This window comes from Phycodurus eques, chromosome 12, assembly GCF_024500275.1.
Source record: "Phycodurus eques isolate BA_2022a chromosome 12, UOR_Pequ_1.1, whole genome shotgun sequence".
Taxonomy (NCBI): domain Eukaryota; kingdom Metazoa; phylum Chordata; class Actinopteri; order Syngnathiformes; family Syngnathidae; genus Phycodurus; species Phycodurus eques.
In genome coordinates, this window is record NC_084536.1 from 19481650 (window position 1) to 19552838 (window position 71189).

The 71189-nt window shown below is 40.3% G+C and overlaps 6 protein-coding genes across 8 annotated transcripts in view; 4 read left to right on the forward strand and 2 right to left on the reverse strand.

The window, feature by feature from the left end:
* Positions 1–5935, forward strand: part of LOC133410268 (TSC22 domain family protein 1-like) — a 16482-nt gene extending 10547 nt beyond the window's left edge. For both annotated transcript variants that reach the window (XM_061691161.1, XM_061691160.1), the window contains one exon: positions 4534–5935. In XM_061691161.1, the coding sequence (XP_061547145.1) occupies positions 4534–4800 (267 nt within the window). In that variant the 3' untranslated portion in view covers positions 4801–5935. The remainder of the gene's footprint in view (positions 1–4533) is intronic.
* A 1045-nt stretch (positions 5936–6980) lies between these two features.
* On the reverse strand, positions 6981–11714 carry serp2 (stress-associated endoplasmic reticulum protein family member 2). Its single transcript, XM_061692344.1, has 3 exons — positions 11518–11714; positions 8902–8974; positions 6981–7322 (listed from the first exon to the last, which is right to left on the reverse strand). The coding sequence occupies exons 1-3, from the start codon at positions 11599–11601 to the stop codon at positions 7282–7284; spliced, it is 198 nt and encodes a 65-aa protein (XP_061548328.1). The 5' UTR covers positions 11602–11714; the 3' UTR covers positions 6981–7281.
* A 23378-nt stretch (positions 11715–35092) lies between these two features.
* LOC133410792 (UDP-glucuronosyltransferase-like) lies at positions 35093–44331 on the forward strand. The gene is made up of 5 exons (XM_061692323.1): positions 35093–36064; positions 37603–37734; positions 37840–37927; positions 42026–42245; positions 43906–44331. Exons 1-5 carry the CDS (start codon positions 35093–35095, stop codon positions 44186–44188), a joined length of 1695 nt encoding a protein of 564 aa, XP_061548307.1. The 3' UTR covers positions 44189–44331.
* Positions 44332–44993: 662 nt separating this feature from the next.
* On the forward strand, positions 44994–48496 carry LOC133410900 (granzyme B-like). 2 transcript variants are annotated; one of them, XM_061692526.1, is made up of 5 exons: positions 44994–45144; positions 45245–45392; positions 45687–45822; positions 46227–46493; positions 46591–48496. In XM_061692526.1, the coding sequence occupies exons 1-5, from the start codon at positions 45009–45011 to the stop codon at positions 46753–46755; spliced, it is 852 nt and encodes a 283-aa protein (XP_061548510.1). In that variant the 5' UTR covers positions 44994–45008; the 3' UTR covers positions 46756–48496. The 2 variants fall into 2 exon arrangements, with proteins under 2 accessions (XP_061548510.1, XP_061548509.1); XM_061692525.1 differs by having other exon boundaries at positions 45020–45144; positions 45221–45392.
* Positions 47750–51699, reverse strand: rabl3 (RAB, member of RAS oncogene family-like 3). Its single transcript, XM_061692527.1, has 8 exons — positions 51631–51699; positions 51169–51260; positions 50915–51044; positions 50712–50826; positions 50110–50260; positions 49812–49883; positions 48245–48283; positions 47750–48091 (listed from the first exon to the last, which is right to left on the reverse strand). Exons 1-8 carry the CDS (start codon positions 51674–51676, stop codon positions 48035–48037), a joined length of 702 nt encoding a protein of 233 aa, XP_061548511.1. The 5' UTR covers positions 51677–51699; the 3' UTR covers positions 47750–48034.
* A 493-nt stretch (positions 51700–52192) lies between these two features.
* Positions 52193–59673, forward strand: gtf2e1 (general transcription factor IIE, polypeptide 1, alpha). The gene is made up of 6 exons (XM_061691720.1): positions 52193–52502; positions 53649–53944; positions 54988–55145; positions 57308–57503; positions 57610–57848; positions 58718–59673. Exons 2-6 carry the CDS (start codon positions 53655–53657, stop codon positions 59176–59178), a joined length of 1344 nt encoding a protein of 447 aa, XP_061547704.1. The 5' UTR covers positions 52193–52502; positions 53649–53654; the 3' UTR covers positions 59179–59673.
* Positions 59674–71189: the final 11516 nt, after the last annotated feature.

Here is a 71189-nt window from a genome sequence, read left to right on the forward strand (position 1 = left end):
AAATTGTTTACTGAGCCGAGAAACTTTATACTATTTTAAATTAAGTTAATAATTTTTTTAAGCTCTCTTGATCTCTGAGTCACTAAATATGACCACTATAAGTGAGCCAAATGGACTTCATATTACATCACATTGTTGTACGAAAGTTTGCATCATTATTTTTATTTTTATAAAATAAGCATGAATCCATTTTATAGTGCTTGCAAGTAGCAGTAATGTAAAATACATAAATAGAATTGTCTTCAACTAACAAAAGTTTTGACTGGCATTTTTTTTTCTCTCCCCTCAATTCGTTACAAATTGCAGCCATTTTTAAGAATTTTGAAATCTGGGTTTAAGGATTGAGTGATTTTGTGAGGATAATTAAGATGTTTTTAAGGCACTGCAGACATTGCCGTGATTCATAACTTAACGAGTCAATTGAAGCTAAACATGTTTTGTTGCTTATTTTATCCATTTTATGAGTGTCCTTAGTTCAGTTCACATCATTTAATATTTTTTTGTTTATTGAACATACAGAAAACAAAACAATCAACACATGATAAACAAAACAAAAACATCAAAAGGAGTAGGAAGAAGTAAAGACGCTTATCAGGTCCTACCCCTAATTCTGTGAACATACCTGACTACTATAATAGTAATGATTTAGGAAGCTAATTGTATACATTATGTTTTAGGAATCTTAAGCTAGCCGGTCCATGTAAAATATATATTAACAATAAATAATGGGTAGAGCCAAGTGTAATGAAGATTTTAACAATTGAAATACACACAACCCAGTATATTCAAGGTAGCATTGCTAATTTCATCATCCGCATAGTTAATCTATTTTAGTGGCTCGCCTATATTTACACATAAAATATTTTATTTTAATTTTATTTTCTCTTATACCTGATTCTTTTTTAAATTTCTTCATTACTCTTGTTTTAAACATATTTTTAAACACATTTAGGGAGCTACATGTTTTCAATTCATTATCATAATCATTCCAGAAGTTAACGCCACTTACGGAGACGCATCTGTTTTATATTTGTTCTTGTTTTAGATTTTTTTTAAAATATGCCTGTTCCACTCAGATTGGAACTACGTTCTTATCTCAAACAGCCTCTGAGTGGTGCAGGGAAATTAGTTCTGTATTTTTATACATAAGCTGTGCAGGTTTTGAATTAAACTACTGTATTTTCACGACAATAGGGCGCACCGTATTAACAGGCGCAGTCTCAGTTACGGGGTCTATTTCTGTATTTTAACACATACATAAGGCGCACCGTATTATTGGACAAAGGCATGGTAAAATGTACGCTAGCATGCATGCTAGCATATGTTTTTAAAAAGGCAGGGGGTTGTACTTTATTGAAGTATTTTACAATGTACTCACGTTATTTTTTGATCAATCCTCATCCACAAATCCAGCAAAGTCCTCATCTTCTGTATCCAAAATGAACAGCTGGGCAAGTTCTCCATCAAACGTGGCGGGTTCCCTCTCGTCATTGTCGGAGTCAGTCTCGTTGCCGGGTGGCTGTTGAGCAATGATGCCGGCTTTCGCGAATGCTCGGACAACAGTCAAAGCAGATACCTTAGCCCAAACATCCACAATCCATTCACATATGCTGGCGTAACTCGCCCGGCGTTGCCTCCTAGTCTTAGTAAAGCTGTGTTCGCCCTCTGTCATCCATCGCTCCCACGCCGCTCGCAACTTTACTTTGAATGCCCTGTTTACGGTTGGAGTTCCTTCGTCAAGCCTCCCAGAATGATAGCAAGTTCCGAATTCATTTGCTGCAATTGGTTTTTCACAGCGGCTGTGAGATGGGCGCGCATGGGAGTCACAGATCAACAGGGACGGTGACTCGTGGAAAAAAACCATCCGGTCTCTTTACGTACACCTCACTCAGCTACTCTCTCATTTTCTCCTCGTCCATCCTTTTGATTGGCCTTAACGATGACTTCGGCTGGAAACTTTTCTTTAGGCAGCGTCTTATTTAAAATCACCATAGGTGGCAGTTTCTGTCCATTACAATGGCAACCAAGCACAACAGTAAAAGCCGACTTCTCGTACACCGTTGTGCGTATCGCAACCGTGCAACCTTCTTCTCTACAGTGTGGTTCACCGGGATGTCAAAAATGAGCGGCACCTCGTCCATGCTGGTGATGTGGTTGGGCTGGATGTATTTGTCGGCAATCTTTTTACTGCAGTAGGAGCGGAAGATGTCCAGCTTTTCGTTGTAATCCGCCGTAAATTGCTGCGCCACAGTCGTCCTTGCCCGGATGGATAGATGGCGCCGTTTCATAAAACGAAAGCACCAAGACGGACCTCCTTGAAAATGTTCGATTTTCATTTCATCTGCAAGCGTTATTGCCCTCAGTCGAATGGTGACTGTAGAGACGCTTCTCCCAGCTGTTCTTTGATCATTAATCCATTGCTCGAGTTGGTCTTCCAACTCGGGCCACCTCGCCTTGTTTCCGCCGAAATTCAGCTTCGTCTTCTTGACTTGGCGAAGCTCGTTTTCCTGCATCCTCCACTTGCGAACCATGGATTCGTTGACCTTGAATTCTCTCACGGCTGCTCGATTCCCATGTTCCTCCGCGTAACTGATGGCTTGGAGTTTAAACTGTGCTTCGTAAGTGTGTCTCTTCATAGGTTACATTTTCGGGGGGCCTTAGCCAAACCAATGTTGTTTTGCACAATGCATATACCGGCGCTATATACCTACTGGGGGCATGCCTTTAGCGTCCTCTTTCACGCCCACCGTTACCCTTTTAACGTCCGCATGCTGTCCTCAATCACGACCGCCTTTCCTCTATATAAGCAGCGTGTCGGCAGGAAATGCTCCCAGTCAGCCAAGCGGAGCGCTCATCAAAGTCACACAACATTTACAGATTTTGGAACTCTGTGCACACACAAGGTGCGTCTCATTATAAGGCGCCCCGTCCATTTTGGAGAAAATTTAGGACTTTTAAGTGCGCCTTATGGTTGTGAAAATACGGTAAGTCGTACAATTTGAATGTATTTAAATTTATATATGCAGCCGGTCAATTCTTTTAGTTTCGTTGTATACTGAAGACATTTGGGTTTCAGATCAGAGGATGAATATGAGACAAAAGTTGAGAATTCCAGCTTTTATTTCATGGCATTTACATCTAGATGTGTTGAACAACTAAGGGCAGAGCACCTTTTTATTTGAAGCCACCCACTTTTCAAGTGAGCAAAAGTATTGGAACATACATTATTAAATGAACTTCAAGTGAATAACATTTAATATTTGGTGGCATAACCCTTACTTGCAATAACTCTATCAAGCCTGCAACCCATTGACTTCAGACTTGGGTTGGGCATCGAGAACCGATTGGAACCGGGACTAAGATTCCGGTTCTCCTGGAATCGTTCAATTTAAAAAAAAATTGGTTCCCAGTTTCGATGCCTACAGTCTGCCGACCCCAAAGAAGAAGTGGTGAAAACTAACGAAGAAGCGGCGAAAACCAACGAAGGACGCGCACGAAGACGTGCTTGTGGCCAAATTTTGTCTCATATTCATCTTTTGATCTGAAACCCAAATGTCCTCATTATACAACAAAAACATAGAAATTGACTTTGCCGTTCCAATACTTTTGGAGGGGACTGTAGTCGATTGGTTGGTTCTGCAGTCCCCACGCAGGATGTTTTTTGTCCAGTGAAGTGACCGGACAGGATTTTGGAGACTCATTTTATATACTTGACGACTTTATTTATTTTTTTGGGTTATTCATACAAGTTTGGCATGTTAACAACAGTCTTCTTTGTGGTGTGTCAAATTGATGACGTCTTATTTTCACTTTACAGGGACTTGTATGGTATTTCAATTGGTAAAATGTATTTGATACACAGTATGAACAGGCCTTGCCTGCGAATACCAAAAATGTTATTGATGTCCCCCTGATAAAGTTCATAACTGCTTATAGATGCTACAAGATCCTGGTAAAGCACTACATTTGCAAAAATGAAACCTTTCAACTCACTTCAACAAAGCTTCTTGGCACCAGTATGGTGGCAAAGCACTACTTTTGTCTGAATGAAGCTCCTCAATCCACTTCAACACATTTCCTTGCCACCACGTTGCCAAAAAAGGCCGCCAAAACGATAGTTTTATTACTTTGGCCTGAGCACAAAAGTTATTTTTCAGCAAATAATGGATAGGCCCTAAAAAGAAATGTTGCTTTGTAAATTTGCCAATTCCTGACTGCCAATATGGGGGGTTCGCCGTACGAGTAAATTGAGTTACGAGCTTGGTCATGGAACTCGTAAGTTAAAGTAACAATGTAGAGCCTTGTAATATTATTATTAGTGATGCAAAGACTTTCCAGCCACTGAAAATGGCCCCGAAGTGCATTTTTAGTTTCGGATCGAAAGGCTTTAGTCCCCGAAATAAATAATACTTGTGGGGAAGTCTTAAGTCAGGTTAGGTTTTGATGAAAGTGATGTAGATCTCTTTTAAATGTGCGTCCGAATCAGAAAAAGCTGTGACAATGTCATAACGCATCTGACTTTGTATGTGTCAGGACCTGGTTAAGAGTCACCTGATGTACGCTGTGCGTGAGGAGGTGGAAGTCCTAAAGGAGCAGATAAAGGAGCTGATCGACCGCAACTCCCAGCTGGAGCAGGAGAACACCCTGCTCAAGACGCTGGCCAGCCCAGAGCAGATGGCTCAGTTCCAGGCGCAGGTCCAGACGGCCTCCCCGCCCCCAGCCTCCTTGACGGTCACCGCTCCGGGTCCCGCGTGCACCCTCGCTCAAGCCACCTCGCACACCTCCGGGCCCTCAGCGTAGCCCAGCGCGCCCAGACTGACTCAACACTACTTCTGCTGACGCAACGACGAGGAGTTGGTGTTGATCCAAGAATTTGCACATATTTATCCCTGAGAAGGTTGCATCCAGTGGGACAAGTGCTGAACAAGGCGACAATCGTGCGACTCATTGAACATTTGCCAAAAAAAAAAAAAAAATAGTGGACATATCAGCTAGAATGTCTCCACGACAATAAGCAAAACCACATACTTCAACACAGATGCTGAAAAGATCACTGTGCCTGTGTGTGGATTTTAGGCGATGTCAATTTTACTAATGTTACATGTGGAAGAATGGAAGGAGAAGAGGTTTTTGTTTTTTTGTAAATAAACATGTCTCATGCCTAGAAGCTAATGTTACGTTGAAAGAAAAGGCCTTCCCAGAATGACAACGAATGTGAGCAAATATCAAGACCAAGTCCCCATTTGGAATGGGGGGGGGATAGTTCCAGAGTTCGCTTAAGTACAGCGGCATGAATTGTGTTACTTGGCTTTGGTGAAACAAACAAGATGTTTTCTTATATTTTCAGTATTTCTTTTCACATTTCTTAGCTCTGCAGTGGCATGGAATTGAAACATTGTTTGGCAGGCAAAAGAACATGTATATTTCTGTATAGTGTAAGTAATCATGTAAAATAGTGAGAGGAAGAGAACAGATGCATCAGTATCTGTCACACGGCATAAGCAACGATGTGCTTGCCTTGCCCAGACTGTTGTCTATTTTTAAAAGCTTGTATTTTCAGGGTCTAAAGGAGTTTGGCTATTTAAAATGACAAGGTGCAGCAAACAATGTTGTCTATAACCGCCACTGCGATATTCACTCTTACTGTAAAACCATTTTCTCTTTTTTCTTTTCTGATGTATTGCACTTTTTTATGATTTGTTTTTTTGTTTTTGTACAGTGAACTACTTCTGACTGAACAGTGAAAATCTCAACATTAGAAGAAACAACCTGCAACTTCTTGATGTTTTTCCCATTACATTCTGTGTATTAGGTTATATGCTCATGATGTTTTGTGCATGTTTCTGCAAGGCTGGATGAGAAGTTGTAACATAACATACCGCAATTGCACTTGAAAGCTGCACTTCAAGTTTCATTAAAATGCTAAATAAGTGTCCGGTGTTGTTGGTATGCTTCTTCTCGGTGGGTGGTTGGGGAGGAAGGTCAGCCCAGCAGGTGTGACAGTGAGAGGTTACAATGCTGGAAGTTGTGCAGCTCAGGGAGAACGCTCGCACATGCATGCTTATTCAAGAAGCTATCCAAAAGTAGGTCAACCACCATCTGCTTTGTGTTGTCAGCTTCAAGCAAAATTAAACATTTTAATACGGTAGAAATGGCTACTAAAACATAACTAACCCAAATAAAGAGAGAGTTGAATTACAATTAGCACCATTACATTGTTACAAGGTGGTGAATAGTTCAATTAACAGTTTGTGACATGAGAAAGTGCCCAATTTTATTGGTTTCCTAGGAGTTTTAAGGTCTAACCATGGACTATTGCACATGTGGACAAATTTCCAATTTCCTTTTTCCATGCTAATAATAGAGAAGGGTGAGCTTGCAGTGTTAAAACTGCTATCAAGATTTGAATGTAGCCTCACTTACAGTATATAATGCCCCTCCTTTTGAGTTTGTGAGCAAAGCGCTACCCAGCACCATGTCCAGGTGTGATTCTCAAACATGGCCGTTCATAACGGCATGCCATTATGAAATTACATAGTCATGATAAATATTCACAGAGAACGAATATCCAACTTCAACCAAATAGCAGTGCTAGCAATACTAAACAAGCATTAACACTGCAAACAAGCTGACGTTATCCACGGCTGCTACATTGGGAGCATGACTTAATAATAGTGTTACTATATCGCTAAATGTCACTCAGCCAACATGTTCATGTTCATGATCAAATTGCCTCTGTCATAGATGTCTTTGTAATAGATCTGGTAAGAGGGTGGGTGCAAGGGAATCTGATAAGGGTTCAATTGAGTTGAGTTCCTCATCTGGTATACTAATGAAAAACAGCACAGATTTTTCACAATAACAGAAACAAGGAACTGGCTAAATGATCTAGTTTTATTATAATAAAAATACACAAGACAGATGAATACTGGCAAGAATGGGACATCATCAGCACGAATCTGGACACACACTCATGCGCGTAAACAGTCTCACACATTTGTACTCGCATACACTTACATATGCACACGTTCACACAGATAAGAGCCAAGTGAGTAACAAGACACAGCTGGCGTGCTTTTAGACTGTCCATAGAAAAGCTGTCTGCACCACAGACTGCAACACTGCAAATGCGAATGGCGGGAGGCGGTGGCGGTCAATGTATGGGGGCAGCTCGACGGTCTCCGAGGCCTGCAGGCTGTCTCTGGGCCCATAGGAGGGGACGGGGGGTTCAGAGGTGTGCCCTGTCCAGTTTGAGTGAGGAGTTGAGGTGCTCCTTCTGGATCACATTCCCATACGGATACTCTGGATGATCTGAAATATGGCTGAGAGCAAAACCGGGAAATAATCTTCCAACTCGTAAATACTGTATGAAACCTCACTTGGTGATTTAGAGATGGATACATACAGTGGATATAAAAAGTCTATCCACCCCCTGTTGAAATGCCAGATTTCTGTGATCTAAAAAAAATAAAATAAAATGAGATTAAGATAACTAATTTCAAAACCTTTCCCACCATCAATGTGACTTATAACCTGCACAACTTTTTTTTTCTCTTTCCGAGAGGGGAAGTATGAAATTAAATGACTGAAATGTGGTTGCACAAGTGTGCACACCCTCTTATAACTGGTATGTGCCTGTGTTCAGAATAAACCACAAACGCATGTTAAATGGGAACCAGCTCTCACTATCCACCATTTAAAGTGCCTCTGATTTACCCCAAAGAAATTTCTGATGTTCCAATTGGCTTTTCCTGACATTTATTTATTTATTTATTGCTTTCTAGCACAAGCCTTAAGATTTTGTGCTAACACTGACTGATATTTGGAATTCTTCATAATTTCCTCCACCTTATTTAAGGGCCCAGAGCCAACTGAAGAAAAAAACAGCCCCAAACCATAATGCTGCCGCCACAATGCTTCACTGTAGTTATGGTGTTTTTGGTTTTGTGTGTGTGTGTTTTGGGTGATGAGCAGTGTTTTGTTTGTGCCAAACATCCATACATCCATCCATTTTCTTTACCGCTTGTTCTCACTAGGGTCGCGGGCTGCTGGAGCCTATCCCAGCTATCTTCGGCCGGGAGGCGGGGTACACCCTGAACCAGTCGCCAGCCAATCGCAGGGCTCATAGAAACAAACAACCATTCGTACTCACGTTCACACCTTTGGGTAATTTAGAGTCTTCAATCAACCTGCCACGCATGTTTTTGGGATGTGGGAGGAAACCGGAGTGCCCGGAGAAAACCCACCCAGGCACGGGGAGAACATGCAAACTCCACACAGGCAGGGCCGGGATTTGAACCCCAGACCCCAGAACTGTGAGGCAGATGTGCTAACCAGTCGGCCATGTGTAAAACATACCTTTTGGAATTATGGCCAAAAAGGTCAACCTTGGGTTTCATCTTACCAAAACGTGTATCTCACAAACATATAGAAAAATGTTATCTTCTGAAATAATATAACTTGTTCTAATTTTTCAATATCACAAAAAATGGCATTTGAACATGGGTGTGTAGACTTTTTATATCCACTGTAAATGCTTACAGACAGTAAAGTTGTTCCAAACCTTTACTGAGCCAAGGCACGTACTTTACATTACAAAAATCAAGTCACCCCACCAAACAAAAAAGTGCAGATACTGAAATCATGATGTTATCCTAGACACAACTCTGATGGATGCTGGTCATACTCCCATACTGTGCATTGAAGTCTCAGAATAAACACAGAGAAAACAGGTATCTACTTGTAAAAACACAGCTCATTCCAGGAGTTCTGTTATTTACTACAGTGTGTCGACTTTACAAACTGTAGCTAAAATACACATTGTTTACATGCAATGTGTGCACTTCACTTTTCTTTAACGCAGGCTGAAGCTAACAACAACAAGCTACATGAGGTACATACCTGATCCACACACAACAAACACAAAAAGGGCAAGCAGCCAGGGGCCCACTGGATATTTTTCCTCCTGTGGTCGCTATGGGAAACGCACACACACACACACACACACACACACACACACACACACACACACACGCACGCACACACACAACACCATTATCATTAGCAAGTTAGAAGCAAGAGTAAAACCTCTTTTACAAAAATACTATTGCAAAGAGCTTTTTGCTCAGTTTTATTACTCATGTCTGAATGGCAATTTTCTGTCAAGAAAGTCAAAATACATTTCACTTAAAGTGACATTAAACTAAAGTTTGATGTTTTTTCCACGACTGTATTACATTTCTGCACACTAGTAGGAAACTCTGGCACACTTGGAGGACTACTACATGTTACAAGTGAGGCAAAACTATGCACTTTTTGACATCTGCGCACCATTAGTACTATTGGTGAAGCACTAGATGTAAACTAGAATGTTACAATATCACTAGTAGTACTAGGAGCAAGCAGTTGTCAATGAGTGCAGTTTTTCCTCACTAGTAGCATATCGTTGTCCTAATAGTATGCTAAACCTGTCCGACAAGTGAGGACTAAGAGCGTACTAGTACATGGACCTTCAGCTGGAAGTCAAGGATGCTGAATAAATAAGTATTCGCAGTGCACTAGTAGGATATCGATTTCATTTTTCAATGTACTTGATAACCTAATGGTGGGCTGAATTGTCTTACTAGTAAAGACAAAGAGCATACTAGTACATTCACCTTAAGCTGAATATCAAGGATATGGAATAAAGGCTCAAAAGGCTTGCAAATGGAGTGCAGATGTCCAGGCAATTACATTTTCTTTTCAACTGCAAAACTAAAACTTTCCTTTTTGTCATTATGACCTAATCATGCGGTAGAACAGCTGACATGCATGGTGCTAACATTACCTCACAAGACCGCCTAAAGATGAACTCTTTTGCTTTTTATTTGGCTTTAATTCTTTTTTTAAATATATTTTTTTGTAACACTTATTCCAAACAAAGGACTTGCCTTAACAACACTTGTGTGACAATTAAGAATGTTAACAAGAGAGATGACGGGAGGTGCGTCTTAAATGGGAATCACATTCACATCACAACTTCGCCCTTCATATTTATTATATATATACAGCGTTTAACTTATTTCTACACTTGCAAACATAAGATTTTTAGAGGGTCTCATCTTCATGCAAGAAATGTCAGTTTCAATCCAGCCTTTAACAACAAGTACTTTTCGGTTTTATAAATTGGATTACTGTATGTTGCTGGCTGACTCTATTGCACTACAGACAGACAGTGATATCAATTACTGGCATATGTTCATACTGGCACCATCTGGTTTGGGCTCAACTAAAAAGAGGAGAGATTGCTGGATTCATGAAATTATTGTCACATATTTAACAGCATGCTCTACTTGGTTTGAAATCAGGCAATCAAAGCGATTGATTAAAATGTCGATCGATCCTCTCTGGAGGTGGACACTTGTCAAAATAAAATGTTTGTTCAGAGGATTAACACGGACAATCATTGCAAGCAACTGTGATGACAAGCGCCAGCTCTCGACACACTTACGCACACTGATCACAACATTAGGTACATACATACTGTACATCCATTTTCCATGACACACTTTGGGCAATCACAGGGGGTACTGCATAAAGACAAACAAGCATTCAGACTCACATTCACACTCCTACTCTCCACTGGAATGCTTCTCATAACTGTTGTTTGCAGTAAAATGTTCCCCACTATATCATGTTTTTTTTTTTTTTTTTTTTAACAATATACTTACTTACTGTAAAGCCCTCGCATGTTTGAGAGCCATAGTCGCCGATACACTTTACATAGTTTTCAGTCGCTTATTGAACGCCGGGGAAAACATACACTCGCGCACAAGCTGCTGTCGGCCACAGCGTACACCCTGACACTCACACGCAGACTTGCCGATGTCACAGGCCATCCCACAAGGCCCCGTTTAAAGGTAAGTGCATGTACAGACACTACAATAGGTACAGTATTTTCTACACATTGTTTGAAATTATTTGTGTGTTCAAATATATTTTTAATATATTTAAGAAGTGTTTTTCTTAATACGTTTATGAGTTTAAATCATGTGGGAGGAGTACACATTTTTTTTAATTGTCTTGTAATATAGTGGCTTTTAACCTATTATGGGTCAAGTTTATTTGTATAGCCCTTGGCCATGATTGATTTGAAGACTAATAATAATAATAAAGAGAGATGTGATGAGAATGTGAAATCTAACTAACCTAATGCACTTTAATATGACCATTGGTGCTGTGAATGAAACTTTGTTGTTGTTGTTTTTTCCACATATTCAATTCACTGAGCATCATTGTTTTCCTTCAGCCAAGTCATGCTTAAGAGGGGACGATGAGTAAGTGTTAATGTAATTCCTATAAAGATGATTTATGACACGGGACCAACATGATGACTTTCCACATGCATGATGAGCAGGATCGTAGAGCATCGCCGTCCCTCGTGCTCCTAACACGGCTGGAAGGAGAGCGAGCATGCAGGACGAGGACGTCACCTTTTGTCGGGCTAATGTCATCATGCTGACAGTTAAATGGGCTCACCAGCGTCTTGGCCACGTTTCCTCTCTGCGTGATGTTCTTGCTGTGTTTCTCGTTCGCCATTCGGATCCTCTGTTTGGCCACCATCTTCCCTAACGTCTGGAAACCGCCACTCGGGACAAACCAGCCGGTTTTCGTCTTTTATTAATTTATTTATTTTATTATATATTAAGCAATCTGGAATATGTAGGCTGATAGCACTGTCTTCCAGCGGTATCAAGCTCGGGAATATTTCACGGGCTCTAACCGGAAACTCAAAAATGTTTTGTTTTCAGAATAAGGGTATGAAACATCAGCGTGGCAATGCGTGACATTTCCCGAACAGTATATATTTCACATACTCGTTTTTCATAGTAGCACGTGAATATTAACAATACTAGTTGTCATCTTTGTGTTTTGAATTGACTTTATTTGGTGGAAGTATATTTTGTTGCGAAATGTTTTGCGGAAATCAAACATTCACTTCGGCAACTTGCTACAAAGCTCCACTTCAAGTGGTCGAGGAGGACTTCATTTGGAAAACGGAAGTAAACAAAGCTATAATACATAATAGAACTATAATAGTTTACGTAGCAATATATATTAGTTAAAGGAAAAAATAGTTGTCGTAGTACTAGTAGTAGTAGTAATGGTAGGCTTGTCCTAGGCCTAGTGAGAAATGCGAGCACTAGTCAAGTGGTGATAATGGTAATATGACACAGTGGATTTGCTTATTTTGCTTATGTTATTACATTTTGTGAAAAGGGTAACAAGAAGATTCTGAGTGGAGAGCCATTAGTATTTTTTTCCTTCTTTTACAACCCCAATTCCAATGAAGTTGGGACGTTGTGTTAAACGTAAATAAAAACAATACAATGATTTGCAAATCATGTTGAACCTATATTTAATTGAATACTACGAAGACAAGATATTTAATGTTCAAATTGAGAAACTCTATTATTTTTAGCAAATAATCATGAACTTAAAATTGTATGGCTGCAGCACGTTCCAAAAAAGCTGGGACAGGGTCATGTTTACCACTGTGTTACATCACCTTTTCTTTTAACAACATTCAATAAACGATTGGGAACTGGGGACACTAATTGTTGAAGCGTTGTTGGTAGAATTCTTTCCCATTCTTGCTTGATGTACAGCTTCAGCTGTTCAACAGTCCGGGGTCTCCGTTGTCGTATTTTACGCTTCATAATGCGCCACACATTTTCAATGGGAGACAGGTCTGGACTGCAGGCAGGCCAGTCTAGTACCCGCACTCTTTTACTACGAAGCCACGCTGTTGTAACACGTACAGAATGTGGTTTGGCATTGTCTTGCTGAAATAAGCAGGGGCGTCCATGAAAAAGACGTTGCTTGGATGGCAGCATATGTTTCTCCAAAACCTGTATGTACCTTTCAGCATTAATGGTGCCTTCACAGATGTGTAAGTTACCCATGCCATTGGCACTAACACAGCCCTATACCATCACAGATGCTGGCTTTTGAACTTTGCGTCCATAACAGTCCGAATGGTTCTTTTCCTCTTTGGCCCGGAGGACACGACGTCCACAATTTCCAAAAACAATTTGAAATGTGGACTCGTGGGACCACAAAACACTTTTCCACTTTGCATCAGTCCATCTTAGATGAGCGTTTCTAAGGTTTGGGGTTCTGACCATCCTATGCAGAAGTTACATGTTCTCTGAGTAGTGTACAGTATGTGGATGTTAGATTTTTGTTGACCAATCAGATTTTTGGCCATTATCTGTTGCCGTGTGAATCTACTCTGCCCAAGGCCTTCAGATTCAGCTGTGTTGGCCGAAATAGCTATAATTATATTAGCAGTGGGACTGTTTATTTAACCGATCACATATTAAATTTGGCATCACAGGACCACAGCGGGTGGCACGACTGCCTGGTTAGCACCTCTGACTCACAGTTCTGAGGACCTGGGTTCAATCCCTGTCCCCGCCGCTGTGGAGTTTGCATGTTCTCCCCGTGCCAGCGTGGGTTTTCTCCGGGCACTCCGGTTTCCTCCCACATCCCAAAAACATGCGTGGTAGGTTAATTGATGACTCTAAATTGCCCGTAGGTGTGAATGTGAGTGTGAATGGTTTGTTTATATGTGCCCTGCGATTGACTAGCGACCAGTTCAGGGTGTACCCCGCCTTTCGCCTGAAGATAGCTGGGATAGGCTCCAGCACCCCCGCAACCCTAGTGAGGAGAAGCGGAACGGAAGCTGGATGGATGGATGGAGGACCACAGCGTCGGTCCTCAATGATGTCAGCATTTTTCTGTCCTCTCATTGGTCAGAACAAACCTTGTTACAGCAAAGCATGTCTGTAGCGATCTGCACATATTAATACATTTAATAATCAGTGACCTTAATTGATGTATTTTATTTAAATGTTTTTGGCATATTATTACATACATAGATTTTGTTTAAATCAATATGCATTGACATTTATCTCCTGTACCTCAGGTTTCTCATGTAGCATACAATATAGGCAAGACGTTTTTCAAGCAACGAACGCAATTAAAAATTTTAAATTTTTCTCAACGAAAACGAACAAAACTACTATTCCAACGAAGTCACATATTGTTTCTGAAGCAGTTACAGCCGAGTTACGTCACACACACTGTTTGATAAGTTGCTCAGAGAGACCCCTTCTAGTTGCCTAGCAACCGTATCAATGTTACTTACGCAGTCCAACAATGGAGACTGGAGAGACAACCTCAGCGTGTCACAGTGAATGGTGCACATTATGGGACCCTGACCAGTGAAGGTTTGAAGTAAAACCATACTGTATAAGAAATTAATGTTGGGGGTGGTCAGGGGAAACTTATTGTATACATTTTACTCAGAAGTGTGCTTGTCTCATCTCACACGCACATCGACACTTACAATAAGACAACATCCACAGATCGAGAACATCAGAGAACATCAACATGTTTGAGAAAGTGTTGTCCGCCCAGCCCTCCTTCCCTCCTTGCCGCGCATGCTGCACACAAACCACAAATAGTTGCACTCTCCTTGTACTGGCTATAGATCAAATGTCCTTGTGTGTTGAAAGTTACCATCAAAGAATGACCCGCTTTTCAAGATTTACAAAGAATGACCCGCTTTTCAAGATTTACACTTTTATGTCCCAAGGGTGATCATTGTCCAAATGTGCGTGCGAACATGGCTATACAATTGGACTGTAACATAGTATAAATAATTTTTTGCTACAAAGATGACCGCTGGATGGGAAATGCTAATCACCTCAGTACAAAATCATCCATCCATTTTCTGAGCCGCTTCTCCTCACTAGGGTCGCGGGCGTGCTGGAGCCTCTCCCAGCTGTCATCGGGCAGGAGACGGGGTACACCCTGTAACTGGTTGCCAGCCAATCGCAGGGCACATAGAAACAAACAACCATTCGCACTCACAGTCATGCCTACGGGCAATTTAGAGTCTCCAATTAATGCATGTTTTTGGGATGTGGGAAGAAACCAGAGTGCCCGGAGAAAACCCACGCAGGCACGGGGAGAACATGCAAACTCCACACAGGCGGGGCCGGGGATTGAATCCGGGTCCTCAGAACTGTGAGGCTGACGCTCTAACCAGTCGGTCACCGTGCCGCCCTAGCACAAAATCAGTACACTAAAATCTAAAATCTTTGTTTTATTAACAAATGTCTTGATTGTTAATTAGCCAGTGAACAGCATGTATCTTAACATTTCTTTTTGTTATATAAACATATATACAGTATATACATTAAACATATATATTAATTGAACTGTGACTATTGCTTACATTTATTTGTTTCCCCACTTTTATTGAGCCGAGGCACCCATTTTACATCAGGAAAACCACCAAACAAAAATGTCACAAAAAGTATGTTTACTGAAATAATGACGATCCCGTCTCATTTTACTCCTACACTGACTTACTGTAAAATCTGGGCCTGTATAATTTAACACAAAGCTGATTTAAACCATGACAGGTTTATTGTACCTTCAGCCATCTAATGGAAGATAATTTGATTGTTCTGCCGCTGGGATAGACAGATCAACAAAGATATATTTTTAATTAATAATTTTCCCACAAATTAAGTGAAATTAGATAATTTCCCATGACACACTAGTGTCCCGCAGCACCCTGTTTGGGACACACTGATCTAGGAGACTGTAGGTTTGTTGTAAGTCTATAACAAAACTGCTCATTTTCCATTTATGCCAGTGATTTGCATTTTGCGAGAGATCATCAGGTGTGCTGTGGGAATTTATGACATTTCACCGAGTTGGTGCAAAGGACATGCTTCTTTGTTGTGCTGCTTTACTGCAAAAACATAGAAGGATAAAAGACAAATATGATAATGTATGTTTATAAAAAATAATCCTGGTTCTTAAAAGTTATGATTGGAATGGCCGGAATGGAAGAAAAAAGGTATTTTCGATGTCAAATATGCAGACGAAGCGTGTAGTTTCAACCATCCACCTGTTCAAACACTGCTTCAAATTTAGACGTGCAGATAACACAATGTTCAAGTCGTAACACGGCTGTGACCTATGTGTCTTTGCTGTTGGCAAGCACAAATAAAGGTTGCAGGAGTTTACAATTCTGCTGGGAAATAATTATGCAAAATATCAACAGGAAGGCATGCAGACACGTTAGCGTGCCGCACGTGTGCACCAGAGGCTGTCGCTGACTTTTACAAGACAAATGCCAGAGATCCTGTGCTTGTGAAACACCATCATTATGAGCATATTCATATTTTAACCACTCCCACTTTTGACTATGTTCAGTATTTATATTGGAGTATACGTGACCTAAATTCTATCTTGTTTACGTAACACCCCCCCCCCCAATCCCAGTCCTAATGCTCACTGGAGAGCAGAAACATGTACCTAAAGAGGTGGGTAAACAGTAGTTAAAGCTAGCAAAATAAACCTGAAACGCGAGAGATGAATTCAGGTAAAGAGAGACCAGCGTGTATCTGCATGCGAGGCTGTGGGATGAACAACATGAGCTCTGTTTGAAAACATATAGGTGGGTTCGGCTGGTTGAAAGACATTACGCCCCAAACAAGTGTGCTTCTTTTCTTGTGACGGCCAGACGCGTTTGCTGGCCTTGATGCTGCGCTAACTGCACATCCAGACACAGCTTTGTGTGTGATTGTACAGTAGCATACACAACCAGTGGCCTGACAGGTTTATGTACAGTAACTCAGGTTCACTTGACGTGTCAGCAAACAGGGGTTTCAAATGTCATAGCTGTCTGGTACCGGTAATACTGATGTTGCTTGCGAGAGATACTAAGTGACAAAGCTGCAAAATGCTGTGTTCCTTAAACACATGTATTGAAGTTCTTACCGTACGCTCTTTGTAGGATATTCTACAAATAAACAAAGTAACGTAAGTTGAAAGAAATGCCACAAGCCTCACTATAAGGTAGCAGAGTTATGTGATTGTGCGCGCACTCATGGCCAACAGCAAGGCACTCTAAAGCCAGATAACTGCTGATGCGAACAAAGGCACTCAATGAAAACTGAAATACCTCCACAATGAAGTACAACATAGTTCTCAGTCTTTGCACGTTTTCAGCAATTATCTTCAAACGTGTAATGTATTCAGAAAAAAAAAAAATCTCTGAATTCACGTTACAGGGTCTTTCAGAACTATCCATTTTTAAACATCAATTTAGGTAGAATTTTTAATGTAAGTTTTATGTGCAATACATTTGAATTGAATCATTACCTAAGTGCAGCTTTGTGTTCTCCTATATTTAATCGCAGTGTTAATGTTGAAACTCTACATAATGTTACACTCGCTAAAAATAATATTAAATATACTTTTTGGGAATAAAATATCTGCCTTGTTCTTGACGAACACTTTGGTCTACTATGCATGTTGTATTTTAATATTGGTCACAATGGTGGTATTTGGAAAGCTAAATATTTTTTGAGATGGTACTTGGTGTAAAACGTTTGAGAACCAATGGGTTATTGTTGCATTATATCATCTTATCATCTTAATGTAATGATAATGATTACATTGTAAAGTATTTTGTAGATAGTATAGTATAGTAGATTGAGCGCCCTATGATGTGTTGAAGTGGATATGAACAGCTCAGCAGGGTTCATATTTGATATTTATTTAAAATAAATTTGCAGCCTCAAGGGCCTCTTCATATTGGTTAGAATGTTCCAGTCGTCATGTATTCATAGCGACATATTTATTCAATTTTTCTACTTACATACAAAAATACAATACTTTAAGGACTTTGAAAGAGTCAATTCTGAATGTGTATTTTGCAGAAATGTATGTTTAAATTTAGAATTCAGAATGTAATATTGAAATGTCAGAAATAGAAGAAGTTGCGTCAGTGATAATGGATGAGCAGTTTTTAATATTTTTTCCCCCTGTTTAAATGTTGCATTTAGTTTAAAAAGCACTCATAATCATTTACACACCTTACTCTTGAAACACTGCAAAGCAATTCTCGTATTTGATCACAAACGCATCAATCCAACCTTGAAGTAGGGTAACTTGAGGTCTGTCATTCATTGTGTGAGTTACGAAATATGAAATACTGTAGAATGACACAATGAGTCAATGCCAGTGTGCCGTTGGGTGGCTGAGTCACTTCTGACCTGGTGAATTATTGACAACACTTTCAACTTATTAGAAACTTCGCGAGGGAGCCTGCACACGCACATATCTACTACTATATAGAAAAAAGACAAACTAGGAAAGAGGTGAAAGTCCTCACATGAAGTGAAGAAAGAGGTGAAGTGAAGTTTTTCCACACAACCCCACTCTCTTCAGCTATGCCAGCCCTTTGAATTCCTGATTCAACACCCATAATGTGTTTGTGCGTGTTTCTAATCTAGCAGTCAATAAATGTCTAATAGTAACAACGTGAACATTCTTCTGGACAAGTTTCTCTCTTTTTTTCAGGGGGGGGGGGGGGGTTATAAATTTTAGGTTTTGTGCCACATTACACATAACAGCATTACTTACTTACTTACATTACTTACTATAAATGTACAAATATTGTTCAGTTCATGATAAGAAGATATTTTGTGGAAGAAATGCTAATGTTAATATCTGTCAAAACTGAAGAAATTTGGTAAATTTGGCACACATTTTCTGACAAATGAAAAGAAAACAAATCTATTCAGCAATAAACATGAAGTAGACTTTTGCGGGGCCACGTAAAATGACGTGACGGACTGGATCTGGTCCTTTGGTTAGGAGGTTAACAAAAGATTTTGTGTATATTTATATTTCCCACCACCGCACAGAGAAACATGCCACACAAACAGACATGCAGAAAGAGATGTCCCAGTGAAGGGGCAAAACTGTTGTTTCACTTTAAAACCTTTTTTTTGCATCGCCAAAATGCTACTGTCATGTCAACAAGTGCCGGGTGGACCAACAGTTTTTATCAGTTTTTAGTGAAAAACTGTCCATCATAAACAACACTTTGGAAACTTTCCATGCATTTTCTGTACCGCTTATCCTCATTAGGGTCACGGGCGTGCTGGAGCCTATCCCGGCTATCTTCGGGCGAGAGGCGGGGTACACCTTGGACTGGTCGCCACAGAAAAACAAACAACCATTCGCACTCACATTCACACCTACGGACAATTTAGAGTCTTCAATCAACCGACCATGCATGTTTTTGTGATGTGGGAGGAAACCGGAGTACTCGGAGAAAACCCACGCAAGCACGCGAAGAACATGCAAACTCCATATAGGCGGGGCCGGGATTTGAGCCCCAGTCCTCAGAACTGTGAGGCAGATGTGGTAACCAATCGATCACTGTGTCGCCTGGAAACTTTCCATTTTTTGAAAATGTTTTCTGGTCCTGGAGGCAGTTTGAACCAACCAAATGTACATAAACACCTGAATCTTCACAAGAATGTGAACATTTAGGTTTAAAGCATGACAGTTTTTATGATCTCAGTTTTTATGATTTCACCTTTACAAGTGGTCCTCAGTTTAGTACTCCATTCCTTGGTGGCGACACAACCCAAATTTGTCCGTTCTAAGTTGGAATGCGCTGGCGTACCTCTTATGGGACTTGTGCTGCTTATGTAGCTGCGATTCGATCCGTATTCTCTGACCGTGTTGTGACACAAAACCAGCACGCTGGTTTAGCAGCTAACCACTGCTGTTTTACTCAGCAACCATTCGGGGAACAAAAGGGCCACGGACAAAAGAGACACAATGTCGACGAGTGTGAAAACCCGAGAGAACACACGAACGAGGTACAACGGGCACACACATGCACACTTGGCTCGTGTGATGGCATGCGAGAAGGCGAACAGCTCACATCTTACGTTTATTGGCACTTGCACGTGTACACGCAGAAGTCAGTCAGCACTCGCAAAGCGAAATGGCAAATCGAACAACAAAAAGTCAACACATATTTAAACCAGTTTTCTTGTCGTCACAAAGTGAATGCTGCAGCTCCATATGCTATTAAAATCTAACCAATCAGAAGAAAGATGGAATGTTCAATGGTAGGAAACTAGCATTATTTCATTTAAACATAACCGATAACCCTGTGAGATAAGTAAAGCACAATTAATTTATAAAGTATTTCATGAAAGTATATTGAAAAAAATGACTCTCATCTTTATATGGTCTGTTAAATATTCCCCCCAAAATGCAAAATATAAAAAAATAAATACCTAAAATAAGGTGCGGAAATCATCTCTGAAAAGTATGTGGACTTTCTGACTTACCGCTTTCTTCCATTTTACCAAAGAAGAACCGTGCTTACACGAACAAAATCATTTTGAAGTATGACAATGCACCACCTGCAAAGAAATTCACACAGAAACTTTCCCCCAAAAAGTCAAGTTTTATGGATGTAAGAATTGTGAAGCTGCTATCAAAAAAAGAGTCCGATGCCAAAATGTAACTTGACTTGGGTTTTTGATTGAAATAGCCTTCGATTTCAGTAAATATGACCTCTTAATGCGGTAAATTCAATAAATCACAATTTTCAGTTCTTTAAAACAATTTCAAATGTCTTTCTCCCATTTGAGTCAACGATGACAATCAGAGAAAAATATCGTTTGCATAATAATTTGGAACACAGTGTTAATTAGCTGATTCTAAGACGAGATGACAAAAATACATGATTAGCTATTAGTCAACTTTAAACGTTAAATTTCAATGCGGCGTAGTAAAGTTTATTAAACGATCCAATCCCTGTCGGCTAGAACCAAAAATATGTGCACTCTAAAACGTCATAATTACCAGTCAATTACTGTAATTATGAAGACGTTGTGACATACTGTAACCTTAAAAAAAAAAAAAAAGGTTGGGGATGCAGCACATATAATTCTTTGGCAACTAAAACATTAACCAGATTAAAATACAAAAAAAATTCTCGAAATTCAATATGGTGGTCCTAACTTGAATAGTTATTTACCATGAACTTTGTGTGAATAATCTTGACAAATACAACAACCTTGTCATGGTAGATGTGCACTTACATCCAGTTCTGCCATCATACACTAAATGTATCCCCATTAAGAATCAAAGTACAGAAAGATATTTTCCTCCGATGCTCTAGCGACCAGTTACGAATATTTTAATGACTGTTTACTGGAAAAGAATCTCTTCAAGTCGACACAGACGTGTCTCAAAATAGCCCAAAATCGTTTAAAGGCCACAATTCTCTCTTTCAAAAAGCCAAAATCAACTATGGCGTGACTACATAGACAGAAAAAATGCTGACAACAAGTTCCTACAGTAGCTCATGCTCAGCTGCTCTGTGTGCATGCGTATGTGTGTGTGTGTGTGTGTGTGTGTGTGTGTGTGTGTGTGTTTTGGATTGCTGCTCACAGGTGATGTGTCAAAGCAAAGTTTAGCATGCTGTGAAGGCAGCAATTCAGCAAGACATGCGACTGATTTATACACCAACAGCATGCTTCCCTCAAATAAAAACATCTCTGCTCACCTGAGCAGAAGTTATGGCATGCAAAAAAGTAAATAAATAAATAAAACCTCAAGCTTTCATGTGTGTAAAGCTCAAGCTAAGAAAGCCCTTGGGACAAGATAAACACTCGAGGGGGGGAACGTGAGCAGGAGTGTGTGGATATATTTTGGTCTCCACTCTGTGGACTTGGCAAACTTCCCAGCTCGGATCAGGCTTAACGCCAACAAAAACAGTTTGTTTGCTGCTTGAGGAAGGCAGCGGACCACCAAACGTGCAAAGTGATGTCACATATACAGTTACTTCGGATGAATTATATAACACAGCAGAGGAAAACAGAGATAACACACTATGACTCTTCCAGTTGTAGTGTGACTGTTTAAAAAACAAATGCAGATTTGAATTTAAGGGCACATTCTGTCAAAAAATGGACATTTACTCAGGCATCCTTTTTCTATAGCTCTTGTCCTCATCAGGATCACAGGGAAGCTGGAGCCTATCACAGCTGGCTTTGAGTGAGGGCAGTTCATACATTGGGTTGTATGCCTTAGATTGATTGAAGAGTAAATTGGTGAATGTGAATGGTTGTTTGTCTATATGTGCCCTGTGATTGACTGGTGACCGGTCCAGGGTATACTATGCACTTTCGCCATAAGTCAGCTGAGCATAGGCTCCAGCTTGCCCACAACCATGAAAAGGACAAGCAGTTACAGAAAATGATCGGAATAATCCTACAGTAGTCCCTGAAAAAACTCTCATCTCAAATCATCTTTCCCCTTTTAAATAAAGAGAAATACCATTAATCCATTCTGAAAAATCACCAACATTTTGTTGTTGTTTTGAATGAACAAATAGCGCTCTTTTCTACTTTATAAAGACATGCACTAATAACGTCATTAAATACAATCTAAGAATGTACTTTGTGCATCATGACTTTATGCTTCAATGCCCATTGACTCTGTGCTCCTTCTAGTGTGTGCACCTTGGCCACCAGGGAGCTGTATATTACAGACATATAACACACAAAGAGAGGTTTCGCAACTATGTGACTGCGTAAGCTGTAACTATATTAGTCTTTTTTTTTTTTTTGCAGAGGACGACGAACATATGCCCGTGAGAATCGTTACATTGTCTGTCTACGTGTGTTGCTGCACCATTTATGTTCAAATAGGCGTTGCTTAATGGGTTATAACTACTGCAACATCAATCTATTTTCTGCTCATGTCGTATTGTTGCGAGGCAGATTTGAGGGGCTACAATAAAAGAACAAAGGACGTAGAGGGACACCAGGGCCACAGTTAGATAGAATCCCACAAAATCTCTTCACTTTTACTTCACAACACACAGCTTTATGCATATGCAGACCTACTTGTTTCTTGGTAAAATCTCCAGAGCCTTGCTCTATGCGAGTCCAACCACTGTTCCCCTGTGCTTCCCTAGTAATACAATAACACCAATCCTTCATGCAGTTAGTTTATTTCTACCTGTTTATAGCTGCCTTCTTTAGTATCAATACTGTAGGTTTTAACATCACTAACAGCAGAGTGACACTCGGAATCTCCTCACACGTTTTCATGTTTCATCGGTTGTTTCTTTGTATTTTGTCAGCTGGTGAAATGGAACCTCAGAAATGCGTGTATGTTTGCATAGTGGATTTGCAGTTTTCCCATCTCTGAGGTAAACCACAGTTCAGAGACATAGAGCAGGCTATGTTCTCCTGATGACATCGGTGACTTGTTTTGTCATGTTTTGTTTTTACTTTTGAAAACATTTTGGGATCATATTTAAATATACTATTTTCGATCAAACGTAAGCGTTTTTAAGGCTCCGATTGGCTGTCGACCAGTCCAGGGGATATCCCACCTCTCGCCCAGAGTCAGTTGTAATTAATAGATAGACTTTTGAAAGATTTGTTTTGAGGTTTTGGGTTTGACTCTTCCCTCCGGCCATCCTGCGTGGAGTTAGCATGTTCTCACCGCGCTTGGGTGGCTGTTCTCTAGGTATCGTGGCTTCTTCCCACATTCCAAAAACATGCATGCAAAATTGCCCATAGGTGTGAATGTGAGTGGAAATGCTTTTGTGTCAATATCGATCGGTCCAGGTTCTCGCTCCAGAGTCACCTGGGGCAGACTCCAGCTCACCTGTGAGCCTAATGAGGACAAGCGCTGTAGAAAATGGATGGATGTCTTCTGCATACATCCTGTCTACATTTGGCAACACATAGTTTAAAGCAGTGATTCTCAACTGGTGGGTCAGGACCCAAAGGTGAGTTGGAGACCCATCTTGGGTGAGTCGTGGACAATTAGTAAAAAATTACCAAGCTTCTTAAGTTCCCACCGAAAACATATTAAGTGAGCGACAGGAATTCTAGCTGCCTCATCCTTTAGCCACTAGTTAACTCCGTAAACAAATACAGTGCAGCTCAACCTCTGGCTAGTGGACATCATAGCTAGGCCTGTCACGATAACAATCTTTTAGGACGATATAATTTCCCCAAATCTGTCAGAATAAACAATAGTATCATTGTTTTTCTTGTGCCTCGGAAATCATGAAAAATAAGGCCCGCCCTTGAGCTGCAAGACCCTGTGGTTGGTCCGCTGAAGGTGCTGAGATGAGCCCTTCGCCTGTCAATCAAGTACATTAACTGGAGTCAGCTGCTGGCTGAATAATGTGTGCCGCAGAGGTTATGGGTAATAAACAGTAAACTTTCCCGCGTGTGTTAAATGGGGACTAACACATGTAACAACTCGGAATGAGGCGCTGACGTTTTAAACGACGTGGTCGAGCGAGCTGTATAGCTACTTAGCTCGACACCCTGAACTGGTTGCCAGCCAATCGCAGGGCACATATAAACAAACAACCATTCGCACTCACATTCACACCTACGGGCAATTTAGCAATTTATTTGCACCACTCGGAACCAATTTGCGCCTTCCGGAACCATTTGGTCACTGTCCATGTTTACCGCACGGACATTTGTTGCAGATGGACGCACAGTTGGACCAGTGAAAAACATTGCCAAAACATGACAGAGAAGAGTCTGTAAGTGTTTTTTTATACACTATTAGATGTGTACTGTACATATAACATGATGTATGAGTGACCTGAATGGTAGTTAGTGTTTTCTTTTTATAACCTAAAATGGTAATCGCTAGTGCGCTAATGCGAATCACGAATGCCAACCGCTAACAAGGGCTGATTTTCTGTACAGTTTATATCATACACCCAACATATGCTGTTTAAAGATAGAAAACCAGCCATCATAAATGATAATAAAATGCATGTTAGTAGTAAAACATTTTTTTTTTTTCAGGGGGTGGGCAGCGGCGAATAATCAAGTACTCAGCAAAATATCTACAGGATAATAGATTCTAAAAAGATTCGATGGTGACAGCCCTAGTCGCAACTAAGTACAACAAAAGGAAAATGCAGGTCTCAGAGTGACAGCAGCTATTGTTACATCTGAGGAAATGTCCTTAGGACTCCATGTCTGTGTCATGTGATTGACTTGGTCCTGGCTGCTGTCTTTATTTTACATACAATTTTCAAATGATCACTTCTACTATATTCGTAGGAAATCGCAATGTTGCCATCAATGGTGAGCTTTTTTTTTGTTTTTTACAACAGGCCTGTTTGTCACCATATTGGTGACCCCCTGGTCTACAGTGTACATATTAATAAGGCTTTCCAGGATAGTTTGCTCTGCAGGGGCCATCTGAGGCGACGCCCATGTCGCGTGTAAAGCTTATTTACTTGGGTTTCGCTCAGGCATACAAAAAGCTTTTGTGGCTGCAGACTATCATGCGGATAACACTGCACTCTCACAGACACAAACATACTGAGCTCCACTCCCGTGGCTCATATGACTGTGGGCTGCGTGTGTTTGTGTCGAGTATGAGTCCCGTGGGAGTGATACATGACACCGCAAGTGATGACTGAGGCTTGCACCGATGGGAACATGGCGTGGGAACAGATAATTAAAGCACGTTGACCAGATGATAAGTCTTTGAAGTTTTCAAGAGCTTGCTAAAATGTCAGCAAATTACAACCTCATCAATGGCAGAGAGGCTGAGGTGTCAATTCGGGGACAGGGGCATTATTTGTACTTTTATAATAATGTTAAATTATTTTACACAAGTAAGTTATGATGCTTGATCCATCTATCAATTTTCTATCGCTTAATCTGTGCAGGGTCCTGTGCTAGCTAGTGAAACTGGGTTTGAAAAAATAAAATAAAATCTAAAAGGACAGTTTCCAGCACCTTTTGGTGACAAATAAAAGGCAAAAGAAGCGCAATTAAGGACGAGCAAGGTGTTCCTAATAAAGAGGGGACGGTGGGATTCTTTAATGGCAAAGCTGCGCTTGCGGCTCTAGTAAGAAACAGTGTGCATGTAAACGTACTGACTGATGACACAGATGGAAAGTACAGTACACAAATGTTATTACAGGACTTTGTCATCAAAACACATTTGTATGCACAGTAAATATGTCTGTTCTAATGATATATATATATATATATCCATCCATCCATTTTCTTAGCCACTTATCATTTTCTTAGTGGGTTTTCTCCGGGCACTCCGGTTTCCTCCCATATTTTCTTATTATTTTCTTAGCCACTTATCATTTTCATTTTCTTAGCCACTTATCCTCACAAGGGTCACGCGAGTGACAGAAAAGTGCACACAATTATGTTATGTGAATACTGACAGGCTTTGTGAATTCATATTGCTTTTTTTATTTGAAATACTGACAAAAATGGTATTGCCAGCAGATATAATAAGGGATAGGAGTGACCCGAGTATGAGCCGTCGCTCTGTAAATTTTTTTGCTTTGACTTGCAAGCATGAGTTTGAGATAGGGCGCTATATGGTGGCAGCGCTTAACTTACTTCACTGCAAGCAACAGTTTGGTAGATAGTTAACAATTCTTAAAAAAATGAAGATTTAAGCCGTTTAATGCCATTCCTAGTTGAAGTTTACGGTCAAACAAAGAGAATTAAACATGTATTTAAAACAACCAGTTCGATGTTTAATGCTAACACAATGAGTAATGCCATAGACTGGCTAACGACGCGGCTTTAAGCAATGGATATTTAAACAGAAATGGTGCCTCAACACATGTAGAAAGACAACATAATGATACTCACGCGCATACATTCTTTATCTTCTGTGAAAGATGACTAATATAGTCACAGTAGTTGGGAAATTCATTTGCATCTACATGACTGTATTATACCTTCCCGATGGCCAAGTCCACAGCAGAAGGAGGACCAATGAATTAGTTATCAAGCACAAACTGTTTAGTTCTTTCTATTCTATTTAATTACATTATTATTGTTGTATGTTTTTAGAAAGTAAAATATTATAGAGTGCTAGTTTCACTATAAAAAAAAAACATGACAAAAACGTTTTTTCGGGGGAGGCTGGAACAAAATAATGGCATTTCCATTCATTTAAAGGTCCCATATTTTGGCTATTTAGTTCTTATTTCATATTTTTGCTGAGGCACAATAGAATCAATGTTATGTCCCAAATACTAGAAAAAGTTGTTTTGGTAAAACACGGGACCTTTAAGTAGGGAGAGATTATTTGAGTTACGAATGTTTGGAGTCACAAACCTGGCCATGGAACAAATTAAATTTGAATCTCCAGGCACCACTGTAACGTCAGAATATTTATTTCTTAATATAAACAATATTTGTAAATTGTCTTTGATCAGCGGCACGGTGGACGACTGGTTAGAGCGTCGGCCTCACAGTTCTGAGGACCCGGGTTCAATCCCCGCCTGTGTGGAGTTTGCATGTTCTCCCCGTGCCTGCGTGGGTTTTCTCCGGGCACTCCGGTTTCCTCCCACATCCCAAAAACATGCATTCATTGGAGACTCTAAATTGCCCGTACGCATGACTGTGAGTGCGAATGGTTGTTTGTTTCTATGTGCCCTGCGATTGGCTGGCAACCAGTTCGGGGTGTACCCCGCCTCCTGCCCGATGACAGCTGGGATAGGCTCCAGCACTCCCGCGACCCGAGTGAGGAGAAGCGGCTCAGAAAATGGATGGATGGATGTCTTTGATCATAACCGCAATTGGAAAATGTTATTTACTTGTTTGTGCAGAAATGTGTCATACATATCGTCAACACAGAAGGCAGTATGTCATGGTTTGGCCTCTACAAAACTGTCATTTCTTTCATGACCTCAATGGCCTTTAGTTTAGTTACATTTGTTGTTGAGTTTGTGGCTTTGGCACATCATTAGACTGGACCCATGCTGGAAAATGTTAACATTGAATGCTATGAGGTGAAGGTGGGCTGCTTGTTCTTGGCAGGTAACTGGGTCAGTGATCTACAGTCCACTGGGGTGTCCTCATTTAACCTCTTAGTACACACAAAGACAATCGGGCTGTTTATTTTGTCCTGTTTTGGCCCCTTCTTGACTAAAGACATCAAATGCCAGACCTTCTCATGTTTCATAAGATTATCTTGTAAGATTATCCTTGGGTTTGTGTTGTGTTGAGAGTGGATATATTCCGATAATATGGTCGGTGCAGACAGTCTGAAATATACCAGTTTTGGTCACATCGTGTGCGCTCCGATAATCTGCACACAGAACACCGCACACATTAAGATTCTGTTCCGCCGCCGATTTTGAAATCTCACACGTGATCTCACAAAATCAAAGAGGACCAAACACTTCTGGTTTTGCGCCGATCTTTGACTTGTGGTTTTCGTAGGTTGCCAGAGCCGGCCGGGAACCTTGTAAAGTGGCGATGTCCTAAAAAAAAAAAAAAAAACGACTTGTTTTGGAAAATACTTCGTCGGGGAACCTACTTTTATACACAAAAACACCATCGGGTAAGGCATGTTTATTTTTATATAGGTTCATTTCCGTATTGCTTCTTTGAATGGCTACATTCCGCTCCACGTCACAGTTTACAGATTCATGATTCGGCTTTGCCCACACACATGAAGAGTTTTCCATTTATTATCTGCTATATTTGTGGGGTCTGTAGCAGATCTATTAAGATTTGAAAAATCCTCATGTGTTTACCAGGCCTTAGCGTGACAGGAAAGAAGGAGTGGCGTTAAACCGGTTCGCTCGCATGCCCTCGTCCTTCATTGTCGATTGCTGTCAGACTGTCGGTGTTCTTACAGCTTTGTGTAAATCTACATACTGCAATGTCATGTTTACTGTGTTCACCTGAAAGCTTTCTGATGTGCTAACTCCACAATAGGTCAATCGACGTTTCGAAGCAGTGCTGATGGATTACAGTGAACTAAATGATTATCTCTCATTGCGTTTAACTTGATTAGATGCTTGCCTCTCATTTGTTTTTGTGTAAAATGTGCGTCAAAGATCAATCGACCTAATTGAAACTGATGTGTCGGCAAAATGGAATAAACCAGTAAATTGTATTGCTCAGTCACACCTAAGAAAAGCAACAATCTGAACGGCACATTTTCCAATTCAACTGCCCTAATTGACTGGAAGAAATGACCTGCTGACTCAGCATCTCATAATGCCTCAATAATAAAGTGTATGGTATAGTTAACTCAATTACATTACTGAAATGTTATTCTCATCTGAATTATGTTAACTCTAAATTAACCATAATGGTACAATGGAAAGCTTTCACATTTGAAGCTAAAATGTTTAATTGTCATGATCAATTGTTTTAGGAAATGATGATCCTATTAATTCGGTTGATGTCTTCCTCCCTGCGTTGACTCTGTCCTTCTTTTCTGTACATTAGGCCTATGCGGGGACAAAAAAAAAAAAAAAGATCCTGGAGAATAATAACACTTGGTGTCAGTTTGTTTATTTGGTAATTTTTCCATGCTGGCGCTGTGTGCAGTCAAATATTTGACTTGATGAACTACTTAGTTCATCATCTCTCTATCACGATGGTTCCAAAATGTCTACTATCTTCGGTTCCGACAACCGAAGATAGTAGACATTTTTGGAAAATACAACAACAAAAAAAATCTGTTTTGTGTGTCACTAGTGGTAGGAGGTTTCCCTCTCGTGGTATGGAAAAGAATCAATCCTAAGTAAAGTTCAGTTGTATTTAACATGATTTACTTTTATTTGTAAGTAAAATAAAATTGAAATTTTAGTATGACATATGTATCCATTAGAAGTTATTTTAATGCATGAAAAATCGCCTGATGCAGACTGTAGTGCAGTTCTACAATAATATAAAACAACCACAATAATAAACATAGTGTTAAATAAATACCTCACTGACAGTGTCAATTGAAATAGAGAAAAGTTAATAAGTAATTTCATATTTTGCATTGGATTTCATTGGATGGTGCAAGTGGTATCGAATGAAATGCCCGGTCACTATAGGTTTCTAATTAAGACGAAAGGTCACAATTGTTGATAATGGGGACGCAGACCGTCATTGTTACTGACATATCGTACATGCAAGTGACATTAGTGCGTGAGCTGCAACAGCATCAATTAATAATGACAAAGATGAACTCTTGTCACAGCACAGGTATTGACCCACAACGATGAATTGTGTGGGTGACACAGGAGGCTTAGGTGGTCCTAACAATGACATTCCTGTTTGTTGTATCGGTGTGATGATCAAACACAGCTGTGGAAATACTGTACTGTACACAAAAGCGTTGTGAGGGTTGAAACTACCCTTAAAATGGACTAAAGTCCTGCCCCTGGTTTATTCATTCTAACCAAATGATTTAGAAATAATACAATAAAATAGTAAAAACTCATTGAAAAAAATAGAATGAACTATTTTCCGATTTTACATATACATTTTAACCTCGTTAACGATTCACCTGACCATCTATCTGGTTTAAAAATCAAACGTGGCCCTTGAGCACAAGATTGCCCACCCCTGCTCTCACCTTTTTTATTGACTAGTGTAAGTATTGTAATGCATCTGTCAATATTCTCTGCAGGGATCAATATGTATTATTAATGTTCCCATATCGCGTTAAGGTCTTGGCTTTTGGCTTTCCCTTTGTTATCGTCCTGTTTTTGCAGTTTCCATTCATCATTATCTCACTCTCATGACCAAATGGCGCTCTCGTGTGTTCATTTTTAGCAACAACCAGGCACTAAAATCAAAACCTAACATACTGTAAATACAGTCAGTATACGTTATAATTTGCTTCTTCCTTTAATGCAAGTTATATTTCAATTATTTTTTGCAGGACATCTGCCAAAACATCTGAGTACAATTACATGATGAGTAAATGATTCATACACCGCCCCAAAATACCCAAATTCTGCTTGATAAGTAATACAGTGGTATACTTACTTTATCACTTGTACGATATAAACACATTCATTTAGATTTCCATTATGAATGAAAAAGTGATCTGGAAAATCTATTTTCTTTTTCAAGAGAATGTATTAAGAATTAACAGTTGCACGCATACACACAGATACATTTGAATCCCTTAGAATATTGTTGTCTCCTTAAATTGCTATATTATTATTATTATTATGAAGCTTTCTAATGATGTTATCTCAATTCAACTGAGCGTTCACACTTCCACAATAAATATTATGAAAGTGATCGTCACTTTGTGCAGGAGGGGGAACCAAACACTAAAATGCAGACGTGTTTTCATCTTTTCTTACCCAGCGAGTCAAATGACGTCAGCTCGCCAGTTGGTTTTAAACATGGTGGGTTGCGAAAGCAGTGCAGCGTGTCAAGAAAACATACTGATCCACTTCAATACTGGATAGTGGAATGCAAGCAGCAGCCCGTCTACGATTGGTTTTCGTGGGGGGAGGGCATAAAATACACCGGAGCGTTGCACGCCACTGGCTCACAGGCTCAGTGACAGTTAATTGTCATAAATTAGCTATCAATACCAAAGGGAATATTTTTATATTCAATCTGTTGGTGTTAAATTGTCTAACATTTATTTTTTTAAATGTATTATTAAAATCTAATAAGTTGTTTTTTTTTTGTTTTTTTTAAAGGGCAAGAGGAAACAATTTTATTTTAACATAATTGTCTGTAAATTAAAAGAGAATACACTTTCTGTGGAAGTTGATAGCTGATGCTGAGGAAAAAATATTTAGGAGATTGTGTTTAGTTTAGGCGGGACGGTGGCGACCGGTTAGAGCGGCAGCCTCACAGTTCTGAGGACCCGGGTTCAATCCCCGGCCCCGTCCTGTGTGGAGTTTGCATGTTCTCCCCGTGCCTGCGTGGGTTTTCTCCGGGCACTCCAGTTTCCTCCCACATCCCAAAAACATGCATTAATTGGAGACTCTAAATTGCCCGTAGGTGTGACTGTGCGTGCGAATGTATGTGCCCCTGCGATTGGGTGGCAACCAGTTCAGGGTGTTCCCCGCCTCCTGCCCGATGATAGCTGGGATAGGCTCCAGCACGCCCGCGACCCTGGTGAGGAGAAGCAGTAAAGAAAATGGATGGATACTTTCTTTTTATTTATCTAGTGGGAGGTGGCATAGTGGAATGAAAAAATGGATGGATGGATGTTTAGTTTAGGATAAAGACAAAAGATGAAATAAATAACAAAATCCCAGTAGTGCGGAAAACATGCAAAAAGCAAAACTTGTTTTGACTAATCATTGTCATTTATTTTTTTCTTTATATTGAAGGGGGAAAAAAATAAATAAGTGTTTTTTTATTGGGGTGTGGGGGGGGGGCAAAAATAGAGATTTTACTTTGAAGACCATGTGTGGTACAGTATACCTCCTGAAAAGCAACATCACTAAGTTACATTTTCTTGGCTAGTTATATAAATAACAATTTTTATTATTGGTAATTGTAAAAGCGAGCTGCGGCACGTTGGGAATTCCACAAATGACATTTTTTTTTTGTCTGATGTTATCCACCCCTCCAAAGTTGTTTTCCTTTTTTTTTTTTTTTTTTTTTGAAAGGTTCTCACGACACTTTAACAATGCTTATGCAAGTGTGCGTGCGAGTGTCTGTTTGTGTGTGTGTGTGTGTGGAGGGCGTATGCGGGGTTGAAAAGGGATACAGGATAACACACGCAGTCACGCACACTATTAAGAAAGTGTGCACGTGTGTGTGCGTGTACGTGTGTGATTACATGCAAACAGACTGCAACTTGAGAGTTAATGTTTAATGTCATTCAAGGAAGGGGGTGTAGCCATAGTTTCATAAGTGCGTGTGTGTGTGTGTGGGGGAGGGGGGGAGCCAACAGGAATAAGCATACTTTTATGAATAAACAAAACAAAAAACTAACATTTTTGAAAATATAACTTTACAACTTCCAAATCTTCTGGTTTCATTCTCTCGGCTAGACTGTAGGAATACTTTATGGTATTCTTGGTTCTCTGTAAAAGCAGACAAATTGTCTTTGTGTCTTCGGGATATCAGTTTTGGCTTGGAAACTGATTAACATTTTGAATTAAACACTAACTGGTCAAACTTAAAGAGTGCCAGGTCACAGTTTGAAATCTGAAAATCCTCTAAAGCTCACCATAACCTCAACACGTGAGACAAACGTCAGCAATTCCCCAAAATATAGTTTCAAAACCAGATTAAGTGTATGTGATCATAGGGATAGAAAAATACAAATGAATAATTAGTCCAATTCAATTGTTCTGAACTGTAACGTAAACAAGTGCTTTTCAATCACGAGTGTTTTTGATCAAAATTAACACTGAAATACAGTATGAACAAGAACAAATGAAATCAACCAGTTTTGTGATTTCTATTTAGGACATACATAAAGCACAATTGCTTTTTATATATTGTATGAAAGTTTGAAAAACAAAAATCAGTGCAAAGCAGTGAGCACAAATTCTAAGCAAAAATGAAGGCTTGTGTTTGTTTCTAGCATGAAAATACTGTCGCTGGCAAGCAAGCTAACATACAGTCGGTAACGATCCTGCATTAATTTTCGCATCAGAGTTCTGATTAACCCTATTATTTCCCCACGAGCAAAAAAAAATTAAGTCATAGCAGCCTCAAAGATTGTGAATTGTTCCTTTATGACACACAAAGTATATTAAAATTCTTATAAATTCTGTTCTAAATTAACCAATGACAATAATGACCACAATTTAAGTTATCATAAATTGGCTACATTATCAGTGTGTAACAGTTGTACTCAACTTACATAGCTTGTTTGGATCTGTGCAAGTTTTTCTTTTCTTTTTGCCTTTTGCAGGCTGGCTTGCTCAACCCTTTTCAGCATACATCCGTCTGTCTCATACAAATGTAGAAACAACATGAAACTCCAGTTGAGGTTTTATTCTGTATCGTTGATATCCATTTTATGGTCCATGTACTAGTATGCTTTCTGTTGTCAATAGTAAGACAACTCAGCGAACTAGTAGAATAACTAAGGTGCACTAGTAGAACAACTGTTTGGTACTAGTCATATTTTTCCACGACTAATGCAACTTGTGGCCTATTAGTATGCTGTTAAACATAACTGTAAACTACTATGCTGCACTAATAACACTAGTAGGTATGTGTCATGCACTAGTATTCTCCTGGACCCTACGAGTAGCACCAAAATGGCCACAAGTAGCACCAGTTAGGCATTTTTGTCCTCAGTAGTATGTACTACTAGTACCAAAATGTCGAGTAAGGTAAACCATACCCGACTATAGTGCCACAAGTAACAGTGAGAATGCCCACTAGTAGTACTAGAAAGATGTTTTTGACCTTACGAGTACTACTAGTAAAGGTCAAAATTGCTTTCCATGAAACAAACAAAAACAGAACGCACTGCAACATACAATAAAAGTCTACTGTATGTGCAGCACTGCTTGGCTTGCTTACTGACGTTTGTTTTTGTACCCAAGCAGTATATCCTGTTCCTCTCAAATCACACATCGACAGAAACATTAAACTGAAAAGTAACACACAGGAAATCATTAAGACACATTTTTTTTCATCATGATATTTCCTCATAATCACATAACATTATAATGTTTTTAATATGAATCTTTTATTAGTATCATTGCATTTATGTTCTTATTGACTGAAAAAAACTGTGCAGGCTTCAAAGTATGAGAAGTCCTTATGAGTTTACCCAATAAGAGTTTAAAAGGGCATTTTTCACTTGCTGGGTTGTGTTAGAAGTGCAATCACAATTTCAAAGGTTTCATGTTGTAGCTGTGGCAAATGGTAAAATGATCAAATTATGTTAACAAATGCCCACAAAAAGGCCGTAGTCATAAAGAATGAAATGTCAGAGAGGGAAAAAAGGTGAGATGAGGCTAAAAGGGGAGCCATGCCAACGTGTTTGCGGGTGGGGGAGTAAAGGCATGGTCAAAGTAAACTTTGCACTGCTTTGCGCAAGTCAGTTGTATAAGCCGAAAGCAAAGCCATCATGACTCGCAAATCTAAAGCCAACCGCGGACTAATGAGACAAATAAAACACATTTGATTGCTTGAATGATATGAAAACGCTATTAAAAAGGTGAAACTATTTGCCTGTTTAAATGTTTGACAAATGCGTTGCTTTTTCCCTCAAGTTGCAAAGTAATAACACAAAGTTCCATAAAACACCCAGTTGTAAATGAGTAAACATGAGCGTGACAAGATATGTGTGTGTAAAAAAAGAAAATAGACAGACACGACTGCAAATGATTAACTGGTGTAATCTTACATCCCTCCGTCTTGCTTTGATTACATCACGCTCGGTAGATGCGTGATAAAACAGCTCCCAGGACCACATGCTCACTCACACACACACACGCACACACTACACACACACTTCAACTGGCAAAAGTTGCGACTGGCTCTTCCTCTATTTTGGCCACTTTTGCAGCAAGGGAGAGGAGGCGATGTCTGTCAGGGTGTGGTTTTCCGCACTGGGGCTGCTGGCCGGGCTCTGTTGCTCTTTTCTGGGGCCTGCGGAGGGGGGGAATGTGCTGGTTATTCCCGTCGATGGGAGTCACTGGCTGAGCATGAAGATCTTGGTGAAGGAGCTGACGCGCAGAGGACACGAGGTGGTGGTTTTGGTGCCTGAGAGCAGTCTGCTGATGAACAGCTCAGAGGGCTACAGGACTCAGCTCTACAAGGTGCCCTACAACAAAGCCGAGCTGGACGGCACGTTTGCGCAGCTCCAGGACAGCGTCTTCGTCAAGTCGCCGGTGTTCACCGACATGTTGTTCAATGTAGAGCTTTTGGTCAACTTTACGTCATTCCAGGAAAAAGGCTGTAGAAGTCTCCTCGACCAGCAGCCTCTGCTGAGTCAGCTGAGGGATGAAGCCTTCGATCTGGTGCTGACAGATCCTTTCCTCCCATGCGGCTCCATCCTGGCTCGTATCTTTGGCATCCCGGCTGTTTACTTCCTACGCGGACTTCCCTGTGACTTAGATTCCAAGGCTAACCGGTGCCCCGTTCCGTTGTCTTACGTTCCCAAATTCTACTCCGGTAACACAGATGTCATGACCTTCACAGAGAGGGTCAAAAACAACATTCTGGCTTTGGTGGAGTCCTATTTGTGTCATCTCATGTATGCCCACTTTGACGAGTTGGTCAGCGATTATGTGGAGGAAGGCATGACCTACAAGAATCTGTTGAGCCATGGGGCTATTTGGCTCCTGAAATACGACTTTGTCCTGGAGTGGCCCAAACCTGTGATGCCCAACATGTTTTTTATTGGCGGTATCAATTGCGCAAAACAGCAACCCCTGCCCGCAGTGAGTATTCCAACCACTAAAGCCAATGACGTGTCACATCTGGAATCACTCAAGGCGTATTATGCACACTACAGCACATGCTTCCTCTTTACAAGTTCAGGCTTAGACCTTCAATGGTGGCCAGTCAGAATCAGCAAGGACCCTGTTGCTGACTTAACACAATTAAAAGTACTGACTTACATCTACAACTTAAATTTGTTCCCAGAAATAGTATTCATTTATACCCAACAATCTATCTTCTTCAATTTGTCGTGTTTCTCTTGGCTAAAATCAGTAGCACCGACAGATGTAACTTAAACTACAGTATATTAGTAATGGCACTGTTTCTTGAAACCAATCAGATTTTAAATTCATCCTCACAGGGCCAAAGCGTGTCAGCATTTTTCCCACTTCTGAGTGGTGTTGCTCAGAGCAAAACTTGTAACAATTAAGTTTGACATCTGCAAAACATCTCTAGTGTGGAATGTGGTCAGCAAGAAGCATTTTGGGTAGCCGGGAAATCAGTGCAGTGATGCATTAAACTACAGTAGTGGAGTTGTAGAAAATCAATCTAAAACGTTGCTCTTGCATTTTTGTTCCTGTCGATATTGATATGAGTGTGTGCATTAGTTGCTGTTGGTTTTTGTGAATTTATTTCATAAAACTCCGACTGTGGCTTGTGTTTTAAACAGTCACTTTCCAAACGTGTATATTCTCAAACAATTGAATGATTTACCAAATGAATGAGTTGAATATACTGTACTCAGTAAGGTGTCTTTTTCTGCTAACAACAAGAGCCCTTATTGACCTAGGGGGGTATCAATTATTCACGGACATTTGCAATTCCCGGTCGGAATCTGTCCCTAACCCCCACAAATTGAGAGGTCCGGTTTCTCTCCGTTTCTCCCCTCTCAAACCTTGTTCTGTCCAACTGCATTCCCAATCAATATCTAACTCAATACAAATAACTATAGAGGCAGTATCTCAAACTCTTCTGTTGCACACAAAAAAAGCATACAGTTCACCATGCTGGCATGACTAAGCATCTGAAGAAGACAGGTTATGGGGGGAAAAAAGAAAAAGAAAACACTCGTTATTGAAAAGATGTAAGTATACAGTACGTGAAATTTTAACTAGATTGACAAAGTATCAACTGTGGTTCCATTCTTTGACCCGTGCTTTGGCCAAATCGCAACACTTCACAACTGTTTGAATAGTTAATCAAATCAGAGCTAACCATTTGGAAAACAACAATAAGGATTATTAGGGATTACTTTAGTAATCTTGTTTGCATGTTTAGCAAATAAAAAATGCTGTTGTCTTGCAATGCGTGAAATGTGCCTGAGGTAAAGTATACATCTGCACTACGGCCAGTGTGGCAGGGATTCTGAGTGGATGTACACTGAATAGAATCTGCAACATTAAAACTGTACCACAGAGTACTTTTAATCAGTCCATACATAAACCTGAAGTACAGGAGCATGTTATTATTATTCTTTTTCTAACGCAATGTTCTACATCCGATGTGCTGAAAATAATGCTTTGTTTGGTCGTGGCAGGATTTGGAGGAGTTTGTAGAAGGCTCAGGGGAGGATGGCTTTATCATCTTTACCTTGGGCTCCATGGTGTCCAAGATGCCAGAGGAGAAAGCCCAACAATTCCTTGGTGCCTTTCGGCAGATTCCACAGAAGGTAACTGCACCAGTTACACAATAAATAACACTATCACACTACATCCTGCACCATATAGCCCAAATTAACCAATTTTTCCATGCAGTCAATGTGTGTGTGTTTCAGGTTTTGTGGCGATACACTGGAGTTGAACTTAAGAATGTGCCAAAGAATGTTAAACTGATGAAGTGGCTACCTCAGAATGATCTTTTAGGTAGGTTTGGTTTTATGGCCATATTTGTGTCGACTTTAAGTATTTGCAATAGTAGTCATATTTTAAAAATGAACTCAAGATTTAACCTGTTTTTTTCATTACGTTACATTTTAATGTATAACTTTGTTTTTCTCTTTATATTCTTGTCTTCTTTCTTGTGATCCTGTTTGTTGTAGTTAGATGAATTATTTGTATTTAATTTATCATGGTTCTTATTGTATAAAGATAGATTGTTGTTTATTCTTGATTATTTTACATTACAATTTTGCCTTGAGATAAGAGTTTATTTTTTTTCCATGATCACATTTGTAACTCAAAACACTCACATCATCTTTCCCTGTTGAAATGAATGGAAATGCCATTAATCCATTCCAGCCTCCGGCCCAAAAATCCAACAAAAATGTTTGTGATGTTTTTTTAAATAAGAAAAATACCACTCTACAGTAAAATATTGTATTGATTAAAAAACATACCAAAATAATAAAATTTAATTAATTGAATTCCATAATAATAATAATAATCATTATTACTTATGTTTTTGCTTAAAGGATTATATAACGCTGCAACACAGATGCTATTCGTTAGCGCATCTATGGCGTTGCGGGCTCGGTCTTGGTCTGTCATCGTAAAGGAGCTGAGCCGAAAGGCAAAGCTCTCGATTTACCGATCGATCTACGTTCTGAGCCTTACCTATGGGCACGAGCATTGGGCAGTTATCGGAAGAACAAGATCTCGGATAAAAGCGGCCAAAATGAGTTTCCTCCGCAAGGTGTCCAGGCTCTCCCTTAGAGATAGGGTGAGAAGCTTGGTCATCCGGGAGTGACTCAGAGCCGAGCCACTCCTCGTCTGCATCGAGAGAAGGTGGCTGGTGAGGTGTTCCGTGCACACCGCATCAGGAGGAGGATCCTGGGACGACTCAGGACACGCTGGAGAGACTATGGCTTGCCTGAGAACGCCTCTGGATCAACCCAGAAAAGCTGGACGAAGTCTCGGCTTCCCTGCTTAAGTTCGTGCCCACGCGACACAACCTCAGCTAAGCGGAAGAAAATGGATGGACGGATGGATCTATGGCGTTTCTCATTATGTGTTAGCATTAAGATAGCAGACTGTCAAGCAAATTTATGTGGTTGTTTAACATACATGTGTAATTCTCATGGTTTGACGTTTAGTTTGACAGTAAACATCAACTGGGAATGGCATGAAACAGCTTGAAGCCTATTTTTGAAGAATCAGAATCATCTTTATTTGCCAAGAAGGAATTTGTCTCCGGTAGTTGGAGCCGCTCTTGTACGACAACAATTGACAGAGAACACTTTTGAGACATAGACATTGACAAAAAAAAAAAAAAAAACAGTCACTGAGGAGTAAAGGGTTGCTAGTTATCTGGTAATCTGGTAAAAATAAAAAAAATTTTAAAATGTTTTTTTTTTTTGGACAATTGTGCAAAAAGATGCAGAGTCCTCTAGCACTTAGAGTAGTTCTAATGACTAATATTGCAATAGTCCGGTGCAATGACCATTGTGCAAAGGGCACCGAGACTTCAAGGAGTGTATGCGGTTTAAAGTGACGAGTAGTACGATCATCTGGGGCAATGTTGGTTGTGCAAATGTTGCAGATACTCCTCAATCAGTGTGCAAATGGAGCAGATGCTTACTCTGGCATGAGTGGCCACAGAAATGTGACAACGAACTCAAGTCAAAAAATTGCCAGCATGTTGTAATGGAATTGTAGGTTAGGTGTTTAAGAAGTTGATCGCAAGAGGGAAGAAGCACTTGGAATGTCTGCTAGTTCTAGTTTGCATTGATCGGTAGCGCCTACCTGAGGGAAGGAGCCGGAAGAGGTGGTGACCAGGATGCGGAGGGTCCGAGAGGATTTTGCACGCTCTTGCCTTAGTTCTGGCAGTGTGCAAGTCCTCAAGGCTGGGTAGGGGGGTACCGACAATCCTTTCAGCAGTTTTGATTGTCCGTTGCAGTCGGAGTTTGTCCTTTTTTGTAGCAGCACCAAACCAGACTGTGATGGAAGAACACAGGACTGATTCGATGACCGCTGTGTAGAACTGCCTCAGCAGCTCCTGTGGCAGGCCGTGCTTTCTCAGAAGCCGCAGGAAGTACATCCTTTGCTGGGCCTTTTTGAGGACGGAGTTGATGTTGGTCGCCCACTTCAGGTCCTGAGAGACTGTAATTCCCAGGAACTTGAAGGTCTCGACGGTTGACACAAGGCAGCTGGACAACGTGAGGAGCAGCTATGGCAAAGGATGCCTCCTGAAGTCCACGATCATCTCTGCAGTCTTGAGCGTGTTCAGCTCCAGGTTGTGTCGGCCGCACGACAGCTCCAGCCGCTCCGCTTCCTGTCGATATGCAGACTCGTCAACGTCCTTGATAAGGCCGATGACAGTGGTGTCATCTGCAAACTTCAGGAGTTTGACAGTCGGGTGCGCTGAGGTGCAGTCGTTCGTGTAGAGAGAGAAGAGCAGTGGAGAGAGGACACAACCTTGGGGTGCCCCAGTGCTGACGTTGTGTGTAGATGAGGTGACCTCCCCCAGCCTCACCTGCTGTGTCCTGCCCGTCAGAAAGCTGTAAATCCACTGGCATATGGCAGGTGAGACGCTGAGCTGGAGAAGCTTGGTTGAAAGGAGTTCAGGGATGATGGTGTTGAACGCTGAGCTGAAGTCCATGAACAGGATCCTCGCGTAGGTCCCTGCACTGTTGAGGTGTTCTAGGATGAAGTGCAGTCCCATGTTGACTGCATGATCCGCAGAACTGTTCGCTCGGTAGGCAAACTGCAGGGGGTCCAACAGGGGACCTGTGACGCTCTTGAGGTGGTCCAGCACGAGACGTTCAAAGGACTTCATGACCACAGATGTCAAGGCGACAGGCCTGTAGTCATTTAGACCTGAGATTTCAGGTTTCTTGAGGACTGGAATGATGCTGGAAGCGTTTGAAACAGGATGGTACCTCGCACAGTTCCAGAGATCTATTGAAGATCTGAGTGAAGACTGGCGCGAGCTGGTCCGCGCAGACTTTGAGGCAGGATGGGGACACATAGTCTGGGCCTGCCGCTTTGTTAATCTTTCGTTGTTTGAAGATGCGTCTCACAGCCTGTTCATGGATTGTTAACGCAGAAGTCAGAGGTGTGATTGTGGTCGGGGGTGCGGCTGGATGGGTGGGTGTGAAAGTGTCCGTTTTCCAATCTGCAGTAGAAGGTATTCAAGTCGTTGGCTAGTGTGCTATTGTTCTCAGCTTGGGGGGATCGTCGCTTGTAAGTAGTCAGCGATTGGAATGCATGCCAGACTGATTTCGAGTCGTTAGCGCTAAACTGTTTTTCCAACTTTGCTGCATAGTTCCTCTTTGCAATGTTAATTTCTTTTGTCAGCTGGTTTCTAGCTCGATTATACAGGGCCCTGTCACCGCTCTGATATGCGTCCTCCTTAGCTTGGCGAAGCTGCTTAAGTTTAGCAGTGAACCACGGCTTGTTGTTGTTGAATGTGCGAAATGACTTTGTTGGTACACACACATCTTCACAGAAACTGATATAGGATGTGACAGTGTCCGTATATTCATCCAGGCTGCCAGCTGAATTTTCAAAGACACTCCAGCCTGTGCAGTCTAAACAGCTTTGAAGTTCCATCTTTGCTTCATTGGTCCACTTTTTCACTGTAGGCTTTGCGCATTTAAGTTAATTTAAGAATTGTTCACTATCTGCCAAACTGCTGCTCTGTGAAGTGAGTTGAGTTCATTACCACCATACAGTGCTTGTATCTCTTCTTGCAAAGCAAAGCACTATATGACGGCTGATGGGTAACTCGCATCTCAAGGGACCATTGTACTTTTATTTATCCCTTTCTCGTATTTTTATCTCTCCTTTATTCAAGTCACTTTAACCCCATTCTACCTTCCTCATCAATGGATTTTCCAAACTGCTATCATTATCAGTCAGGCTGCAGTGTGGCTGCTTTTATTGTGAAAAGCACTTTGCAATGCAATATTTGTATGAAAAGAGTTTAACAAATACAAATCGATTGATTTCTCTAACATGATATCCAATCATATCGTGATTGCTTTGCTCCTTGACCTCAAACTCTTTCCACATGCTCCTCAGCTCACCCCAAGGCCAAAGCGTTCCTCACCCACGGAGGGACCCATGGTATCTATGAAAGCCTCTGCAACGCTGTTCCCATGCTCATGTTTCCACTGTTTGGAGATCAGGCGGAAAATGTTCACCGCATGGTAGTGCGTGGCATTGCCGAGACGCTCAGTATGCACGACGTGAAGACAGACGAACTGCTGGTGGCTCTGAATAATATTATCAATAACAAACGGTAAGGCAACTCTGATGTGGATGTTAAGAATAACCCATTTGACTGACTTCTAGTGTGTCTGTGTGTGTGATTTTGATGTTTAGAGAAGTATGCATTACAGTATTTGTGATGTCAACATGGGCCAAATATAATAGTTGAAACAGGAAAAATATACACTCCTCACAAGAAGTTGGGAAAATTTCACTTTGGGGTCAAATTTCAGGATGAATCTAAATGAACTATGACCTTTGCAGGTGAACTTAATTTGTCGAGCTGTTCAATGTTTCATCATTTTTTTTGCTCAACTTGCTGTTCCCTCTAACAAGGAGGGAAAAGGCCAAATTCACAAAAGGTGTTTTGATCTATAAATGGACCAATACATTTCCTGGTTCAATTAAAAATAGTATTTTAACAGTCCTCTTCATCATGCCCTTTACATTTTGATGTTATAATACCAAGATGACAACTAATAATTGACCAACAGTACCATGCCATCAAACAGGATGTTCTCAGACAGAAGTGGCCACTGAGCTTAGTGTCACAATGTCATCAGCAGGTTACAACAGAGATAGAGAGACTGCAAGTCACAGAAAGGCAAAAGGTAGACGTCCTTGGAGGGGAAAAAAAAACCAAAAAAAAAAAACAAGAACATCTGCTCCTTTTTAGAGAACAGCTGTTTGTGCAAAAGTACCAAAACATGAAACAGTTCAAACTGTGTATTTAAAATTTGAGAGGTTAAATATAAGTTCACATGTATATAGTGCTGGTTATATTGCATTTTAGGTTCATCCTGAGATTTCACCTAAAAGCCCAACATGCCGAACATTTTGCGAGTAGTTCATCAGTCTATCACTAAAAATAGGGGTCAAGTGGAGAGATTCGTGACAATAATGTCATTATGAGCTATTGTGAAAAGCAGCATTCCATTGGTGTTTTAGTTTTTAAAAAAATCTTGGTTTAATTTGACAGTCAACAAACTGTAGTCCAGATAAAGCAAGGTCATAGACAGGTATTTTGCTGATGTACTTTCTTTCAAGCGTAGCAAAGGTCTGATGTGCATCGTACATCTGTTTGGCCGAATCCAACTGAACTGTCGACTTTTGCTGCGATTCAAAACTTAAATCACAGGTAAACAGCGTTGCAACATCACAGATGTAACAGTCAATAATTTTTGTATTACAGTATTTATAATTTTATATGTACCAGTAGCTAGAAAGCAAAGCGTGGAGAGTCTCTGTTCCCAAAATAAACGAGTACTGTCAATGATGAATGGGGCAATATGTATAATATATAAACACACACTCTCCATGTTGTTTGTGGTTCAGTAAAAAATAATACAGTAGTATATGTGGTGTCTCAAAATGTTTTTTCCCCCAATAAGAACACCAGAGGTTGCAGTTTTTCCATTGCATCAAGTTGGTTATGTGTGCGAGGGTCAATCGCCTGGTGTGCGGGTGCGAGTGGCCGACTGTATTTTTTGCAACAGTCCAGTTCAGTCACATTTGGCCGCTTCACTTGGTGTGCGGCAGGCCGTAATTAGCACGGAATTGTGCAACTTTGGCATGCTGAGCATGCAGATGTTGTTTATTGCAATCCAGTTGTGAATATAGTTCATCCATCCCTAATGTGTCATTATTGACAGTGGCCATTATCAGTGACATACATATTTGCCTCTGTGCAGTTATAAAGAGAAGATGGTAAAATTGTCCGCAATACACCTGGACCGCCCCGTTCAGCCTTTGGACCTGGCTGTCTTCTGGACCGAGTTTGTCATGAGACACAAAGGAGCAGCACATCTACGTGTAGCGGCACACGATTTGAACTGGTTCCAGTACCACAGCCTAGATGTCGCTGGTTTCCTGCTCGCTGTGGTTGTGACTGCGCTGTGGGTGACTCTTAAGTGCTGCTTGTTCTGCACCCGCAAGGGTTGTAGAAAGGGGACTGCAAAGAGGAAATCAGAGTAAAAGCTCTGACAGATGTAAATGGGATGTAAAGTTCTATGACTATTGTAATGGTGTATGAATGGATGTGTGTCTGTGTTGAATGTGTGCCGGCAACATTTTAAGATGATCTAAACAAAAAAAATAATAAAAATTGTTTTGGCTAAATGGTCAAGCTAAATCTTGCTTTTGTATATTGTTGGTTTACTGAACAGATACTGCCATCTGAAAGGTTTGATCATAAAGAACATTGATGGGGTCAATTCCTAAACTGCCCTCAAGCTTGAATGAAAAAATAGACAGTGAATAAAGTCACTCTCTTGTAGAGCTCGTGAAGAACTTCTATAACTCTCATTTGGGGTTATAGGGCTTTCACTTTCACCTCTATACGTTAAAAAGCAGGAATATGGAAATTGGTCATTACTGAAACCCAAATTAAGTGATTAATTTTACAGCGATGTTAGACAAAAACAACTATTTACAAATGTAATCTATAATCTTAACATTAATTCACAAATAATTAAATTTGCAGAACATGTTAATATAAGTCTGACATTAATCACAATACAAATGTTCTTCGTACCATATTTGACCACAATGTGTGAGAAGGCAATCATCAATCTCTGGCCTTATATTAAATTGTCACTTAAAGTTAAAGTATAAAAGCATATGACTCAATGTTGATTAAAACGCAAGTGAAAATGCATTAATAACATTTTTAACAATTTGCAGACTATTAATAATGATTATATTGTAGTCGTTGCGCAGTAGCGAAAAGGATAAAAAAAAAAGAAAGAAAAGGTGTCATCACAACATCTGCCAGCACCTCACATCAATTTCCTTTATGGGGGAAAGGGTTAATGACTTAGGGTGTCTATCTTTCGAAACGTGTCTGATCAGTCAGTGCTCATCCTGCACAGCAATCATGATGCATGTTTACTGCACCGTATTTGCCCTTCATCTCTTCTCCTGGGTTGCAGGTAAGATTCAATTAATGTCTGTACATAGTTATGAAGTTCATTTTTACAAAGTACAAATAGACGAAGAAGAAAAAAGGAATCTGCATATCCATTTCATCAGATGCAACAGGGAGCAGCATAGTGGGCGGTAAGGTTGCAAAGCCTCATTCCAAACCCTACATGGCATCACTGCAAGTCCAAGGAGTCCACAAATGTGGCGGCATACTAATCCGCGAGGACTTTGTTCTGACTGCAGCCCACTGCAAACAGTGAGTTTGTATACTGGCCGTGCATCTCCAATGTCTCCAACCTGGCGTTTTGTGCTCACATTTTCATCATTCCATTTTTCTCACATCCAAATATAAACTCAATTGTCCACGAGTTTGATTTTGATGACTTTCGACACATTCACTTGCATATTTTGGCTTGAGGGAGGACGCTGAAGCATGCAGAACAGAACGCCCATGGAAACAAGGAGCGCACGAAAAGAAAACCTACAACTTTCTACTCAGACAGGTACAATAAATATAAACTAAATGCTTGTTTCTTCCTTTGGTTGTCAGCCCCGGGACGACAGTCATACTTGGAGCACACAACATAGGCATGCATGAGAAAAGTCAGCAACGGAGTCCCGTGGCCAAGTTCCATCCTCATTCAAAATTCGATGGGAACTTCAGCTATGACATTATGCTACTTCAGGTAAACAAACAAAAGTCATGTTTACTTTTGTTTAAAACTTGAAACATCGTTTTCATCCCATCGAAAGCAGTGATTCTCAATGTGTGGGACGAGCGCTCCCAATAGTGTTACAAGAAAGGTGCATAATGTTAGAGTGACATTTTTTAAATCCAGCACATTACATTTGTTAAGTACAGTTAAGTTATATTTAACTTTAAAGTACAATACAGTTTCGACCTGTTTGGCTGGATGTAGATGTTACCCATATACGGAATTGGCAGCCAACGTGTGCTAAGAAATCATGATTTAAATACAGTATGTTAGCTTTCTATATAATTTAAGCGAAGTGTGTGCAGAAGTTCTTAGACTGTCCCACACGATAACGGAACAATGATAACCAATTGTCATACTCGGCTCTCTTACAGTTGAAACGTAAAGCCAAACTGAACACGTATGTCAAAGTGATCGGACTGCCCAAAAAGGATGAGAAGATCCCAGCCAATACGAGATGTACTGTTGCTGGCTGGGGCCAAACTGTGGGAGGATGTAAGGAGGCACCCTCTTCAGACCTACTGAAGGAGACCACCGAGAAGATACAGTTCAACTTTGAGTGCAAAAACATTTGGCAACACTACTTTCAGTCAGATCACATGACATGCGCCAGGCCTGAAAAGAAGGGAGGGGTTTGTTTGGTAATGCAGTCTATTTATCATAAACTACCACACAGGCACATGCATCAAATAACACGTTTAGCCACTGACAAACTGTGATAATCTTTCTGTTTCCAAGGGGGATTCTGGAGGACCATTAATCTGCAACACCAAGGCTCATGGAATAACAGCCTTTGTCAACAAAGAGGACTGCAGTAATCACAGGATACCGCATGTCTTCACTAAAGTCCACCCCTTCCTTCCCTGGATTAAGGAAGTGATGCAGGGGAATGTTGTGGCATGAGCCCACCGCATTTGTTTTTACTTGCTAAATGCTTGCTAGATGGCATGTTGACTTGATTGCTCTTAGTTCTCAGAAAAAAAGCAGGTACAGTTCATTCTGAAAGAGCTTCCACAAATAATGCGCGTGTAATCTATTCTCAATATTAAAACAAATGGAAAGCAAGATAAATGGATGAGTCTTGCTTCTGCTTTGCTGAAATGATTTGTCAGCTGTGTGGCCAAATGTAGACATCTGCTTTTCCAATTATTGTTTCTTTAACTGAATGTAACAAATGTGGACTTCGATCAATACAAATATATATAAAGTGTTAAAACCCGTATGTACTTTTTATTTTCTATTGGTACATATGTTCCGTCATGATTATGCTCATAATAATTGTCAAATTATGAACTACAGCTTTTCAAAATATTTTAATAGACCGTTTAAAATTATTAAATGGATGATTAATATATAATCAATGTTTTAGAGAAAAGAGAGTGTATTTTTTGTATTACACCTCTCGTTTTGAAAAAGACACGTCACAGCAAAAGCTCTAAATGTACAGTTAAGCTCCAAATGATTTATACACCAGCCAAATTGGGACGTTTCAATTTGGCAAAATAACGCAAGAAGCCAGAGGTGGGATCAAGTCATTGCTTTGCAAGTCACAAGTAAGTCTCGTCTTTGCCCTCAAGTCCCGAGTCAAGGCAGGCAAGTCCCAAAGACTTGAGACTGACTTGTGTCTCGCAAAGACTTGTTCCCACCTCTGCTAGAAGCCCATCCATCCCATTCTATCGCGCTTGTCCTATATTTTTTGACACCGTCAAAATGTAAAATACTAACTAACAAACACAAAAGAATAATAGTAATAATAAAATGTCTTAATGTACAGTCTTTTGTCACTTATGTCATTTCCAGACAAAAGTATGTTCCCCAAAGGACAATTCATATTGTCTTTTAAACTCAAGTAGCAAAAAAACAACAACAACCCAAAAAAATGATTGTATCTATCTGGTTTGGCTTTGTCAATCTGGTTTATTGAACATGCATTTACAGAACGACACATTTCTTAATGATTTTAGCATTAGACAGATACTGTACATAACATTGCTTACATAATTGCTCTCATCTTCCTGCTAACTTCTGTAGCTATCGTCATCGCAAGACACTGTGCAGTTTTGACTGGTTTACGTATAGCATTTGAATTGAAAATGACTGATTACTGTGTAAATGTTTTTGTACAAAGAGTAAATGAAAGTGAAAATCTACATTTGCTAAAGTCAAACCACAGACCCCGTTGTCAGTCATAGTGCAAACTCTTGAAGTTGAAGCGCTTTCGGTCCGTAAAGCCTGTCATCTGCAGAGACAGACACATGGCATCCATTTTCTTAATGACTTGAAAAGAAGTACATTTTGACAACACTGAACAATATTTGGATAGTATAGGACGACAGTGCAGCTTTTTCTTAATTTTATAAACAGAAATAAATCATTTAAAAGCAAAACTTACCTGACTTGTATCTCTTGTGAAATACCTTTTTTCAATCACCTGTTTGGAGATACAGTACATGTATTTATCACATCGCAAAATGTCAAAATAAAAAAATTGCTACGTGAAATGGTTTTCTATTGTGTAATGCAAGACATGTCAAACATTGGCGTGTGTACTGTATAGGGAATTTGCGCTCCCTTGTGGAGTTGCCCTGTATTGAAGAGATGCATTTTCAAAGCTCAAATGAATAAAAACCCCACTTGAGGTCAACCATGTCGCAGGAGCGTTTAACTGGCCTGAGAAATGTACATTTAAAGAATCAAAACATTTTAGGACGCTCACATACACTAGTGCAGTAAACATGCATCCAAAAGTGGTGCAGTTTGGAGTCCGACCAGCATTTTCTGGAAATACTGTATATGCCTCAAAGTTTAGAGAAAGTTCAATTTACATTATTTACGTGTATGTCCTCATTAGGGCTGCGGGTTAGCTGGAACCAATCCCAGCAAGAGGCAGGGTACAGCGTGGACTGGTCGCCAGCCAATTGCAGGTTACATATAGACAAACAACCATTCTCACCAAGGTTGTTATAGCAAATGAAAACGAACAACATGTCGAGAATTAGAACTGAGCAAACATTTTCGTTAACTGAAATAAAAATAAAAATGAGAGTTTCAATAAAAAACAATAACTATTTGAAACTGCAGTCTGTTCACAACATTTATTAAGACCAAGTATAACTATAGCATCATCTTTGTCAATTTATGTCCTGCATAAGCGTTTTGGGTTGATCTATATATTTTGTTTTTTATATTTTATTTGTGGAGAGTTGTTTATCTGTCCAAACTGATTTTTTTAATGCTGTCTTTTGTTGATTTTTTTTTAATGACAAAATAAGTTTTTAATCTCCCACCTGAAAATATATCCCATATTCCACCAAAAATCTAAAACTAACACTAAAACGAACGAAAACTAAACCGAAAAACGGGTATTTTCAATTTAAAAAAAATAATAAAGAAATCAACAAACCCGCCCTAAAAAAACAAACAAAACTAACTGAAGTTGAAAAAACTGAAGCTAAAGAAAAGTCAAAAACTATATAACTTTGATTCCTACTCACATCTATGGGCATTTTCGAGTAGGATTCAAATGCCGAACATCAGAACTGTTACACAGAAAATGCCCACTTTGCATCATTTCTTACGGGGAAAAAAAATGTTTGGTATAGACTACTTAATGCTTCGACTTTGAACGTTCCACAGTGTAAAAAAATAAATAATAATAAAACAGGAAATGTCATCATCTTGTTTCAAAATCAAATGACCTCTTACATAAAAGTATGGTTTGTTCTAAATTGCAGTACAGGAAATGAGATGATTACTTGAAACATGTCATAAAAGTTACTGACAGTGTTGACACTTTCCTAGCGTCCGTCTTTTTTCTTGATTAAAATATTGTGTCCATCCAAAATACTGTAAATTAGGACTACAGCTATAATTTAGATGACGGATGGTGGGAGGTGGAATAAGAGATGGGTTTTAATCCAGGTCAATGAATGCTGCATGTTCTACTCAGTTCATCTCACCTTGTCAAAGAATCTGCTCAGCTTTACTGCATTGGACGTGCCTGCAGCCAAGTATCTCAGATTGGTGCAGTCCTGGAGAAACAAAGCACACTTTCATTCACAAACCCTTAGAGATTGTGGATCTTGTTTGCCTATAAATACACGCGATTGCATTATCTTTTAATGGAACAATTGACATGCGCCTACTTTTGGGTGCACAACCACTAGGAGTCCCTATAGACGTTGCGTCGATAGCTTGTTGTCTCAGTAGTATCCAGCATCCAAAAGGGGTATTGATGAATAAAACACATTGACTTACAAGATTGATCTCCTCCGCGTTGAAGTCTTCGGACAAGAAGGCCGTCCGCGTGAGAACCTCACAGCGTTTGTTCTCAGGAATCTGGTCAAACTTTGTGCCGATGAGCAGCAATGGCACCGGGTTCTCGGCAAACTGCTCACGGTCATAGTCACTGCAGGGAAAAAAAAGAAAAAGAAAAAAACAGTATCCCTTTACAGGTAACTAAAAAATACATCGCTTAAGATCGATACTGTGTAAACCAGTATTTCACAATCTTTATCGAACCAAGGCACATGCTGCATTTTACATCAAAAATCTCAGGGCGCACCACCAAACAAAAACTTCAAGACTATGTAACGAAGTGTGGACGTGCTTAGTTGAGCACAAAGCTAATATACTCGCAGGAAGACATGACCTACTCTGTCATATGAATGGCAACAGGTGGATACACGTGTTAATTGTACCTTCAGCCATCTAATGGAAGCACATTTAGTTGTTCTCCCTGTTACTCGACGTCGTAAGCATAGATAGATGAGTAAAGATACATTACTTGTGGTAAATAAATGAACGTTTTTGGACCAGTGAAGTGAAACTGCATCATTTGTCACGGCAAAAATGCGTACCCGTTCGAGACAATGACGCCCGTTGGAGACAAATCCTTGTTTAAAGCTTCCAGTGACCAGCGATAGAGATTCTGAGAGGATTTCTTATTCGTCAGATCGTGCACCAAAATAATTCCTGAAAATCATAAGGGAGGTGAAACAAACAAGGAGAAATCACGGCTGTAAGTTGTACAAATATTATAGGAGCATGAACGCAACTCTACCGTTGACTGAATTGTAAAAGACAGCTCTGGTGCTTTTGATACTGCTGGCACTGCCGACCGAGCCCCCGACGTCCCATAGTTCAATGTAGTATGTTTTCTCCTCTGGGGTTCCCTCTTTATAGTCTTGGACCTGTATTGCAAAATTCAGAGCACATTTCATTTAATTATTTACAAAGTTAAGGCAGAGAGACCATGGGCACTTAACAAAATCCAACAGCATCATTAGTTTTCATCTCAATTAAACATCATCTTACCCGTACATCTACTGAGCAGCCAACAGTCCATGATGGATTCCCTAAAACCTGGTTCTGGCACAAAAGATGTACAAGAGAGGACTTTCCTACACCTGTGAACAAGCAGAGCAGAATGTACAACACTCGGGATTTGAATGCATCAACTCCTTATTTAGTGAATAAAAATAACACAAATATGGAGACCAAGTTGTAGTTAATATTATTATTAAAGTTAATGCATTCATCTTAACCACAGCATGGCAATAAACAAACACGTGTGTGCAATTCCGAGGTTTGGACCGTTTGCATCATTCACATGCAAACTCCACACTCACTTTTGCCTTGCATGCAAAACATACAGACAGGCTAAAACTGGGGATGTTTACAAGTTACTGTACCATACAGCACTTTGGAGCAAGGTATTATAATATGTATACATACATAGCCGTGAAGACTAATGTTATTCAAAAAAGACGTACTTACCAGAATCGCCTAAAACGAGCACCTTTACTCGATCAAGAGAAGCCATGATCTGCCGCTCACAGATATGTATTGGTAGCTACGACACGCCCATTTTGAGCTCCGTGCCGATGGGGACGCTAGGCTAGGGAGGTCAAAGTCGTTAGCGCATTCCACGTATGTGCACGACAAGAAAACCAAAAGACCAACGATGCTGGGGCATTGTGCTGGCTACGGCTGGGTAAAACGTCGTAAAATTACGACATGGAACTGGGAGTCCCTTTCACAAGTAAAAATACAAAAATATAAAAAATATTTTAATGTTGTTTATTAATATCATACGCTTTGGCGTTGACAAAAACAGTAACTTTCATGAAAATCCAGTTAAGAAATTGGCAAGTTATAGTGTCCATGTATTGCCTTCTATGGGAAATTCGGGCTTCCCAAGATGGCCGCCATATAGGCACGACGGTTACCTGATCTGCTTCATTGCGCTGCCGCACGTACCCATTCATATCTATGTCTTTACAATAGCTGACTGGCGCGTGCCGGAAGAAAACAGGATAGGCCCCGCCTATGTTTAATGTACACTTAATGCCATTTGTTATTTGTGAGGGGTCCTCTCAACATTATGCCTTCTTATTGGCTAAATATGTCCTCGTCTGCCAATTGGAATTTGAGAAAAAACGTTTTGTTCCGGTTTGGGGTTTCTTTCCGGAGTCGCTGCTCAAATTTAGCCAGGGAGCATGTTAGCAAATTTAGCTGGTGACAAACCTAAAACTTATTGATTTCCGTGTTTAATTCCAAGGATGTTGTGTTTTCTCTGAATAGCTGAAAAGTGAGGAAGGTGGCAGAGGAAAGATTTAGTGTCCCTTCAGAGTTTAGAGGCGAAGCAGGTAAGTTGAACTCATGAGAAAGAACTAAATCAAGCAGTGTTTTACCCTATTATCATAGCTGCTATCATTTAACACCGTTTAATTTCCCTCACCGTCTGGGTGGCTACTGACTAAAACACATGCAGTGTTACTTGGTTTTGTATAAAAAAAAAAAAAGGAAAATGAAAACAAGTTTCGAACCTTAGAATCAATACGAAGCTAATACTGCAATGGACAGTAGAATTATACTGTACTGGAAATCGTGTGGGTGATTGCTCCTGACGGATAAAAGTTGTGATAAGGATATCTTGTAACGTGAATGAGTTTTGTCTTTATTTTTATTTTTAAATATTGACATATAACAAATGTTTCTTTTTAATTATTGACATATAACTACTAGTTCACATTAGGTAGATCACATCTTTTCCTAATCATTTTAGTTATTTAATCTTTTTATTTTTGATTCTGATTTTTTTAAATCCAGGTAAGGTTGTTGAGAACAGATTCTCCTTTGCAATGCTGACCTGGCTTGCAGACAGACTAGTCAAATCGAGTAAAAGCAAATAGTAAATACAATAAAAACAAATAAATACTTACTTATTATATAAATACTTATTTATACAACAAACAACAAACTGCACAATGTGATAAAGTAGAGTTACATATTTACAAAAATACATTACATCATAGCATATGATGAATAAAAGGGTAAATATGGCTAAAAACAGTTGCAGAAGTCATGTGCAGTATCCCTCACTAACTTTTTAAACAATGGTATTGGGATGAATGAGGTGAGTTTCATTATTTGTTGAAGAGTGTTCCAGTCGTTTGGAGCAGAAAATTGAAAAGATCGACCAAAAGTAGTGTGGACTTTGGGAACGAAGAGGTTAATAAAACTGCTACAACGGCGAGTGCGGGTAGTGGTATGCATGGTGAGCAGAGAGTGAATATCGGGTGGGTCTTGCCAATGAGTGTTTCATAGATAAACATAGACCAGTGAATTTCTCTGTGCGAGTGAAGAGTACAGTTCACCGTGGTGAGTGTTAAAGGAAGCACCGGTCACAAAGCGAATGGCAGCATGGTATATAGTATATCTAACTTGTCGGTTGTTTCCGAAGCTGATCTATGAGGTACATCTCCGTAATGTAGGACCGCTTCCCTCCACAGCACAAGATGATAGAACCAGAACTCTTGACCGAGGTACCCGCTGCACTAAAGCGTCTTGCCAAGATGGTGGTGAGGGGTTTCTACGGGGTGGAGCATGCCTTGGCCCTGGATGTGCTCATTCGCAACCCGTGCGTCCGCGAGGAGGACATGCTGGAGCTGCTCAAGTTTGACCGGAAACAACTGCGCTCCGTACTCAACACGCTGAAAGCTGACAAGTTTGTCAAGTGTCGTATGAGAGTGGAGACGGCCCCTGACGGCAAGACGACTCGACATAACTACTATTTTATCAATTACAGGTGAACCATAGTTCATCGTGCCTTTCTTTTTAATATGAATTATCCATGCTGACTCTTTTGCCTTGGTTGTTTTTCACTTGATATTATGAGCTTGGTGACACCAACACCAAGAAGGGTAAAGCACGGGTAAACTTTATTACTCAGGTAAAGTGGTGCCTTAAGAGAAGAGTTGAATTCGTTCCGTGACTACTCGTATCACAAATCATCCTTCCCAGTTGAAAGGCATTGACATGTTCCAGCCTCCTCCAAAAAATAAAAACATTTGTAATGTGTTTTTTCAATAAAGAAAATGGCACTCGCTATAATATTGTAAAATACAGTATTGGCACCCATGGCAACAGGAAAACTTTAGTCTGAGTTCATGTCAGACAGTCAAGAAAAAAAGCATAATGCGTCTCTTTATAAATACTAATAATAGCATAATTTGCTGAAAAATGTCTCCCCAGCGGTGCCAATATTTTTTACACCATGTAAAAACTGTTGCAGTAGTTGTATAGTTGAGTGAGTGAATTAAGTTTTTCATACACAAGTAGAACAATTTTGAACATTTTGGTAAGCACAGCCATGAGATGTTTCTTGTAGTTCGTCACGCAGCTGAGGAGAGGTTTAGGCCCACTCCTCTTTTCACAAACTCTAAATCCTTCGTTTATTTTCTGCCACTTGGAAACTCAAACATTTAGCTCATGCCATAGGTTTTCTATTGGGTTGCCTGGTGGAGGCTGACTAGTGCTCTATGACCTTTATGGCCTCTATATGCATTTTCTTAAGCCACTACTTTGTTGCATTGGCAGTATTTTATCCTCAGAAGACCCATGATCTGAGGTTTTACTGTACCCTCATATGCGGTGAAGTCACCCTGTACCTTTGCAAAAAAACTATTCTTAAATGTGGGCATAGCGTTGTTTGGGTCACGCTCATGTTTTTTTCCATCGTCCAAACACACCTGATAAGTTGATGCCAATGAACTGAACTTGATTTCTACTGCATTAGAAAGCCATTTTGCCTTTACTGTATGTTAATAACGCTCCAATCTGAAACGACAGGGTCCTGGTAAACGTGGTCAAGTACAAACTGGATCACATGAGACGTCGTATAGAGACTGATGAACGTGACTCCACCAACCGTGCCTCGTTCCGGTGTCCCTGCTGCTTCTCCACCTTCACTGATCTAGAAGCCAATCAGCTGTTTGACCCCATGACAGGTAAACTATCATTGTTACCTCCTCCAGGTAGGTAACCTTTTTGGACATCTTCGTTTTGACTGTGCACAGTATGTTTGTTATGCAAGAACTACACAGCCATTTTCCTCAAAACCTTTTGAAGGCTGTTGGCCATGAGTGAAGAATTATGTATTTTTATTGTTGTGGGAATTCAAATGGTGTTGCGCATTACTGCCTGCAACAAGACTGTAATAAGATAACACTAACTGGGTATGATATGACTCCTCATATGTGTAATTAAATTTCCTCTCCACCAGTGGCTATGGTGTGTATGTATTTAAACATTTTTGCCTTTGGCAAGCCGTATATAGTAAAGTCATCAAAATGTGTGACTTTGTATCCTGATTTGGTTATCAAGGTACAGTACATTTTCTAAGTTGGGCATTGATCCAACTTTTGTATTAATTATACAGCTGTTATACCGCTTTGACTGGGTAATCAAATACAACCTGATATTGCAAAATACCACAATGTCAATCAGCTCAGCATGCCCAAAGAAATCTGCATAAATCACATGCACTGCTGAAGAAATTAATATGACAATTTAGGCTTTTGTAGAGGGTACATAGGTTTTGTACTACAGTTTTCATCTTTGTCAAACTGTTTTTACTCCTGATACAAAAGCAGCAAAAGTAGAATTTTTTTTATTGTGCCTGGACATCTGTGACAGTGTGACAGCTGTCTGTCTTCAGTTGCAGCGACTCACTCATCTGTGGTGTCTCTACAGCTCTGACTTTGAACACCGACAACAATAATACATCGATAATGTTGTCAAAATTGTCCATGTATTTAGGCTACAGTATAAAATTGTAGACCATGTACATTCTTTGATGTAAAGTATGACAGCCTTTTACTCTTATAAGTCGATGTATTGCTTCTTTAAATGGTATAATTATTGCATCAGATTTATGGTTAATGTCTACTCCGTCTGTGTGCAGCATTCATGCAGCTTCCATGTAAGCGACCTCAGGTAAACGGTTGCTATAGATTGCGGTGGGGAGGGCTTTTGCGGGTGTTTTTTACACAAACCACAACGCACAAAGCAGACACAAGGCGTGTGCTGTTCCTGGAACAGTTCCCATTATTGACAGTGAAATCAGCACGGGAAGCAGATGGCCTCTTACAGGAAGCAGAGGATGTGTATACAAGGTCCAAAACCCCTCAGCCGCACAGTGCAGCATTCATAGCATCTCCCCTTGAGGAAAAGAGACGCACAGTGGAATAACCTACAGCGCTTATGGGGCACTAACTAAGTGTCATTAAAGCGGAACGCTATCAAAATGTGTTTCAAGCTTGTCATTTGTCCAAACTAACAGTACATTTGCTTTAATTCAAAAAAAGAAAATTCAGAATAGAAGGTAATTTCAAGGTTGCAAATGATACACAGTAATTAAGAATACAGTTACCCTTACATACCTATAAGATCGAACCAGATACAAAAAACTGTTGGTTCATATGGTGCGATTGTCGGTTGAATATTCACCTTTGACTTGTGATTAATCTTTATCCGTAAATGTGTTTGCATGTTTCTATGACTGGTTGTTTGTTTATATGTGCCCTGTTATTGGCTGGCGACCAGTTCAGGGTGTACCCCGCCTCTCGCCCGAAGTTAGCTGGGATAGGCTCCAGCGCGCCCGCGACCCTTGTGTGGATAAAGCGGTACAGAAAATGGATGGATGGATGTTTCTATGACCAATTCATGCTTTTATCTTTTTACGACTTCAAGTATTGATTTCAGTGCAGTTTTGCCTGTGCTTCATAGCAGTGCAACACAGTGTAACCCGCCAGTGAATTTAACACGAGGACAGCGACAAAGGGCAACAACGAAGGAAATCCAGCAGTTCATCTTGGCGTGTGGTTAGGTTAATTACACAAAGATGCACTTTGAGAAAAGGCATAGTTTGTGTTCATTCCATTCCAATCAGAATACTGCACTTTGTCTAGTTCTACCCTTTAAGTACCCTTACACAGGTACTGTATTGGTAAGCATCAGTACTGTAGTCAAATATAGTATGGTAAGGATGAGAAGCAACTTTCCACAACAGAAATTTTATGTGTGAACCAAATTGTACCGCTAAAACAGGGTTTTAGTGTCTGTTAGTAGTCAACAGAGACTCTTTATCTGGATGGGCCTTTTCACACAGGTACATTCCGTTGCACATTCTGTCAGACGGAGGTAGAAGAGGATGAATCTGTGTGTCCTGATGCCAGGACACTGGTGGCACGATTTAACGAGCAGATTGAGCCCATCTATGTGCTACTACGTGAGACAGAGGATGTGAACTTGTCTCATGATCTGCTGGAGCCCGAGCCCACAGAAATCCCCGCCCTCAAGCAGAGGTCAGTCTCTGCCACCGCTGTCATGATGTGGACCCTTCAGTCCTGGAGATTTGAATTTACATACATTTTAGAAGTAGAAAGACAATAACGTGGATTTTTCCTGTAGCCGGGAACGTAACGCGGCGGCAGCAGGAAATGCTGCGGGTGGCGCACACCGGGAAACCTGGTCCAACAAAGGCTCATCCTACGCTGACCTTTACACCCAGAATGTTGTCATCAATATGGAGGAGCAGGACGACCGACAGAAGCAAGCAAGTGAGGGTACAGCATCTAAGGAGAGGCCCGTGTGGTTGACCCAGAGCACAGTGCAGGGTGCTTACAGCGAGACTGACATGCTGAAGAACCGTAAGTGTGCTTTTTCTATTTCTCACTCATTGTATAATAGCGTTTATTTTTTATTTTTCTTTGGACCTTGTGTGGTGGCTCAAGAATTGACGTGCGGTGATGTACAGTGTTCCCCACATATTTCCAATTTGCTTTCCACAGATTCATATTAGTGGGGTTTTCACCCTTTTGCTTTTTTTTTGTGTCAAAGCCCTGTCCACTTTAAAAGTATTGCTTTGGCGCCATCTTGTGGTATCTTGTGAACTATGTTGAAGTGAGGAGTTGAGCTTCATTTAGAGAGGCTGTCTTCCGGTCTAATGCAAAACTAGTGCTTTGTTGGCATCTATGGACAGATGTGAACCTTTTGTGGGGTTTTAATTATAGATTTTTGCTATTTACGGCTGGGCTTGGTCCCTAACACTCTTCAAGTCTTAAACATTATTCTATTGCTCATCTCTAATGATTGAATGTAGAACAAACTGAATCCGCTCTACCCCTTTGACTCTTCCACAGTGACCTTAAAGTCCTGGTTTCTTCTTTTTGTTGCCATGGCAGCCTATCTCCGGTCAAAGCAGGTTATCTCTTTCTGTCAGTACCCTTCACAGAGCTAGCTTATGCTGCCTTTGTTCAAAAGCTGAGGACACGTAGCAGTCAGGCATGGCCAGATGTCTTTACAAACATAATTGCTTGATTCGAAATTATCATAGACTTAGTTGATTTCCGACGAAGCAAGCTCTTCTCATTAATATATCCATTCTTGTAGAAATGCATATATATTGGTCTTCCGTTGAAGAACCTGTAACAATAGTAATTTAAGTGAATATCTTAGTTGCACGTTACTTTAAGAGTTATTAGATATCGTTATCCTTTAAAGTGTTTTTGTTTCCCAGGGGGAGACACTGCAACCAGGATCCAGGATGGAGCAAGTCATCCCGGAACTGGCCAGGCTGATGAAAACGAGGAGGTGATGCGAGCCCTGCTCATCCATGAGAAGCGAGCTGTGCCAGGACCCGGTGGAGGCGGAGCCAACGCTGCCGCCAGGGGGCTGGTGTCTGCCTCGGCCAATGCCAGCGACTCGGAGAGCGACACCAGTGAATCCGACGAAGAGGTGCCGTCTGCTCCTCCCCCTCATGTAGCTGCTGCTGGTCCTCGGCGGGTTGCAGAGGAGGAAGAGGAGGATGACGACGATTTTGAGGAGGTGGGAGATGAGCCGACGGTGACGGTGGGAGGCCGGCCGTTCTCTTATGGGGAAGTGAGCCAGAGGCCAGAGCTGGTAGAGCAGATGTCTGCACAGGAGAAGGAAGCCTACATTGAAATGGGGCAAAAACTCTTCCAAGACATGTACTTTTGAATACACACACTTAAGCATATTTTTTACATTTCCCTTTACCCTGCTGCCACTTTTTACTCGTCGCCTGGACGCACTTGTGGAGACACTTCTCAAGATGCTGCTTACCAAGTAATTCAAGCACACTTGCTTTGTCAGTGTTGCCTCAGAGGTCACTCTGTGTATAGTATTCATTCCCAAGTATGTTCTACATCTTGCAAGCTAGCTATCTGCATTTTGTGCCAATGTGTTTTTCTTTACCTTTTAGGTTAAACAGCTGTTGAGAACCAGTGGTCTTTTTTTTTCAGGAAAAAGAAAGATTTTTAATTAAGACAGCTGTTTACCTGAAGACAAAATCTGTCTCAACTTTATTGTCATCTCTACATGGTGGGGCTGTGAAGAGTGAATCCTTTATAGTATATATAGTATGTAGTGCACCTAAAGGCTCAAGTGATTGCTCAATAAAAAGAGCAATGTGTTGCGACATTTCAGTCTGAAATGGTAATAAATGTTTTTGCCCCTGCCACCAACGTGTAGTTTTTCCATCTTTTAAACTAAGTACAGACATTTATTTTGAATTGTACAAGACTCGCATTGAGCCAACCAAGTCCGTACCCATCTCGGTATGCTTTCATTTTGACTGCTTTAATTTTGTCAGTCCCAGCATGTTTAAATGTCAATATAATCGGACTAAAAAGCTGTGGGCAAACACCATTTTAAAACAGCAGTGTGCAAAGGACAAATGCTTATGCTGCCCTTTCCTCTGGAATAGACCAGTATGTTAAAAAAAAAGGGCCCTGCTGGGCTACAGTGCCACAGCCTGCATGAATGGCGGGTATTTTCTTGGAATAGCTTCACTATATGAAACGATACAGAAAACAACTCTTAGTAACGTAACTGTCATGTGCACCACGAAATGCCAAGGGACTTAAGTTTCAACCTAATTATTCACATCTATAACAAAAAAGAACTTAACCAAATTCAATTAAGTTGAATTCAATACTTATACATTGTCACAAGCTGATGTGCATTGTGCACCCCTTTCACTAACAACATGGCTGCGAACAGAGAGGAGCTGGTATATAAAAGCACAGTCAGTGTTGCCAACTTTGCTCCATGCGCGAAAGCGGCGGGAAGTCGTGAAAGTGCTTTGTGATTGGATGATGTTTGTGTTTGTGTGAGAGGGATTTAAAGGAGCTGGTGACACGAGAAGCTTGTTCTTTTGGTGTGTTATGGCCGCCCCCCCCCCCCTCAAATTGCAGCCATTTGAAAATTGTATTCTACTACTACATTGCGATGTCGGTTTGAATTCGATTAATCGTTCAGCTCTATTCTGTAGCAGCACCACAATAAAATAATGCCTGATTTGTACAAAATATTTTTTAGTAATTCGTAGTGTATTATTATTACTTTTGACACCTTAAAGTTATTTTAGTAACCATTGTTTTTTCTTTTGTTAACAAAGTGGTACTAACAACAAATACTAAAAACGATTTACAACAGTTTATGGGTAATTATTTTGCAGACCCCAAGGTACAAGTCAACATTGAGAACCACTGCCATCTTGCAGTGTATGTCTTGTTTAAATTGTTTGGACCAAAAAAAAAACTGTTCAGGTTCAAATGTCAAGCTCTGCAGACGAACTTGCTGAGGTCGGGCACCTCGAGAGGGAAGCCCTCCTAGCCCATATATCTCTTTTAAGTCAGAGGATGGACACCTGTAGGGCAGTCCCTCAAAGGTCAGGAGGAAAACGGGATTCGGCCTCATTAAAACAACTCCCACCCTTCAGGACAGTGCAATTAAAAACCTAATCCCACGCTGTGCCATTGATCTGGCGAGGCAAGCACGAGAGAGAACGATATGTGGGGAGGTTCGAAAGCGGCCGAACTGAATTCGACAAGGAAACCATAATGCGAGTGTAAAACCTGAAAAGACTGTGCTGCGTTAAGGTGTAATGAATTATTGTGCTCTCTATTTCTTTTGGCTTATCTTAATTATGTTTGTGACAAATAATCAGAGTGGGTTAACATTGACATCCAGAGGACAAAGGTGGCATGTGTTTGTTTTGAGGCTGTGTGTGTGGGTGAAATGATGAATGCTTTGCAGGATTGGCCTGCGAAGATTACATAAGGATTGATTGATCGGGGTGTCGCTGTCCCTCTTCATCCAATAAAGCCTGAAGATGAAGCGCCTAATGATCGACCCTGTTCATCTGTCTGCCGCTCGGCTTGCAAGTTGCTTCCATGACCCTTTTAGCAATCTGAGAGCGCTTTAAAGATTTAATCCATCCACCTGCATTCATCATCCGGTCTTCTTTTGTAACCATTGTCTTCTATCAAGCCACAATTGCAACCTTTAAGACTGTATAAAGTGTTGGATATTCAAGTGCAGTGTCATGAAATTGAACAATTTGTCTGTCACAGTAAAAAATGACAGACATTTTGGATCTCTAATCACTGCACCAGTGATTTCTTTTCCCCGGGACAGATATTAGATGCCACCCTGAGAAATCATACTGATTTATTTCCCCTAGACCAGATGCCTAATTATTAAAAGTAGGCACTCGACCATAAATCCCTAAAGGAACTCTCTGATTACTGATTTTGAAGCTATAAGTTATCATTTGCTCCCCATTACTCATGAAGACAATTGGATTTCCCGACTAACGTGATCGGCATCAGTATGAAATGATCAAAGAAGCGCAATCTGCTTAGCACATCAGTATTAGTCGGCATCCTTTCGTCAATAAGGGCTGGAAAATAACGACAAATAAAACTGAGAAAAACATTAGAAATACAGACATATGAATAAATCTATGACTCTAAGGAAAATACCTGTTATCGATGACCTCATTACATAATGACAACCTTTCTAATGCGTCACATGCTTTTATTTGTCTTCGTGCAACCGCTGAGCCTCCAGCACTCGGGAGACTTGGTTAGAGTGGATTATTGACAGAAAGAGCAACGGCATGACCTTCCCAGATCTCTGATCATTTCTCACCCCATGGGGCACAGGCAAGAGTGCTCACCTATTTCCATGGCTGATTAGCTTCTGACTGCTACCTGGGCCATATCTACTGCTCCCCACACTAGGAATAATGGTTCACCTTCACCTTTAGTTGAAAGTAATAGTCAGTATTGTACATATTTCAGTTTCTTCAAATTGTAGTATATAGTGGTATACTATAAGACTAAGGAGGCATTCTTGGTTAAAACCTGAGTCTGCAATGGGACCAGTATACAAATGCTTATCAGTAGTCCACAACCTTTTAGGTTTCTGCAGTGGGCTACACTACTACAGTGGATTACATTGAAATGTAATGCATTCTGGTACAGCTCTTAGGGTGATGTTCATATAATTCAGCGCCATCTAAAGCAATGCTTACGAAGTGGCTGGAGCAAGAACGCAGTGGGCAATTTTAATAGTTCTGAGCAACCCGAGGACTTAGGTCCTCGTGTAAAGACCAACTCTTTCATAAGAACACAGACAACAACTATATTTATAGTTTCTTATGTACCTCTGGCTAGAAAGTGAAGCATGGAGCATTTCTGTAGCCAAAATGCACGGGTGCAGACAGTAAATGTGGTGATCGATCATTCCCAACAGCCTCTGAAAATATCCGCACTCTCTTACCTTATTCTCCCATTTTCTCTTCATTGCCATTCGCTTCTTCCTTGACAATTGCGCCATGTTTTTGTGGTCCAATAACAAAATAATACAGGACAATATATGTTATGCAGAGCCTCAAATCTTGATTCAAGTTCGCAGTTTTTCCGTTGCAGCCAAATTTTGTCTGAGAGATCCTCGTCATGTGCCCCCTTATGTCAGTCGAGCCCCGTGACTGTACAAAAAGCCTGTAATATGTCACAAAATCAAAACGCCTGTTTAACGTCATCGTCCCCAAACTATTTTATCACTCTTTCAAGCCTGATAAAATACTACGAACACGGCGCCGTGAAACACCTGTGTCATTCATCGGAACGCTTTTCAATTGTCTTAGAGGCATTTGTGATGCAAGCAATACAAAATTGAGCTCGTAAAGCCTGTTTAAACATGTGGAAATTAATCTGCAAGAATTTAGCTCATGTGGGATGATGTGGCTGTCTTCTTTCAACGATCAATTAGAAGAAAAAAAAAGCCTATTAAAATGTTTCACTGTCACTATTTTCCCTCGTTATTGTCTAAAAAACCCCAAACACCCAGACTTTCAAGATACGTAAAAAATGCACTGCAGAATACGTACTGTAGTAGTTGAATGAGGAAATATCCTCACCTTCTGCGATTGATGCGTCAGGCTGATGTGTCCAAAATGTGGGTAGGCCAAAATCTAGCCGAAACTCAAATTTTTAATCAGAAAACAAGTCTAAAATTACTACTGAGTCTGTTTTGGAGGGATTTTTTTTTTCTGCAGGCATTTTTAAGTCCAGAAATATGGAATACGTACCAATGTACACAGGACTACATAGGCCATTTAATTTTCTTTCATTGTCTGGTTCCATGCTGGCTTCACACCGCCTCCTCCGCCCACCACCAGGCCCTGTGGGAGAAGTCCCATGAGTTTGTCTCGTTGACGTCATCGACTCATCATGCCAACACTTGTTTCTATGCCACCCAACAAAAGTCTCCTGGCATAATTAAACTTTCAGGCCTCCAGGGAAAGCAACTATTCATTTATGTGTCAGTCATTCATTTCCATTCTGTGCTCCAGTTAAATCTTCAGCCGTCGAAGTGTTCTCTGTTGTAGTTAACTGTATTGTGGGGCATGAATCAATACTGTTTTCACTCCTCTCAGTGACACAATTAATATCCCTAAAGTCCAAACATTAGGTAACTGAACTGCATTTAGCTAAAGGTTAGGAATGTGATTTTACCGATATAGAGCAGATGTTAAATTCAGAAGTTTTTAATGAAATAGCAATGTTGTAGCAAAGCAAGAAGTTTGAGTGCCAAAGAAGAATAGATTATCCTAAAGTGCCCATATTTTACCTAACCAACTTATTCTAGTATCTGGGATGTTGTATTGGCTCTATGGTGCCTCAGTAAACATGTGAAAAATGAATTAATATCGTCCATGCATTCTTGAGTAACAGATGATTTTTTTTTTTTTTTTTTTTGCAGAGAGGCCTGAAATCAGGTCATTCAAATTTCTCAAGCTTATCTACGTCACTAGCGAAGATGTCCGCCTACCTCTCCGCTCCCGAGCCAACACTGTCAACATAACGAACAAGTGTGCTCTCACAAATACGTCTTCCACACGGAGGCTACCAATCAGAGGAAAGGGGGCGTTCTGAGCCAAATATGGACAAAGCGGATACAAAATTGGGTCAAACAGAAGTAGCTGTCGGAGGGGCCTTTTACTGGACACATGACAAAACCAAGGTGTTTTGTTTTTTTAATGAAATGGACACTTTTATAGTAAGTCCATGTTAGAGAGTCACTATGGAGGTCTAAATAGCCAAAATATGGGACCTTTAATTTCTGTCAATGAAATGGATACATAAGGCATATTATAAATAATCACTAATGGTTGATGATTTCTAGTATAATCTCTGAACTGAAAATGTGTGTGATAGTAATAGTATTGACAATCTGTACACAAACTGAGTCTATACGTTTTTGGAAATATCAAGAATTGCATGGATTCAATTCAGTGATCAAGTCAACGCCATAAATTCCAATGCCGTCATCTCATAATATAGCCCGGTGTTTGGTACATCCAGTAGTGCTACTCGACTTCTCTTGGCTCAGTTATTTATTATAATGTTGTTATTGTTTGGCCCGACTGCCATTGTTGTACGAAATATTTGACCACAACTGTATTTTTAACAGAAGAAAAATGATCTTGCCATCAAAACTGAACTTCAACTCCTGAGGCGACCTTCCCTAAAGTGAATGTGAATGGAGCACTTGGAGAGGGGAAAAAGTTATTTTATTATTTCTTCCATGTGATTCTCATCCTTGAAACTATTTGGTGTCATCATTTTGTGCAGGGACTGTCAGCCTTTCCCATACAGTATGCTCTCACCAGTGATTCAACACCCAGAAAGCAATTTCCTTGTTCCATGCAATCTAAGAGACAAATAGGCCTCCGACATTTGATTTGACAGCCTAATATTCAACGTGTCCAAGAGACCCCAAGTGGAATTATGTATGACGCCGAATGCTTCACCTTCAATAGATTTCCCCCTAAAACAAAACTGAAATGTTTTGTCAACTATCATTGCCTCGTATACGTGCTGATTATCCTGGGCATGGGAATCTGCCACCACCTGTAAAGTCAAAGTTGTATTTAGGTTTACTAATTTCATCAGACTCCGAATACTCCGCGAGTTGTCTGCCATCGTACACAATTTGCAGCTATTTGAATACCTTTTAGAAAGAATGTGATTCTACTGTTTCACTCAAAACATAAGGTGACGTCACACGAGAAACTGAGAGCAACAGAAGCAGTTGCCTTTAGCTCTGCAGCCATATGGAGTTCTTTGTCAAAACCATGTATGTTGTTGCTGTTTTACTAATTAGCTGATGATGGTAGTGAAAACTGTTATAGTTTCATTCTTGAATTTTAGCACCTGCACTTACACAAGCAACTTCCAGATGTGAAATGAACAACTGCGTGAAGAAGAACAGTGTCTTTGCTTACTTTGTTTGCAGTCGTCCTCTTTCTCAACACGCTCTTATGGAAACGCTAAGTGAAACAATTCCACTGTTTAAAAGCAAATGACACACTACACTTTGAGTTTTGCTCACATTTACAATTATCTTAAAAGGAAAATGTTCTTTTGATTTTGACTCGCCACAGAGAAAGCGTTGTTAACGACCCTGCCAAATTTGAAAGATCAAAAGTATCGTCAGGTATATAAAATGAGGCTCCAAAATCGTGAAAAATCAACCCATTGTCTCCACTCTCAAATGCTGTGGGCATGTCCGCTGAAAAATCGTGTAAAACCACGCCCCACTGAAAAATGACTTTGTTACACCTACACATCCCTACATGTTTTAGCCTAAAAAAATATAGCTGCCTAAAGCCTCCGGTGGCTGGAATATATCCCACCGGGTCATCGCGGCATTTTCCACGCTGTGACGAAAGGCGCTAGCCACCAGCCAGTTTTGACGCCAATTACTGCAAATGAATATCGGCTAAAGAATATCTGCTCTTTGATTACTAATCCTCAGTATCGAAATCGACCCTGAAAAAACATATACTTTATCGGTCTATCTCAAGTGATAACTATTGTGAAAATACTGCATTTGTTTGCAACAAAGCACCAGGTCCTGGCTGAGAAATAAGGATATAATAAGGTGTCTTATTGGCTATTAAGTATTTCTTAGGAGTAATCTCTTTCTCTAAAGGGAGGTCAGCTTTGATGAAAAACTAATCAGCATTTTTTTCCCTATTAGTCACATCCCATTTGCATCCCGCATTGTCTCAAAGAGCACCTCCTATCAAGGCGCCCGAGCTTTGAAATGAGAATTAGAGAAAGATTTCATGTTTTCATCTGATGGTCAGTAATGAATCCCCCCCCCCAAAATCAAGCGTGTATTCGCCACCTCATTGATATGGAAACGAAGAAGCGTCACAGCCTCCTCCTCCTTTCAGGCCTTCACTTTCTCTACCGTGTTTCAAATACTAGTGGTCCCATCGACAGTTAGGCATTCTTAATTGGAAATTGATTAAAAACTTCTGTGACACTACTTTATCTTTGTAAATCACTCACCAGGTATGACCTGGCTGAATATGATTGGTGGGTGCCTGGGTGGTACGTGCATAGTGTTTGAATTATGGTGAAAAGACATCTGATGTGCCAATCCAGATTAGCCCACCTTCCTAAATGCAAATCATTTCTGAGCTCATCGACTGCAAAACTAGGAACCGACCTGGTTAATTTGCAACGCAACCTAAAAAAAATGAAAATGCTGCACGCAGGTTATGACATCAATCATTTAAAAGCCCAGCTTGTGGTCCAAATGTAAACCAAAGGTCAGCCCTGCCCCCCATCAAAAATTTAATACACCAAAATGGAATCTGCAGCCACTCCCAAACTCAACAACAGGGTTGTTATTGTTGAGGACATAAACATTCAAAAGGGAAGAATAGATGTTATTCACATTTTCTGACATCTAAATGTAAGACGGATGTCAAACAAGTGTCTACTGTCTATCCGAATGTATTTGAACAAAGCAGTAAAGTATTGATATTGTTATGTATGAGTTGCACCTTGCTCACCAACAATCTTCTGATTTGCTCATCATCAATGAATATTTCATGACCAATCCTTGAAACGGTCTGTCGTCATTCACCTTAAACTCCATGTAAAGTGAAAATAAATGTCTTCTAAATTTGACACGCCACAGAGAAGTGTTGTTAACAACCCTTCCAAATATTAAAGCCTGAAGTGGGGAAGGGGCGACTCTCTTGGGCTCTGTTTTAGCCATGCCCACCAAAAAAATGAGGACAATTGAAATAGTGAAAAACAGTTAAACCCTATATCGCCACAACTGAGTACCATATAGTTCTCAGTCTTAGCACATTTTCATCAATTATCTTCTTGGAAACAAATCTCAGAATTCACTTAACAGGGTCTTTAAAACAACCTACTAAAGTTGTAGAATTTGGAATTCAACCAACATTTTCGGGAAAACCTTTGCCTCTAAAGTGAGCGTATCTACTGTATAACACTCCAATTCAGTGAGTTTATAAAGGATTCATTGTCTTTTCTTTGCACTTGTGTTTTATTTTGCGACACTGCCACAGACGCCTGCTCGTGAAAGGGAACAAAAAATGCTTTTACTATTAGTTGCCAAAAAAAAAAAAAAAAAAGCAAAGCAGTAATTTTAACAAGAGAGAGGAAAAAATGTCAGTAATTGCGCACTGTAAATATCTCCCTGTCTAACCCTGTCTTTGGCGTTTGCAAAAGGCAAGACCACAAAATACTGATGGGGGCTCCGCTGGAGATGGCTTCTGGGTCAATGTGATCTGGTCTGTGCTGACTTTTTATCATCATATCTGAATCAGAACGCAGAATAGGACACACATGGCATGTGCGCCGTGCTCAGAATGGAGGACATCAAACATGCCAGAGGGCAGAGGCTAGTGATGTCAAAGCTTATGTAATATCACTTGTCCTGAGCATTAAAATGAGGTAATTACGATACCTGATTTTATGCTTTCGCTGTGCTCATAAATTGGAATTTTTACTTTTTAAACCCAGTGGTATCTCATGAATGTGACTAACGTATTCATTTGCACACTGCGCTTTACATATTTATTCATCTAATTCCTTTTTAACCTTTCCGATTGGTCTTGAGTCATGCAGGGATGCTGGTCTCATTGTCACATTTTTATACCAATAGCCTTATTGTTACCTTTCATGCAGGCACTGTCACTTACAATGCAAGTACCACACAAAATATAAATAGAGTAAAAACAGGGGATAAGAAGTATTCTATTCTCATCTGAGTGTTACTGATTATGTTTTGAACTAGAAAGAAAACTCGAGTGTCTTGAGGGGTTGAAAAACAAATCCTGTCACTTACAATATAAAAGAAAATAGCATAAGAGAGGCTGTTCCCATCTGACGTATGATTGTGGCTTGGTTAATGGGTGCGTATGTGCAAAAATCAATTGTGGGTTTTTTATGCCTTTCATAACCGTTAAAATATTTAAGAGTGGAAAACCAGCCTGACCATGCTGATTGTCTCAGCCACCACAATTATAAGACTAATTGACCCACAGGGGAAATTTAATGATGCTTTACTCACATTCATCAACTGATGGCTGTCGGTATTCTTCGCGTCTTTACTACTCCATAAAGCTTCCCCCCAAAAAAACATAACAAAAACGGCATTACACATGCAATATGTAAGCCAGACTCAAACACACATTAAATTGAATAATATGAAAATACCTATGTAACGCTCCAAATGTGTTCAAAGCTGCAAGTGACCCTTTGGGGTCTTCTTCAGAGAATCTGTTCGGCTGAAAAGGTTTTTAGTTTGCATGTTCTCGTAGCCGAAAGAGCCTCGCAGCAATGTAATTTGTTAATAGTTGTGCTTCACTCACATTTCCGAACATAGGCCGTGCCTTGCCAGTACAATTATAAAATATTAAAACCCAGTCAAATGTGGCTTAAAAGCCAGGCTGTAGGCTTTGCACTCTATGATCAGCAGATCTCAAATACAGGCATCGAACTGAATATAAAACCTAGCGCTTCTAAAAACAAATTTAAATAAATAAATCTAACTTTTTAAAAAATAATTGATCACATGTGGATGTAGAGAGCGTGGAATATTTCAGGCAACCTCTCATGCTTTTCTCCATTAATGGATACAACACAAATGTGTTTTAGGCGAACCCACCATTTCAATACACATTTTATACTGTCATCTAACTTGTGCCCAACAGGTTATACCGGATCCCTAATTATTGAGGCAAAATATATAGTACTTTGCAAAAGTTAATCACTCAGTGTATTTTTAAAAGGCTTTTGTTACAGCAGTCATACTGATATTCTAAAACAGTAAAAAGTAGGACATTTACATTTGAGACAAATCACCGTAGGAGCCTTTAAGCCTTCCAAATTCCTTCCACATTTCATTCCAAAATTCTGTATTTGGTAGATAGTTATGCTTGTTAGAAATGCTTATGTATACTGTATATGCATGATCTCTACCACGTAAACATAAACTGCCAATGAGCGTGAAATAGAAAGAAAAATGGCCACCTGGGGGCAGTTTGAAGGCCAATTCATACTTCACTCATACTTTCCCGGATTCAGCAGCGGGGCGTGTCCTGCCTAGAACTCAAGTGGGATTCATTGTCGTTCTTCGCAGAGGATAAATAATACAGTATATGACTGTGAGTACTGTTATATTGTCTTTGTAGATGTGCTTCTGCACCGTTTGTGTTCAAAGAGCATAACGGGTTATAACACAGCCACATAGATGCTAATCGTTGCCTATGTTAGCATTAGATTCAAGCGAGCTGACAAAGGCTTCGTGATGTGTCAACCGTCAAGACCTTCAAGTTCCGGGGAATTACAGTCTCTCAGGACCTGAAGTGGGCGACCAACATCAACTCCGTCCTCAAAAAGGCCCAGCAGAGGATGTACTTCCTCCGGCTTCTGAGAAAGCACGGCCTGCCACCGGAGCTGCTGAGGCAGTTCTACACAGCGGTCATCGAATCAGTCCTGTGTTCTTCCATCACAGTCTGGTTTGGTGCTGCTACAAAAAAGGACAAACTCCGACTGCAACGGCCAATCAAAACTGCTGAAAGGATTGTCGGTACCCGCTACCCAACATTGAGGACTTGCACGCTGCCAGAACTAAGACAAGGGCATGCAAAATCCTCTCGGACCCTCCACATCCCGGTCACCGGCTCTTCCCTCAGGTAGGCGCTACTGATCAATGCAAACTAGAACTAGCAGACATTCCAACAGCTTCTTCCCTCTTGCGATCAACTTCTTAAACACCTGACCTACAATTCCATTACAACATGCTGCCAATTTTTTTGTCTGAGTTTGTTGTCACATTTCTGTGGGGCCAATTATGCATTACTCGTGCACTCACTGTAGTAGTCTCGCCACGCTGCAGTATTTGCATATCTGTTGTTGACCAATACTGTATACACTCCTTGAAGTCTCGGCGCCCTTTGCACAATGGTCATTGCACCGGACTATTGCGAGATTAGTTATTCGAACTGCTCTAAGTGCTAGAGGACTCTGCATCTTTTTGCACAATTGTCAAAAAAATAATAATTCTAATTTGTACCGGCATTACCAGATAACTAGCAACCCTTTATTGCTCAGTGACTGTTTTTGTCAATGTCTTTATGTCTCAAAAGTGTTCTCTGTCAATTGACTGTCTGTTGTCGTACTAGAGCGGCTCCACTTACTGGAGAAAAATTCCTTTTGTGTTTTTTTGGACATACTTGCCAAATAAAGATGATTCTGATTCTGATCTCATGTGGTTGTTTTAAATACACAACACACGTTGTGTCTCTCAACAAACAGCTTGAGGCCTCTTTTTTTGGA

Coding starts and splice junctions, on each gene's coding strand:
- LOC133410900 (XM_061692526.1), top strand. CDS start 45,009: ATGGGGGAAAGGGTTAATGACTTAGGGTGTCTATCTTTCGAAACGTGT. Junction 45,823..46,226: donor ATGACATTATGCTACTTCAG/GTAAACAAACAA, acceptor GCTCTCTTACAG/TTGAAACGTAAAGCCAAACT. Junction 46,494..46,590: donor AGAAGGGAGGGGTTTGTTTG/GTAATGCAGTCT, acceptor TCTGTTTCCAAG/GGGGATTCTGGAGGACCATT.
- gtf2e1 (XM_061691720.1), top strand. CDS start 53,655: ATGATAGAACCAGAACTCTTGACCGAGGTACCCGCTGCACTAAAGCGT. Junction 57,504..57,609: donor ATCCCCGCCCTCAAGCAGAG/GTCAGTCTCTGC, acceptor TTTTTCCTGTAG/CCGGGAACGTAACGCGGCGG. Junction 57,849..58,717: donor GACTGACATGCTGAAGAACC/GTAAGTGTGCTT, acceptor TTTGTTTCCCAG/GGGGAGACACTGCAACCAGG.
- serp2 (XM_061692344.1), bottom strand. CDS start 11,601: ATGGTGGCCAAACAGAGGATCCGAATGGCGAACGAGAAACACAGCAAG. Junction 8,975..11,517: donor GAAACGTGGCCAAGACGCTG/GTGAGCCCATTT, acceptor CGTTTCCCATAG/CGACCACAGGAGGAAAAATA. Junction 7,323..8,901: donor GTTTGTTGTGTGTGGATCAG/GTATGTACCTCA, acceptor TTTTGCTCTCAG/CCATATTTCAGATCATCCAG.
- rabl3 (XM_061692527.1), bottom strand. CDS start 51,676: ATGGCTTCTCTTGATCGAGTAAAGGTGCTCGTTTTAGGCGATTCTG. Junction 51,261..51,630: donor GCTCGTTTTAGGCGATTCTG/GTAAGTACGTCT, acceptor GCTTGTTCACAG/GTGTAGGAAAGTCCTCTCTT. Junction 50,261..50,711: donor GGCGTCATTGTCTCGAACGG/GTACGCATTTTT, acceptor TTTTCCCTGCAG/TGACTATGACCGTGAGCAGT.
- LOC133410792 (XM_061692323.1), top strand. CDS start 35,093: ATGCTCACTCACACACACACACGCACACACTACACACACACTTCAACT. Junction 37,735..37,839: donor TTCGGCAGATTCCACAGAAG/GTAACTGCACCA, acceptor TGTGTGTTTCAG/GTTTTGTGGCGATACACTGG. Junction 42,246..43,905: donor AATATTATCAATAACAAACG/GTAAGGCAACTC, acceptor GCCTCTGTGCAG/TTATAAAGAGAAGATGGTAA.